Source organism: Empidonax traillii, unplaced genomic scaffold (assembly GCF_003031625.1).
Source record: "Empidonax traillii isolate 1590-97213 ecotype Southwest subspecies unplaced genomic scaffold, ASM303162v1 scaffold319:size813200, whole genome shotgun sequence".
Classification (NCBI taxonomy): domain Eukaryota; kingdom Metazoa; phylum Chordata; class Aves; order Passeriformes; family Tyrannidae; genus Empidonax; species Empidonax traillii.
The window spans coordinates 721,683-791,662 of record NW_020955512.1 but is presented as its reverse complement, the minus strand read 5'-3'; the positions used below and the strand labels follow the sequence as shown (position 1 = coordinate 791,662).

General features: G+C 44.4%; 4 protein-coding genes across 11 annotated transcripts in view; 3 read left to right on the top strand and 1 right to left on the bottom strand.

Annotated features, from left to right (window-relative positions):
• The first annotated feature begins 1,123 nt into the window (after positions 1-1,123).
• GPR160 (G protein-coupled receptor 160) lies at positions 1,124-3,301 on the top strand. The gene is made up of 2 exons (XM_027891320.1): positions 1,124-1,241; positions 2,140-3,301. Exon 2 carries the CDS (start codon positions 2,194-2,196, stop codon positions 3,205-3,207), a length of 1,014 nt encoding a protein of 337 aa, XP_027747121.1. The 5' UTR covers positions 1,124-1,241; positions 2,140-2,193; the 3' UTR covers positions 3,208-3,301.
• Positions 3,302-10,421: 7,120 nt separating this feature from the next.
• PHC3 (polyhomeotic homolog 3) lies at positions 10,422-29,793 on the bottom strand. 5 transcript variants are annotated; one of them, XM_027891314.1, is made up of 15 exons: positions 29,725-29,793; positions 26,749-26,896; positions 25,884-26,042; positions 24,387-24,464; positions 22,696-22,854; positions 22,153-22,251; positions 20,852-21,092; positions 18,509-19,365; positions 17,406-17,556; positions 17,073-17,326; positions 16,262-16,418; positions 14,615-14,729; positions 13,746-13,896; positions 13,437-13,659; positions 10,422-11,038 (listed from the first exon to the last, which is right to left on the bottom strand). In XM_027891314.1, the coding sequence occupies exons 2-15, from the start codon at positions 26,872-26,874 to the stop codon at positions 10,884-10,886; spliced, it is 2,925 nt and encodes a 974-aa protein (XP_027747115.1). In that variant the 5' UTR covers positions 26,875-26,896; positions 29,725-29,793; the 3' UTR covers positions 10,422-10,883. The 5 variants fall into 5 exon arrangements, with proteins under 5 accessions (XP_027747115.1, XP_027747116.1, XP_027747118.1 ...); XM_027891315.1 differs by having other exon boundaries at positions 22,696-22,821; XM_027891317.1 differs by lacking the exon at positions 24,387-24,464.
• Positions 29,794-33,558: 3,765 nt separating this feature from the next.
• PRKCI (protein kinase C iota) lies at positions 33,559-57,644 on the top strand. Of its 2 annotated transcripts, XM_027891311.1 has the most exons (18): positions 33,559-33,689; positions 39,091-39,212; positions 43,164-43,253; positions 44,204-44,254; positions 45,256-45,341; positions 46,357-46,497; positions 47,273-47,327; positions 47,546-47,604; positions 48,073-48,249; positions 49,174-49,271; positions 50,176-50,262; positions 50,849-50,984; positions 51,226-51,313; positions 52,247-52,372; positions 52,478-52,557; positions 53,521-53,610; positions 53,903-54,018; positions 55,113-57,644. In XM_027891311.1, exons 1-18 carry the CDS (start codon positions 33,574-33,576, stop codon positions 55,198-55,200), a joined length of 1,806 nt encoding a protein of 601 aa, XP_027747112.1. In that variant the 5' UTR covers positions 33,559-33,573; the 3' UTR covers positions 55,201-57,644. The 2 variants fall into 2 exon arrangements, with proteins under 2 accessions (XP_027747112.1, XP_027747113.1); XM_027891312.1 differs by lacking the exon at positions 45,256-45,341 and having other exon boundaries at positions 33,568-33,689; positions 55,113-55,276.
• Positions 57,645-63,096: 5,452 nt separating this feature from the next.
• The window catches only part of SKIL (SKI like proto-oncogene), a 15,641-nt gene continuing 8,757 nt past the window's right edge, over positions 63,097-69,980 (top strand). The window contains exons 1-2 of one of the 3 annotated variants that reach the window (XM_027891321.1): positions 63,097-63,150; positions 64,069-65,994. In XM_027891321.1, the coding sequence (XP_027747122.1) occupies positions 64,888-65,994 (1,107 nt within the window). In that variant the 5' untranslated portion in view covers positions 63,097-63,150; positions 64,069-64,887. Of the gene's footprint in view, positions 63,151-63,411; positions 63,440-63,934; positions 65,995-69,980 lie in introns of those variants that run through there. The other 2 variants (XM_027891323.1, XM_027891322.1) reach the window with 2 other exon arrangements.

Sequence of the window (69,980 nt, the reverse complement as noted above, 5' to 3'; positions counted from 1 at the left end):
CTCCCATCGGGAAAATCACTTCCACTGCTTTGCCTTGGGTTAGAATGAAGAAGAAAACTACTCTTGAAGGCACCAGCCTTCAGGTACTTGTGGGTGGACTGAGTGATCAGAAGGTGCAATACCCTCTCAGATGTAAACAGTTTCTTATTATACTCCAATTTGTGCAACAGCCCTGGGGAAAATGGTTAGAACAAGTAACTGTTGCCAGTGTGAATCCTGCTGGAGATTACTTGAAGCTCTCACATTTCCCGCAACACTGATCACTTTTTTCCACCCCCCTAACTGAAGTTATTTAATTCTTCAGATAAACCATGATGGGAAAGAGAAGGGAAAAATAAAAAGAGGGGGAAAAAAACCTCTAGTTACATCTGAATCAATTTCAGAGAGTTAATTGCTTTCAGAGAAAGTCCCCCAGCCACTTCGACACTTTTGTACACTCGGGTACCTCAAACAGCACCCACTGTGCGGGCTGGGGGCTTCCCAAAGGGAGCATCCCGTGCTCTCTGCCACGCAGCCAAACCCCGAGGGTTCGGGGGGCACCCGCTGGAGCGCCCTCACCCCCCGCCATCGCCTTTTCCCCACACACACAACACGTTCAGAACCCCAAGAGTTTCTCTGCCCCATCCATTAGGATTCGGTAGCCCAAGAGCGCGGGGCTCTTCGTCTCCCTGGGCCGGGGGATCAGCCCGGAGCTGCTGGGGGCGGTTGTGCCGCGCTGTGTGTGCTGTGTGTGATGTGTCCGATGTGTGATGTGTGTCATGTTCCGTTTCCCTGGACGCGATCCCGCCCCGCCCCGCCCCGTCCCGCCCGGTCCCCGCGGGGAGGCGGCGATGGCGCTGGGCAGGAGCGGCGGCCGCAGGTGGGGGCCGGGGCCGGGCGGGGGGAGCAGGAGTAGCCCCTCGGAGCCGCCTCCCTCCCTCCTGTCCTTGCGGATCCCGCCGGGAGTGCCGGGAGGAGGCGCGGGCAGCGCCGGTTCCTCCGTGCCCGGGGTGTGTGCAGCAGGGTCCGCACAGCCCTGGATGGCGATTCCGCCTTACAACAGATAAATTATTGTTATTATTATTATTATTACACGCTTACCGAGCGGGACCCTGTTGTCGTGCAGGTTTCCTTTTCGGCGGACACAAGCGCAGCGTCCGGTCCATGAAGACGAAACACGGAGGGAATGAAGGCGTTGTGTGAGACCAATCAGGTGCTGGAGGATGGACCCGAGCCGATGAGGAGCGAAGCGCTGAGCCCAGGTAGGATTGTAAACAACCGTGCTCTGACTCCAGTGTTCAGCGACTTTGACACACGTGTCTGTGTAAATCCAGCTGATAACAGAGAGCCGATTCCTCTTTACTTCAGCTCTGCTCTCGCTGAGAGCACTGACACGATCCTGCTTCTTCAGGGAAAGAGAGGAAGGCATGGAGAGCTTTGTCTGATACGTCCAGCTGATTCACACGAAGCCATCCTGTGTTCATTCTCTTTAGGAATTAACACACAGAAAAGAGTTATCATAAGGAAACTCATGGAAGTCCGAAGGGAAAAGCAGCTGTTCTGAGGTGTCTGTCATTGTAGCACTCCCACTGTTTTATGGTGAACAAAAAAGCCCAGTCACTGCTGAAGCCCGTGTGTTCTGCATTGCCTCGGAGTTCCAGGACTCTGGAAAAGGATGGGCTGCACTGCTGCTTTTTCTGTGTTCAGGATATTTCTGCAGTCACAGTTTCTCACAGGTTCTATGACCATCATGAACTGTGAGGCCACGCTGTGACATCTCTTCTACAATTTCTGTAATTGTCTAATTTCTTCAAAATGCGGAGGAGCTCTGAAACCTCTGCCCAGCTGCACAGAGAGACCTCTTTGCTTTCTGAAGGAAAGGAGCACAGTCACCTTTATTTCCTAAACCTTTCCTTGGGACAGCAACTAGAAAAGTAACTTATGCCTATGGTGATCTTGTAGCTCTCAAAAATGTAATTTAAACAACATAAAATTCAGGCATTTGTTGGCAATTTCATGATGTGTTAGTGAAGTTACTTACTCTTAGTTAAGGAGCCTGGAAAACTCAGATGTAAATTGGGTACTTGCTGTGACGGAGAATTAACTAACTGATAGAGGAACCGAGAAATAAATTTGGTTTAACTTTGTTTTTCTTTTCAGAGATGAAGCAGTGTGCCCCGTGACACTCATCTTTGCTGTTTCCACCACTGGAGGATGGCTGGCAGACTCTGTGAAAATGGTTCTGGTCAGCACCACTCCACCCACATCAACCCACCTCTTGAAACCAGCTGCCTGTTGCTCCTGATCATGCTCGGAAAAGTCTCCCTCGATTTCTTCACGCTGCACGTGAAGCCCAAAAACGTGAGAGTCAGTTTTATGGGCTGCTTTTGCGCGTCGGTGGCGCTGCTCGATCTGGCGCTGCTGCTGATCTCGTGTTTCATTTTCTGTTTGGAGGACTTTGCGCTCTGGGGGCTGCGCTTCACCCGCTACCACATCTGCCTCTTCACCCAGCTCACCTCCCTCACCTGCGGCATTCTGCACTACCCCGTGTACCTCCTCGCTGCTCTGGACCATTACACCACCATCTCCCACACGTCCCAGCTCCCCAAAAGAGGCCAGAAATTACTGTACGTGGTTGCTGTGGTGGTTCTATGGATTTCAGGGTTTTTTTGGATTCTCAAAGTTCCCGCTGTCTACGAAGAGCTGGAAATTGAGAAGAGCGTCACTCCTTACCAGTGCCCTGTCTCTGGCAGCCTGCAGAGCTACTCCATCTCGTGTGCCATGGTGCTGCTCCTGGGCACTGCTCTCCTGGCTCGCTGGAGGGAGGTGGTGACCACCCTGCTGTCTGCCAGGCTCGTCTCTGTCTCCAGTCAGCCTGCTCTGATCTTCCCCTACACGTCCAACACCACCGCCTGCTTCAAGTGGCAGCTCCTGACCAGGCTCCTCGTCTGCTTTCTTGGCACTTGGGCACCTTTGGTGGTTCTGCAGGTCCTGGTCGTGTTCCTGGGGGTGCAGATCCCGGCCTACGTGGGCATGAACGTGCCCTGGCTGTACTTCATCAACAGCTTCCTCCTGGCAGCCGTGTGCTGGTGCCGGTGCCACGAGGCCGAGCTGGCAGAGGGCACGTGGAGCTCAGACCCGTTTGTCAGCTGGAAATTCTGCTTTGTGCCGTTCGACAATGAAAGCACGGAGCCAGCTGATGAGGCGGGGGCGGTGATTGTCTGTTAACGAGCTGCGGGCTGGGAAGGCTGCAGGAAGGGCGGGCTCTGAGGTTCTGTGGCTGGGTCCTTACAGACAACGCGGGGAAACAGCTCCAGAAACAGCTCCAGAGCTGCACTCCATGGAAACCGGTCCAGTGTTGCAGTGGGTGATGCACTGGAGTGCAGGACACCGCTCCCAGTGCACTGCCAGTTCAGGGGATTCATCTTCAAATACGTTTCAGAGACCACTGCTTTCGTAAGCCGAGTTCTCTGTTAAACCTCGTGTTTGTGACAGTTTTATATTTCCTTTACGTGGAATGATCTCAGGTTTTACCAGTACAAAATGCAATAAAGTCTTCAAGGTTGGAGCTACTACAGGTGCTGACCTAAAATTCAAACAACTTCCGTGATTTTTTTTTTTTGAAGTGCATTTTCTTGTTAACGTCTGGCTTTTTGTCAGCTTGACTGAAGTTGAGGGTTGTTGTCTGTTTAACCAGAAATACATTTTTTTAGTTAATGTAAAGCTACAGATCCTACAGAAATAGGAACTTTACCTGGCACAAAACCAGTACAAGATGTGCAACTTCCACAGCCACGGGAGAGGTGCTGAAGCTTTGCTGTTTCTTTGCTGCTGCTCCTGTAATGTACAAGTACATATTAAAAATTAAATTACCACGGTCAGAGCTCTAAGCAACAAGGTTAATTGCTATATATAAATACATGCCCAGGGCTAAAGAATGGCTTAAATTAAAATACAGTTTATTTTGAAGTCAAAATTACTTTAAAATAGTTAAATATGAAGAGTGACTATGGCAGGGAAAGAATTAATCAGGCTTGGAGCAAAAATACTCCTAATCTCCAAATTCTTACAGTTCTGCAAAGGACTTGGTTTAATTTTGTAGAGGAGAAATAAATGATACACAACCAAAGCAGACAAATGAAAGTAGCATTTATTTCTGAAGCACTGAACTCACAATACAATGTTGTATTGAAAGAGAAACTAAACGATGCTGCAGGTTGGTTAATCATTCCCCCAGACCCACAGGGAACGATGATTTCACACCAGAACACTCGTTAAGAAAACTCTGCAGATAACAAAAGGTGCAATTACAAGCAAGTTTTAAGCAGCATAGTATAAGGTGCTTTGTTTCAGCATTTGTAGGATGGATTTACCCATTAACAGACAGATTAAAGAAATTTCACTTCTACAGATCATAACAAAGGAGAGAATCTAAAATTCATTCACATGCGAGGTGGTGATAGGAAAGTGCTTCTTAAAAACGATTCACAAAGTGAAGATCATACTTTTACATAATTCACTGTGTGCTCTTCCACTTTAAAATTTAAATTTTGGGCTATAATTTACATTATTATATATCAATTATAGAGATAGATTTAATTGCAGGATCTAACGCTATGTGGGCTAAATTTTCTTATAAAAGAATATTCCAGTATTTCACTCCATAAGAATACACAATCACATCTCAATCATAGATTAATCTTACATTTCTGAAACATATCAAGAGTCTGATTATTGTCTTTTATTACTTCACCCCACACAATGCTGCTTTCATCCACAGTCTGGGGTAAATTCCTTGGAGGTTTCCATGATATATTCAAAAGGACACGAGCATTTTTCAGGAGTAGAAAGTGGGTTTGGGGGGAAAATCTGTTAAAAAGGCCATCAAAAGGACAGTAAGTGATCAAAAACTGAATTTTAAAACTAGTGCAAGAAGAGGAGGCAACACTTAGCAACATATTTTGAAGTGTTTGGCACCACAAATTATTTCTTTTATTTTTTTTTTTTTTTTATGCTGGAAAACGTACTCGGAGGAAATTCTGCTTCCACGTTAGAAGTGGGAAAGCACAAACATTGTTAACTGGAAAAACAACCTTGAGCAATCACTCCCTGCTCTCTCAAACTGCAGTTGCTGTCAGTTAGTGCTGGAGATGCTATAGGATAAACCATGGCTAAGCACAGGGCTTTGACACAGCATTTCTTCAGGTTTTCTATAAACTGGACACCCACTGAAATGGGGCTGCCAAAATATTTACAAAACCTAATTCTGTTTAAAAACCAGCAAAAATACCTCAAATACAGTAATGCACCAGGCATTGGAGAAGATCACAAAATAACTGATTCCTACAGACTGGGCAGGCAGGGGGAAATTCCTCATTTAAAATTAATGTAACACCAGGTGAAGGCAAAGTTATTTTCCAGTCCATTTCCAGGTGTGTTTTGCATGGCGAGTCTCACCCTTCTGATTCACAAACATACCCAGAACTGGAACTGCAACAAGTTGGGTGAGGCTGTCGAGGTGCTTTATTTATCAGTGTGGTTCAGCTGCCCAACCCCTAATTAAAGCTCCCTCAACCCCATCTACCCCACCGTGGCAGAACTGCCAGAGCTGCTGCAGTGCTCCTAGAGCCATTGGAAGTTCTTAAAATTCTATTTTTTTTTTTTTTTTGACAGGGAATCCACAACCTGCAGCCAAAGCAAACATTTCAAATACTTTACAGCCTTTAATTCTTATCGGATTATTTGATATTAATGGTAAGAGCAGCTGAAGTGTTAACCCTTAATGAGGAACTTCTGTACTTTCCTCGTATGTCTTACAAATCAACACTGATTTTAATGATGTTCTGCATCTTTTCAACTCTGAGTATTTGGCACTCAGAGATAAAACCCTTCATCTTCACTCAGGTTTCCTGATCAGTACTGGTTTGCTCACTCTGTGACACAAAGACTACTCTAAAAAGGAGCTGATTGTGCAGAATCTCTTACTGTTCTTTCCAAAAATGACCTTGCCAAAGGCTGCCAGAGGATGGGAACATCCTGGCGAGGCAGTGGAGGCCAATCTGAGCCTCCCCACAGGCTGCCTGGGCTTCACCCACAGCTGAATCCCTCAGGAATCCATTCCATCTCTGCTCGGAGCCTAATCCCATAATCAGCACTGATACCCTCATTTAGGACTAGGAACAACACTACAAACCTCCCAACAACCCAATACAGTGCTTTTAAAACACAATTAGAATGCTCCTCAAGTGTTACTTATTGCACTTCAACAGTATTTATGATCACTGTTCTATGAATGTACAATGGTGCTCAAGTTATAATCACTTCTGGAGGAAAACTCTCTTTAAATCTCATTTTTGTAGCTCCTTGCTGTCCAGAGTTATTTTGAACAATTAAACTGGAAGTTTAACATTTTTTAACTTGAAATCTGTTGACAACACTGACTCCCAGTCATAATCACGACTTGGAACTTCTGAGCATGAATAACTTGAAAATTAATTCACTATGAGCAACTAACACCTCACGTTGAAATGACTCATTTATAGCTCTGCTCATACCTGTTCCATTCAGCATCAAACAATGTATTGAAAACAAAATACTCTGAAACGTTAAGTTTGTCTCCATCTCTAACAAACTAATTTAGGTGGACATTCAAAAAAGCATCCTAGATTGATTCTTCTGCAGTGTCATTATCTGCTGCCTGGAACAATCAGTGAAAGAAGTCTGGTTAATGATGACAACAACTATATTTCTAAATAAATGCTAACAGGACATCTCTATGCAATACTGGAGAGAAAATAACCCTGCAGGCTTTTATACATGCTTAGTTTTAATGAACTAGAATGGTCTCAGTAGAATCAGCTACTCATGTCATAACTTCTGTGGATGTCTAATTACTTGCAAAACCAGGACTCCCAACACAGATATCATCAAATTCTCTGATCACTCAGAGCTCTACATTTGTCAGTGGGTAGGAACTCTGTTCAGCTGCTGAGCTGGAAGTTCCTGCACTGATACTGGGATATTAAAATGAGAACAGTCACCTGGAATAGGCATTAGTTTTAGCTAACTTATTTTCACAGGAAAGAAATGAGGAAATGGATGTCTGCAGGACATAAACCTTTCATTTAAGGTATCTCATGGACAAAAATCTAGCAAAGGTTCTCCCCTTCGTCAACAACTTCATTTCTGCAAAAAATATGATGGGTAAAAAAGGGACTTACAAAGCTGTCTGTCTAAAAACCCTTCAAACACTCTCTGGTGATCCAGGACAACTGGCACTCTAAGTCAGTGCAGGTGGCCAAGTTTCCTCACTGGAGTTTCCTACTCCTGCTGCAGAGCTCAGTGATGAGAGCCAGATGGGGGAGGCTGAACACCCATTTTGCTCATTCATGTGTATTTCTTTAAAACCCCAAACAAACCCTGAAGCCGAGACAAGTGTAATAATTCTAATTCTACTGGATAAAATCCCGACAGCCACATTCAGCCCAGTGCTCTGCCAAAGGGTTTTTTGCCCTGAGCTAATGCTGCAGTTTGCACATTCAGGAGTAGGGCAGGATGGGGACTACTGGGGAAAAAGGAAGGGAAAAAGCCATGCAAAAACACCTCCCTTCTGAGCAAAGATCCCACAACATCCTGCACTGCTTCCCAGAGGAACTGAAATACTGCAGGGATTCCTGTGAGATGTAGCCCACAACAGCAGAATTCTGAATACAGAAAGGAAAACCCTAGGAAATTAAGCTAATTAAAAGGATTTCTTGTAGATACATCCAGTGGGAGCAAGTGCTAAAAAACAGTCAATTAAAACCTGCAATACTTCCTCTTTTGCAAGGAGGTCCAGCCTAATGTGTGGAAAGCCATGGGAAATGGCAGTATAAGCCTGGGAAAACCTCACCTATCTGAACAGCAACAAGTGGTTGGTATGTAAAATAGTTCTGGAGGACTATTAGTCTAAGTATTACATTGCTTTTTTGAGTAAACTCAAAAGCTTCTGAAGTAGTCTTCAGTTGCACTTGGAAATTTTCCAGCCTATTTTCATGTACAAGTGTGCCTTTTTTTTTTTTTTTAAAAAACTGATTTTACTGACACAGCTCTGCTGGCAAACACTCCCACAGGAGTGTGGTTGTACCAGTACAGGTCAGCACAGCTGTGTCTGCTTTTAAGTTCCAGTTAAATACCGAAATAAGTGAGGGAGAAAAAACTTCCAATCTGCAGAAGGCCCACATTCTTAGGTGCTGCACTCAAGGATAGTTAAAGCACAGCTCACTGTCTGTGGCTCTCCCAAAGCCACAGGGAACATCACACACCAGAGCAGGAACAGCTGTGCCTTTCTGGGGTCTGCTCTGAGCTCCTGGCGCCTGGCAGGGAGCTGGACACACAACACAAGCTGGAGAAGCTCTCCTGAAAGCTGCCTAATAAAGCAAAATCAAAACAGCCATGAAAATCTCATGCATGTAACACTGATTAACTGCAGGTCTAAAGAAGACTCCTAAGCCCACGTTTTCTAAGATGCCTCAAGCCATTATCAAACCACACTTACTTAGCCCTACTTTTTTACATCGCCTAAGAACAGTACAATCAGCAGACAGGTTAAAAATTAGCCAGAGAAATTTCCAGTATAAAAATAATAAAACTTTGAGACAAAAGCCAAAGGCTAAATATCTAAGGTATCTTTAGTCTTCAATTAGCTCATCAAAACAGAAGGTATCCTTTAGAACGTATGTTACAGATATGCTACACCGTCTATCTTACAGAAATGCTACAAATGGGAACACGCTGCCTCCATCACTGGAACGTCTTTCAGATGAACACTGCCACGTGTTGGACCTTCAGCTAAGAAGTTTATTTTACAACAGTAACTGAAGACAGAAAAAAAAAAAAAAAAACAAATTAGAAAGTGCTCAGCAACTTCCCTCCAAAATAAACCCAGGCCTCGATTCCTTCTCTCAAGCCTTTGGTGACATTTGGACAAGGGCTCTCACCACATCCCAGAGTGTAACAGCAATGGGTTGTCCTAACTTGGAGCCTCAGTGGTTCATAAAAATATTGATAATATCTGCTATTAGTAAGCTCAAACAGTTGTAATTAAAAACAATTATTCTACTGTTGATCTCCAGAAGATAAGGATAGAAAGTCTGTTAGTGGAAACAAAGCAATAGTCTAATTAAAGGAAAATGAAGCACAGATTTTTCTGTAATCCCAATTTACTCTTTAAAGTCATCAGTTAAATATTATACATAACAATCTGGCACAAACCTGCCTTTCAGCCAGTGTATGTGCATTGACTCCTTTTGATCTAGGGCAGCAGTTCTCAAACTTCAGGTCAGTTCCTCTTTTTTTTTCAGGAATACTTTACAGTCCTCCCGAATACCTCCTTATACAATCACATAGAATGCATTACTTTGCATCAAATACAAAATACATTATTTGCAGACACATACACATATTCAATTCAAATATACACAACAACTACCAGCACACATACCCTTCTTTCCCTACACAAGAGTTTAGGGATCCAGGTCTGTACACAAGGGGAGTGGAGCTGCCAAAGGGAGGGCACAGAAGGTACAAAATATATCCATGAACATCCGTGCACAGGTGATGGAGGAGCAAAGGCCAAGAAGGTGCTGCTGCCTCCGAGCTCAGGCAGCTCCCAAGAGCATCAGGAACTGGGGAAACGCGTTTGTTCCACAAAAACTCTGAGAAGGAAGATGGTGGGAGACACTAAAATCCCACTGCCTGAGCCTGCAGCATCCAAGCCAAAATCTCCTGCCAGAGGGACAAAGCAGGGCCCCTGGAGATTTCTGCCAGAGCTGCCAAATGCTGGCATTCCTTCTGCTGACCCCCAGCTCTGGGCTCCCTCAGGCAGCAGCAGCTGCTCCTCCAGCGAGCTCTGAAGGGGCCTGGTGGAGCAAACAAAGGTGCTTGGGAGCTTCCAGTGGGGCAGTGGGAATGCATTGCAGGGAAAGACACGTCAGAAGAGGTATCAGTTAAAAGAACATGTGAGCTCTGCTGTCTCTTCTCTCCAGCCTCGGCAGTACCTTGTCTCGACTCTGTTCCTGGCTGAGCCTTCAGCCCCTCCCACCCAGGCATTTGGGAACCTGAACCCCGAGTGCTCCCACAGCTCCTCAGGACCCTCTCTGGACCCCCATTTGAGAACTGCTGCTCCAGCTTAACCAGCAGCGTGGGAAACTCCAAACTAACACTTAATGCCCCCTTAGTGCATAGCAGCATTCAAAGAGTAAAGTAACATGTGCTTCAGTTACCTCTGGCAGGGGTGTCAGTAGCCTGATCATGAGGATTTCGATGAGACATCTACACGGTTTATAGTATTTTACAGACTCCAAGAAAATACTATAGTGGCAGAGATGAGGGTAAGCCAGCTGCCAACCTACCCCTCACGAACAATTAGCTCAAGACTAAAAGAAACTCAGAGAGCACAACTAAATGCATAGCATTTTACTGGTACTAGTGCTTCCACAGGGCCTGTGGACACTTCTGTCTGTTCAGTCCAAACACTGCTGTATGTGGGGAAAAAAAAAACACCTTTCAGAATACAGCAACACAATCTAAAAGGTGTTTAGATTGGGGTGGGGGCTGGGGTGTTAACCTTAAACTCATTAAGATGAAGTCCACGTTGGGGAATATTTAACCTATCACAGGGTATTTCACTCCGTGTTTTTAACATGAAAAACTTCAACTCAAAGTTTTACTCAGGCTTTACCATGAACCTGTTGGGTTGTTGGAAACTACAGAGGACTACCTGGTATAAGCAAAGGAACATTTTTAAGTCCTTATGTGGGGAAAACCCCCTCAATTTACCAAAACATCACAGTAACACTCATGCCACAGTGAAGATGTTGGCATATTACTGTCAGTTCTGTGGTTTAAACCTTCATGTTCACCTCCTAGGATTCCTTCAAGGAATTGATCCGTGCACAGATTTTCAATGCAGGTCCAAGCTTAATATTCATTGCACTCATTAGGTGATCCTCCTTCAACAAAAGGAGAGCTTGTCCATCTATTTCTTGTGCTCTAAACTCATCTGCAATATCTTGACAACCTAAAAGGCAACAAAAAAAAAGGAATTATTGGGTTAAAAATGTGCATTCTTAGATGCAATGGTTCTAGCCACAATAGAGCTTTTCAGCTCCACCTTCCATTCCTGCTTTCAATTATTCCTCAGTTAAACCTATTTTTTGGCATTTCTATATTTTCCCATTTTAAATGTATACTATTACAGAGATAACAAAATTACTCTAAAGAACTCCTTTTCCACCCAGATGAGAGCAATTAATTTCATGTCCTCTTGTGTGTTCAGATTCAAATTCTAACAAGAACAGATAATCTAATTTCCTGACGGACTTACAAATGTATCCAAGACAAATGGAAAGGAAATGTGGAAGGAAGTATTGATATCCAAATCTGAATTAATCTGGGTTATTACTCTGTAAAGGTTATAACATTCAAGGCTGGGAAAGGCTGGCTTTGCACAAAGAATAAAGCACAACTTTTCTCAATGATTTCTTAAACAGACCTCATGCAACAATTAGCCCCAACATCATCATAAAGGTTTTCCTGTTGAAGTGCTGACAACAGATAAAACATCTGTAAGCCAAATATTGAGTATTCCTGTGAAAGGTATCATGGATGTCTGACTTGAAGACACTGTGATTGTCAGACCATTTATAAAGCACCTGAGAGATCAAGAGAAGCTCCTACATTTCAGAACAAAACTGGGCCTGTTCAAACAGATAACTGGATGTTGCTGCAGGTTGTTTTCCTTCCAGCAGGACACGAAGAATTTCCATGCAGCTTCTGAAATACTTTTCATCGAAGTAATTTTGGAAAAGCAGAGGATGGAAGTTGAATGGATTTCAGTTCCCTCATCCAAGCACATCTGGCTACTCTTAAGCACTTTTGCAACAGTTTGTTGTGCAATAACTTGGCTAAATAAAAAAAAAGGATGGGAAGTGGGTGACTATATCGAACAGAATAAACCCCAAAGTCGCCAATAAACATGAATGTAGCTATGGAACAATAATAATTATGGCCAGTTGTGAATATAATATTAATTGTTTAAAGAACTTTCTTAAAAATTATTAGAGAAACTAGGCTTCATATGGATGGGGATAATTATAATAAATTTTCATTAAATACAGAGAGGTATAAACATAATCAAAGATTATCTTTTTTGCAGAGTACAAAACCACCCCAGTTCCAGCTGCTGCTGAAATATTCTAAAATAATGGTTTAAAAAAAGAAACTACATTTTAAGAATAGCATTTTTTGTTTCACACTTGCAAGTGAGTTGTGCTTATCTGCCACTTCAATTACTCCAGGACGGGAACTGCCCTTTATCCAGAGCTTGGGATCAATTACTGGATCACCTGGAGCCTCAAATCCATAAAAACAGTAACTCCAACCAAGACTGATGTGACACAGCTCAGCTACAGCAACATCAATGACCCTGTCAAACCTGAGGAGCTTTGCTTGTTTTTAGAGACAACCCTGCAGGTTCCCAGGAGCAGATAATGTAACTCAGCTGCCATGAACTATCAGAAGAAAAGCACCCCAAGGCTTTTGCTGATCTAAGACAACTCTTTACTCCGTTCTTTGCCTGACCTATAAAAGATTATCTGTCATAACCCATGTGCATGGCTTAGCAGTGAGGATTTATTCCTTACAGGTTATCAGCATGGCAGGATACACAGAAAAATGGTTTAGCACACCAGAAAAGGCAGAAAATTAGGAACAAAGTTAACCTGTGTTTTAATGGGTAAGCAACAGAAATTCTGGGATGACTGCTCTGCTGTCCCCTGGAGGGATTACAGCACCTGATCAGACAGAAGGGCATCCTTGGGAAAAGGTGGAGATGACATAAAGGTAACTGTGAACATCGAGCTAAAATAAAAGGTTTGTAAATAAAGAGAAAACAGGTTGTTTTTTTTCTGAGAACAAACCATGCCTACCAGTAAGCAGAGCCTCTAGGCAGGAGTTCTCTGAGCAAAGCTGTGCAAAATAAAGTTAAACCTTACAGAAGCAACTTGCTTGTTCTTTTTTAGTGATTTGTATCGGGATAGGTCTTTCAAACTTCTCAGAAATAACACTGCTCTTGCTTTTTCTACTGAATAAGCAGCAAGTGAGGAGGGAAGAGAGAAGTGTACCAAGGAGGAAGTGTCTGACCTCTCTACTGACCTCTCGAGAGAAGTCAGACTGAAGGAAGGAACAGCTCTAATCTCCATCAGCTGGGATGCAACAGCAGAAGTGGGACTAGTTCTATCAACATGGCAATTGTGCTGAAGGAACAAGCAAGAGGAAACAAATCACATCCCAGTCTCTGAGACCAACTAAGGAGCAGCCCAGTGCTGTAACCACACCACCTCCTCACTACAGGGATGCTACAAAGCAAGAACTTCTTTGTCAAAGAACGATAGAGCAAGGTACTGCACACAACATACCAGGCAGAGAATGGATGAAGGCCCACACTTCATCCACAGTCCACACCGAGGGGTCAGACTGCACTGCTGGCAGCAGGTCGATGCTCTCCGGCATTTTGCGGATCCTCAGCTCCCGTTCCCGCTCCCTCTCGCTCTGCCTCCGCAGCCGGGTGGTCATGGCCGTCGGGACAGCGTCCTCGTGAGGAGCCAGATCCTCTTCTGCAGATGGATAAGTAATTGGAAGCTGGAAAACGCAGTACAACTGCAGTATTAGGCTTTATTTGCAATCCCCGAGGCCGTGCCATAGTTTTAAGCAAATGTTCCACAGACCTGTCTAAGAAAATGCTCTCGTGACGCCCCCTCAGGGCCGCTCGGCCGACGCCCGCGCCGCCCAAGACTTTGGCTATCTGACTTCCGATTCCAACGACTGGTCTTGTCTGATGGAAACAGCCCAAATTTCTTAGTGCAACTAAGGCTGTGCCTAAAGAAGTAAGATATATTCAATAATGCACTAATGGTCTTTTGGACTGAATTCAATCAAGCAACCGTAAAATCACAGGGTTGTAGAAATGCTGCTTCATTAAAACAACGGCTGTCACAGCAATAAAAGAGAAAGGGATCTCAGAGGCCACTTACTCAAGCCCCTCATCTTGATGCAGGATCAAGTACACCTAGACCATCCCTGGAAGATGTCTGTCCTTCCCATTCTTAAAATTTTTCCACCTTTGCATTTTATCACATAATACAGTTCCGCTTCTCCGAAATGCCCACTAAAAACCTGAAACCACGCTGCGTGTTTTGGTTCTATTTTCTCTACCTGGCTGATACCCAGTCAAAGGAGGGTGGAGGCAAAAGTCCCACGTTAAGGGGGCCAAACCCCTTCTTAAATTTATTTCACTGGTGGTGTCCTAACAAGTACCAAATGGAAAATATGAACTCCCACTGCTTAAAATGGGAATGTGGCAGACACAGAAAAAGGTCATCTCCAGGCACACGAATGCAAAAAGAAAGAGCTAAGTGGTGACTAGAAATGGGGAACTATTCCCCATTTCCAAAATCTCTGGGATTAAACATCAACTTTCCAGCTGTAACGATGGAAGACTTTACATTCAGATATTGGCTGTGAATTCTTCCTCTCTTAAGCAAGAGAGGTTAACCCATTAACCAGTTAATGATAAGCAATAATTAGACAGAGTTACCTTTTGGCACAGGATGTGGAGCAGAATCTTTTTGACCGTAGAAACTTACTGGGATACCCCATTTTCCCACAAAATTCACACTTCAGAAGTTCATTTTCGATTTCATCCAGTCCCTCTAAAGAAAGGAGTGAGGCATAAAGAAGTCAGTTGCAATGACACAAAATTATGTTCACATTTCTCACCTCAAGCAGGGAAGGAGAAGATTTTCAAGTATCTAACACATTTAGTTAAATCCTTCAGTTAACAGACAATTAGGCAAAGCTGAGCAAGCTGTAGATTTCATTCTCTGTGGAAAAGATCTTGAGCAAACTGAATCTTACTGAACCTTCAATTAAGTTGTGCAATGAATTTAATCAGTTTTTTTGCTGTATTTCAAGCCATCCATGAGCAAGTATATCCTCAAACTCAGCAAACAGTTAACTGGAGTTACAGTCCTCATGAATTATAAAGAGTTCATTAAGAGAACCAGGTCCTCCACAGTCTAAATTCAAGCTCTCCTGTAATGACATAATGCAGTAACCTTTTAAATAACCTTTGAATAAGCAATTGCTACAACCAAAGGGACTTGTGAAAGCAAGGAAAACGTTGGATCTTGGATCTGTGGAACACTGAATCTAAGAAAAAGATAAGCTGCATGTAAGAAAAAAAAAAGGGTTATGGCACCTGTGTTCATACTGAAAACTGAGTTAACATCTAGTGCAAGAAATTAAGGGCAAAATAACTATTGCAAAGAGAGCTTCAAATATTTTAGAAGATACACCAGAGGGCAAAAAGTTTATTTTGTTTGAAATATACTAGGTGAAATAAGATATTAAAAAAAAAAAGCAAAGTAGGAGGGCTACAATCCATCAATATTTCCTTCCAGAGCTGTGCTTCCAAGCTAAACCAGCTCCTACTAAAAATCAGTGCTACAAATAAAAATATATTCTTAATTTTAAGCAGAGGTACATATTGCCTGAGCAGCAAAGTAAATCACTCTCAGTCAAAAATTCCAGCCATGTTTACTTGTCTTCACTGCCAATAAATACTCTGCTTCAATTCAGAGTGCTTTCTAAAGCACTCTTCCCTGATGCAGACCTGGGGCAGCAGCAGGTACTGGAGTTGTCTCTTCTTACTCTGCTCACTGCAGTTTTTATATCAAATTAAACAGATCACCAAAACCAGCTCTGGTGCAACAGAGACTCAAATCGCAGAAGAGCAAAATCCAGAGGTAGCTAAAAAATTCTGAAAAAAATGTGTGTTTACAGAATAATTTGGCTTTTCTAGGGCAGGCCACAGTTTTTGATTTCCACACACACAAGACTATCTACATCTGGGTTTGAACAGTAACAGTGGTGTTACACATCCCAAATAGTTGACTGCTGAGTTGTAAGAAGTCCATGATGATGATTGAGTTGGACACTGCATGGGGAACTCAGTTTAGCTCATGAGTTGTGCTGGAGGTCACTGCATTCTAAGCAGGACAAGTGCATAATGTCTGGACATTTGTGTTGCTGTGTAGTGAGCAAAAAAAACACTTGAAAATAGTTTATATGAAAGACAGTGTGAAAACTGGAGGAAGATTCCAGAAGTACAGACAGGATGGGATTCTGTACTACACACAAAACTGAAGGGGAAAAAGTGGATATTTAAACAAACGCCACAGACCTTCTGCAATCATATCCTCGATCTCGGTGTCCGATGAGTTGTCTGCGTGTTTTGTGTTCTGCAGGTCTGACTCCACACACACAACACTCATGATCTGACCCTCCACCAGCAACCTTTTCTCTGCAGGCTGTTCCACCAGCAAAGATGAACGACTGACCTATTGCAACAAAAGCAGAGCAACAGGGAATTACTAAAAATGGTATTTGTGACTTAGCAGTTGCACCTGAGAGGATGTCCAGTTTCTACTCCTTATCCATGAATCATTCCGTGGTGCCAAAGCTCCAAATGCCATTCCTCCAACAAATAAAGACTCACTTCTGCTCTGCAGACTGCGCAATTACATTTACCAAAGGAAGCAGCACATTAGACCTACACAACTGAAGGAATGGTGAAATGAGATGCACAATAAATTAGTTAATGAGGCAGGTTTTAAATTGGCTGTTTGTGGACAGGACTAATCACACCCAGCCCACTAAGGAGTTTGCCAGTGCTTTAAACAACAAGTTGTAACATTTTGGAATTTTAACACAGACTCAGCTCTGAGCTTTAAATTAAGGTACCACTAAAACTGAGGGATCTTGGAGACAGACAAATGAAAACCATTACTCCAAACATAAGCCTAAAATCACTCTCTGCAGGTATCTCCAGATATAACTTACTACTCAACTCACCAGTCAGCGGAAAAAAGGTCAAAACCAACATCTGAAAAATAATTCAAGATCTAAACACCTACTAGCCACAAATATCATCCTTACAAACAGTTTGTTTGAAAGATTAGTAATAAAAAATTCTTAGCAACTTCTACACTCACAGGGAACGGCTCCAACCCCTCCTGGATCACAAAGCCCTCGATGACGTGGGTCAGGATCTGGGGTTTGACAATAGCCTGAGGAGGTTTATTTTCCAGGCTAGGAATGCTGGTGGGCATTGAGGTGCTGTTGCTCCTTGTCGTTGCTGCTGGAAGCAAAAGAGGTGGTGGTGGAATAGAGGCATGTGAAGGGTCAGACGGAGATTTAATTACTGAGGCACTGACTGATGATGTCACTGAAGGCAGCCCCCCGTGATCTGAAAAAGATAACAAGGATGTTATGTTGTTATCACTCATGTCCAACCACTGCTACCTTCGTTGGACACTCGTCCTCACCTGACAGAGGATCATCTGAATTCAGGGCCTCTCCATTCCCCAGGGTTATGGCTGGTGGGGACAAGGTGGGGGGTGTGGGTGTTCTGGCCATGTGCACGCACTCGGAGTCCTCGGGCATCTCTTCCTCACACACATTCTCCACTTGGTAAATCTGCACCCAACAAACTATCGCTTTAGACAGATTTCCATTCTATCCTAATACCTTAAAAGAGTTGCATAAATACAGTTTTTTAAATAAATTACCAGTTCAAATATGCTACTCTCCTAATAAAATACTAGTTTCCAAACTGCACACCTAACAGTGAACTTTGAGGACATCACAATGTCTATGAGAGCAAAATTAAAGTATTTTGTTACAAACAGCAACATATAAAGAGAGCAGAGAACTCGACTTTTTTGATATCTTATCTGTACAGCTGACTGTATTTTTATTTACACACACATTTGATGCTATTTAAACACATCTACAGAACATGAGTTTAATGACAAGACTGTAGATTGTTGTCTGACTTATTCAGCAGCATAATCAAACTCAGCATTTCAGAAGAGTACACCAAGACTAGCAAGCATTAGTATTTATAAGAGACTTTAAACTATTTTCCTCAAAACTATTAAATTTACATGAATTACTGACAGTCAGTTGAGCAGATTAAAATGTAAAACACTGCCTTTCAAAAGCAAACCTCATTTATACTCTTTTGCCTGATTTCTAAATGAAATATCACAGTTGAGATTATTAATTGCTAACATAAGTTAAAAATGAACACCACACCTCCTTTCTTAACCTGTTGATAGCCCAAAAAAAGCCTACAGGACCTGCTGATTCTTTTTTATCTTTAAACATACTGCAACTTCATCAAAAGATAAGATTTTAAGTTCTATATTTGCACTTCCATGATTCCTGGTTGATATTCTTGATTGATGATCCATTACAAAGAGCCAACAGAAAATAAACCACAGGAAAAACGTCTATCTGTAGTCAACAGTTTTCTTCTTGTCCTGCGTCTGGCACCTGCCTTAGCTCCCTCTGAAGTCAATGGTCCAGAAACACAGCCCTGGAGAAGCCCAGGATAAAGAATAAAGGATGCAATGTTACCACTTACCACTGGAGTTTCAATGGGCACCGACGGCTGCACCTGCAGATTGACCGCGACCGTCTGTGGCGGTGGAAGAGTTTGAAACGGCAGCTGGACCAGAGCTTCTGCAGCGGGAAGTTCTTCCTCAGAAACCAAAGTGTTCTGAACCAAAACCTGGCCCTGGGACAGAATTTCGGGCTGCACTTGTAAGGACTGCACAGACTGCAAGGGCAGCGGCTGGATCTGGGTGGACGAGGCCGAGAGCTGGGGAGGAGCCGCCAGAGGGATGGGAGCGGACTGCAGGGCGGGGTACTGCTGGTGCGGCGCGGAGGGCACCAGGCCGGGCTGCTCCACCGCCCCGATGTGCACGGCGGGCGAGGGCGGCAGCGGCAGGTGGGGCGGCAGGCTGAGCGGCGGCGCCCCCGGGCGCACCGGGGTGCTGGCAGAGGCCGCGGGGGCCGCCGGCTCCGGCTGCAGTGCCGCCGGCACCAGGGAGCTCGCCTGCGACTGGATGAGGGCTTGGGGGTGAATGATTATGGTGGGGGACTGACTCGGGGAGTGGGACGGCGGAGGGGACACCACCACCGACTGCTGCGCTGACGGCGATGGGGTGGGAGAGAGCGTTAGAGGCGGGGGATGCAGGTGGATCGGCGAGCAGTGGGACGGGACGCTGCTGGCAGCCGAGGGGAGCCCGTGGCTCGGCAGGGGCAGGCAGTGCTGGGAGGGAGGTGGCTCCTGGCCCGAAGGAGTCTGGAGTGCAATCGGCTGGACTTGCTGCTGCTGCTGCAGTATCAGCTGATGATGGGAAATCTTTGGAGGTGGTGAATGAAGTGGGATCTGCTGATGCTTTACTAGAGAATGAGGTTGCAATGGAGAATATGAAGCTGGAAAGGAAAAAAAAAAAAAAGCACAGCTGACAATTAGTATTTATGTCTCCAAATCCTGAAAACGTTATAAAATACTTCAAAAAGTTTTCACTTTAAAGATCAGCACAATTTTTTCAACACTTAAGATACATGTGTAGAAGTATCTTCTTGGACAGCAGGTAGTACACAAGAACAATTCATTAGGGGAATATATCCATTTCCAAAGCAAGATGCAGCAATGAATAAAGAAACGTAGCCATGCTTTTTACATATATGTACTTTTTAGATAAAAGTACATAAATTTATCTTTTTGGAGCTAGTTCTAAGATTATTATTGATCCAACCTATGTTTATTATGTAGGCTTATGTTTATTATGTAGGCTTATATTTATTATGTTTATCTATTTAAGCCGATCCAGTTTATTTAAGAATTTTATGCGACTTTAAATGAATTTAACCTTTGCTTTGAAACAGACTGGAATAGAAATTATAAGCATGTCACAATCAGCAGGATTTGTTGATAACTGCTAACTTAAAAGTTTACTTAGTCTCTAAAAATAGCATTATCTAAAATTCCAAGAATTCAGGATAAATTTAAGCCATTGAAAATATTTGCCTGAACTTGAACAAACTGAGAGGTACAAATCTAAAAACAGTGCAGCTTCCAGAGATACCACCTTTAAGTGAGCCAGTGACTCACCAGTGATTCCTTACAGCATACACATTGTCCTCCACATCCATTTGTGTTGTCCACTTGAGAGAAAACTCATTTATGTATTTTTTTTTGTGATTTATTGTGCTACTTAGGATGGATTTTTTCCTTCCCAAACTGAGCTCTGGGAGCGCCAGGGCTCAGTACCTACAGAATGTCGGCCTCCAAGTCCCACTCTTCCTCTAAAAGCTGCCATCAGCCAAGCTAAATTCCACAGGATTCAGATCAATTGTCTAAACTACCCTCACTCTTCCAAAATAAGGATGCCCAGATGCAAATAAGGGGCATGCAATGGAAGTGCTTATCTAACCAAGTGCAGGTTATTTACATTTCTCTCTTAATACAAAATACTAAGATTCTGAGCATTATTTACCTATGGATTTATAAAGGCACTTGATACAGGAACATTCTGATGACACAGACAAGGCAGAAAAAAAGCCAAACAAACACAAACAAATAGATTTTGATGAGAGCAAGAGGCTTGAGGTGGTTTCAGCGCCCAGAGACTGGGGATGACAACAAGTGTACAGAGAGACCAGGAATGAGAATCATGTTTGTGCTGTGATTCAGCTGTGCATTGCAATTGCCATATTCCTGCATCACTGCCTCTGCTCAGTCAACATCCTGTGCCAACACCCAATATCAACAGTAAATAAATTTACTATTAAAATTTCAACTCTATTCATCTGGAGTATCTGAAAACTCCGCCAGAGAGCACTGAACTCTGACAGAACCGTGCACACACATTATCTGAATGACAATCAGATCCCCGTGGTTCCATTTCCCCCCTACCTGGTGTTATCAAGTGGTGGATGCTGGACGTGCGTGTGACCGGCGTGCTCCGGCACTCCGGGCTTGGGCTCTCGCCTTTCCTATTGCTTTCGTTGGGATCTGCTTGGCTGCCCTTGGAGCTGCTGACGGGTTTACTGGGGCACAGGGACAGTGACTGGCTTTGAGTGCTGCTCTTTGGTGGGCCATTCTGGGAACTTGACAGCACACCCAGCTTCTGACTGCGCAGCGTCAAGTTCTGAACCTGGGAAACGAGCAAAACGTGAAAAAACAGCAAAAAAAATATTACATTTTGTGATGCTTCTCATCCTCTGTGATCAAAAGAATCTAAAAATCTGCATATCAAGGTATCTTTTAAGCCACAAAATTTAGAGGAGGATAGGGATCTTTATTACTTTGGCGATAAAGAAAACACAGAAAAGTCTTTCGTTCCTTATTGAACTTCCAAAAGTAATGGAAATTTTTCGTTAATTTGAATTAAAACTTTCATTTTTGTCTTTTACTGTGCCTTCAAAGTGAATGACCGAAAACATCTTAAGCAAAAGCAATTTTATTTTCATCCAGACACTGCACAAGTGCGGTGGTCTGTGCGTGAGCTTCCAGACAGCACCATAAAGCAGACCTTGGGTGGTCAATGGGATCAGAATCTGCTCTGTGTTATCCATGCATGAACAAAACTGAAACCTTTGTTTCTACAGTGATATTTAATCTACCTTTTCCTGACACCTCCAGTGTCACCTGAAACAAGAGGTCAGAAATTATTTTTATTGAAGTCTGTTACGTCACAGCCAGATTCTGTACAGAGTGATCCCAGATCTCCAATCCTACATGCTAAGCTAGAATTTTATTTTCAAGGGTAACGACTTGTGCACTAATTTACACCATATTTACATGAAAAAGATTTTTACCACCAGCCACTATTTTGATCACATGATCCCTTCCTCACTCAACATTTAGCACAGCCAGTTTACACTTCACTTCTCAGTGCTCAGTGTGTCCCCCACAGGACACGCTCAAACCCTGTTGTGAATGCAAGAGTAGCTGTTTCCTCACTGGATGCATTTACTGCAGCCCTACCCCTGTGAGCACAACTCAACCTTCAGCACCTCTCCCCAGATAAGGTGACCCAACTGAGATATCCATGAGGGGGGAGAGGAACAGCTAGAGTTTGGCAGGAGCTCCCCAGCAGCTCAGCTGCTCTAAGGTCTGGGCTGAGTAATTTTTATAAGCACACAGTGATTCCTTCCTTTTAATTTCTGGCCCACTCTACTGCACAGACCTTCCACAAGTTTACACAGGCTCACCTGAGTAGCTGCAGACTGACAGGAAGATGAGGAGGAGGATGAGACAACAGGAATGTCAGACTGGACAGCAGCCACAGTGGTCGCAGGAGTAAAAATAAGCTGTTAAGCAAGAAAAAAATATATGCCAACAGACTGAAATGTTTAAAATCTGTAAAAGAAATGCAGCACCTTAAGAAGATACATAACTTACATGTACTGATGCACAGATTCTAAGATTCACTTTTTTACTGTTAGATTAACTTACTCAAAGAACCCTTTACCGTGGCAGTTTTAAGTATATAAAACTAAAAGATAATAATTTAAAACATTTGTTCTGCATGTTGAGAAAAACCTTTGAGATTTATAAATACACCTGTGATACGTTATATGACTTCTGTAATATTACAAACGGGTGAAACAAAGGCAAGAGAGCAGCCCAATATCTACTGGAACAAAGGAAGACAACTCAGATCTTCCAGTGCCACAACGTTATTTAACAAGCAGAGCTGTGGAGACAACAGGGCTGGACCTGAGCCACTCTTACTGCCTGTAACCCACACTCACCATCTGAGCTCGCAGGTACATCTGAGCCTGGCTGGCACTCAGGGTGGGGGAGGTGCTGCCCAGCAGCATGGTCTGCTGGGTGATGCTGCTGCTGGTGGTGTTGGAGGTCTGAGAGCGGCTTATTATCTGTGCAGGTGTGGGAGAGGTGGAGAGGTTAATCTAAGGAAACAAAAATATTGCTTCTGTCATGGAAATTCAGTCGTCCTACGGCCTAAAGCCAGAAAGGCTTTGACAAGCATGGCAGGGGCAGCTGAAATCTCTGAACTGCAAAGGTATCAAGAATATACTGAGCCAATCGTCACAAAACTGAATTCTGGCAAGATTGTTCGTTTTGGTTCTTAAACTGCAAGCAACCACTTTACAGTAAATAATAATAAGCCATTATGACTATAAACAATGACAATATGAAGTCTGAAAAATATACCTCATAGAAATACACATTTACAGAATAAGTAGCATGAGCCTACAATATTTTAACAAAAACACACGAATTTTAATATTGAAGTATTTTTAAATGTTTTTATTATCTGCCTGGACTGGTATCTTCTGTTAGGTTTGTTATGCAACCTCTTTAGGATAATTCTTTGTGCCACCACATATGGACTTGAAATCGTCATTTTACATATGCACATTGAAAAATGACTGAAGACTACAACTTTTTCTAATTTCACATTAAATGCTCCTCAACAACTGCTCTGTAGCATCTTCTCAAAAAAAAAAAAAGCTGTTGTGGTTTTCTTTTTCTTTTTTTTCCTTTTCTAACCAGTCTAACAGAGTTAAGTGCCCAGCTCTTTTTCATCACTTACTTAAAAGATTTCCTTGAAAAACCCCAGCCCAATTATTCTGTTAGTTTAACATCAGACATCTTTAAAGACTTTTCCCTCCTAAATTTAATGAATGAATGATTTTACTTCTAACAACTGTAAGCCAAGCCAAGCTATGAGAGCTTAAAAAAATACACAGTTAAATCACCGAAGCTATGCACTGGAGTCATGAACAGCTCGAGGGGGTGATTAATAAGCAGGATGTCTGTAGGACTAACAAATCCTACGCCAGACAACTGCAGAACTGTAAAGACTGTGCAAATTATATGTCTGAAGATGCCACTGAAAGAAATAACAGCATGAACTGAACACAGAGTTGCTCACAACTGAGACCTGAGCACATGCCTAGATTATGGGAAGTGAAAGTGCAAAAGAGATGCATGATAAAAGATGATAATCAATAAAATAATGAATGCCATAAACATTTAATCAGTTTCATAAATATATGTGAGCATTGACTTGGATTCTTTATATTCAGTGATCTTTAATCATGGGTACACAGTTAGGATTTTAATCTACTGTAGTGCCCTCAATAAAGAAACTAATGTGGGAAATCCAATAAGAAATTGAGTAAGAGTATGAGAGCTCAGAGAGTGACTCCTGCAGGAGTTTGAACAATCACTGGTGCTTGTGGAGTGGGCAGCCGCCCCTCAGAGCAGCAGGAAGGGTCTGGGACTGGAGAAGCCAACAGTGGCCAGCAACAACAGCAGCCAGCACCCAACACTTACTACAGAGTCGTTCACTGTGTCTGCAATACCAATTTGAACTGTGCAGTTTTAAATCCTGAAGTATTTCTGTCTCTCCCAGGAGCCAGGGAAGAACCGAGCAGGGTTGGGGACGGAGGGAGGGCTGTGTCCAGTTACGTACCGAGGTCTGCGACATGCTCGACTGCTGAGTGACACTCCCAGGGGGGGAAGAACATTGCCTCCCACCTGACAGGCTTGCCTAAATAGCAAGAATAGGTGTCAAATATTGAAATCAGAAAGGTTTTAAGTGTTGTTCATATTATTGCATAAACCATGAGAAACATCCCTCTCTACCTTTACCTTTTCTCTGAGTTAACAGTAAAAAGAGTTTTCTCAGTGGAAATAGTTTTCAGCCAAGTGCACTCTGCACTATGGGATCCTATCTGCAAGGTGCTAAATTCCTTGAATTCCTACCCAATTTGAGGCACGAAGGTTCTTTCAGATCAAGACTTGAATAAAAACTACCAGAGGTAAAGTCAAGCTGTTAATGATGGAGTTTACTGGTCAGCTCACCACCTGTGGTGCTCGGATCTTAAAATGTGACATCATTGAAAACTGACATTGTTAAAACTCACTAACATTTTTACTGTAATTAAATTCCTCAAAAAATAAATCAAGCCCTAGAAATGCTGTAAAGAACACCCTCCTATTCTAGAATGGTAAATTATGGATGCACATTTAGAGTGTATCACAGCAGGCTATTCCAGCCCTTCTGATGATACAGGGACAGGATTTAGGTTTCTGTGTGAACAGACCAACACCAAAACCTCTCAGCCTCCCCCAGCCTGCTTTCCTTTGCTCTGTCTCAGTAACTGGGTATCCACACACAACTCTGTCATAACAAAAAAAGACAAATCAATATATTACCACAATCTAATGAAAAAGGCATAGAAGGAAAAGCCAGCCAGGAGCCAAAAAGAGCCAGTCCAGTTCTGACACCAAGCAGCCATTCCCCTGAGGTCTTTAACTCCATGTTAGCATTTCCATGTGTAAATTCATTAACAACCACCTCTCTCTCTGCAAAATCATATTCTCAATCTAAGGTCAACTGAGGTCAAAGGAAATCTCGCCACTGCTTGAGTTCAAAATGGGTCTCCTCCAGTGCTCACTAATGTTAAAAGCTGTGTTTCAGAAACGAAATATCATTTACCTCCTACATTTTCACACTCAGAGTTAAAACTGAATTTTGCTATTACTTGTAATGCAGCCAGATGTGAGGCAAAACGCACTAAGATGTTCATTACTTTCATTTGATTTCACTAGGATACAATGCTATTCATTGCTTTCCCCATCAACATTTAGAGAAAATCATGGGATGAAGATTGAAGTAGTCTGTTTTTAATATTTATTTTATTACTGCTCGATGATTTACATGAAGCATTATAATGCATGCAATAAAGCATGGAATGGTTGCCTACTGGAGCATCTATACCACTGGACAAAACCCTCCAAGCAGTCTGGAGGAAGATACACTTTAAAATAACAATGTGATTAGAACATAACAGTGAATTATGGTGAGGCTTTAAGCTCAGGCACTTAAGCTGTTATTACGTTTGACAGGGACCGTAGCCCTGCTCTAGATAATACACCGTTCTTTGTCAGCAATCTTCACTCTCACCTGTGGAACAGTTGCCAGACTCTGAAATTGGGTACTGCTTAAGTGCTGCTGCTGCAGAGCAGCAGTCTGCAGCATTAGATGCTGCTGTTGGGCTGCATACATCTGCTGGAGGTACTGAGCAGCTGAGCTAGGAGGACGATGCAAGGCCTGCTGAATAACCTGTGGTGAATCAGTAGGTAATTAATTACAATTACAAAGCACACACCATGCTGACATGATGTTGAAGTTTACCTTTACAAGGAGACACAACCAAATAAATTCTTTTCACACCAGTTATGTAATGCTGAACTTGCTCCATCACTGTTCTTACTAAAGAACAGTATATTCAGTATATTTATGCTCTCAAGGACAGCCTGACAATACAGCATCATTCCCAACACAACATCCCAGCCTCTCAGCTGCTTGTCAACACATCCTACATCATGTTCTGCTTTTTGAGAGACCCAATTATCAAACCCAACACAATGGACTGTACAGAGTTCAAGGAGACCTGATTTCAAGAGAAGCAAGAGGGGGCTGGATCCCACACATATACCTCTGGATTCTTGCAGTCAGTGTTGCTCAAACAGCTTTATTTTGTATATATTTTTGTATTATGTTAATAATCCACACCCTCAGCACGGGATGAACCAACCAAACTTTCTAGCGTAGCACTTCCCCCCTCCCTTATTTGGGAGTCAGGTCTGTACCCTGCACTATCCTTAAGTGGTGTGATATCCTTCAGTAGACAACATCTGAAAATGATGTCAGCTGTGCAGACAGACAACAGCAATTAAGACTGGAAAGTTAACCCTGTGTAAAGTGTTGTGCAGTGCCTGCACTCAGAGCTCTGTACAGGACAGGGGAACACCCCACAGCGCAGTACCTGGACAGCATGTCTGTCGGAGCCGCTGTAGACGGAGATCTGCGGGAGCGCGGGGCGGGAGGTGGAGGTGGTGGTGACAGTCGTGGTAGGTGCAGAACACGTTGTTGTGTTTGGTTCATTCTCCATCGCTGTGCAGCGCCCGCCCAGCCTGGCAGCACAGAGAGAACACTGATCACAAACACAGGGCCAGCACACCGTGATGTTCAACACAAAACCCTGAAGTTTTGCTGAGATAACAGAGTGTTTTTAAATGGATAAGATTTATAGCATCACAGAATGATTTGGGTTGGAAGACACTGTAAGTTCATCTCATCCCAACCCCCTTCCACTGGCCCAGGTTGCTCCAACTTGGCCTTGGACACTTCCAGGGATGGGGCAGCCACATCTTCTCTGGGCAACCCGTGCCAGGGCCTCCCCACCCTCACAGGCAACAATTTCTTCCTAACACCTAATCTAAGGTTGTACTATTTGCTATTACTTGATGAAATTTACCGAGAAATGTGGTTATAATCTTAGATCCATCAGAAGTTGCAGTAAAGAAGCAGCTCAGGAATACATGCAAGATTTCCAGCCAGCTACAAAGGAGTGCTGCCATGTCCTGTTCCCTCACAGCCCAGCACTGAACTGCTGGTTTATCCTGGGCAAAGGAGCAAAACCTGCTCTGGGTAAAAGTCACTGGTGGCATGTTTTGTTTGGAAAGAGAGGGGAAGAACACATGGGAAAAAAAATGCTTTTTACAGCAATATCTCACACAAGATAGCAAGAACCAAGGAAGAAACTACCTATCTAATCAGCTCAGATGATGCTCCCCAGCCTGATGAGAATTCCCTCTGCTGCAGAGTACAATCTCTCTCCGAAAACGTCATCTTTAAAACTGAAATGAATCCCAAACCTCAATACACGAGGGGTGTTTACTTTGGTTTCTTTTTCAGTCTTAGTACTATAATTAACAGGAAACAGCATAGTAGCTGTTTATTGCTCTTAGAAGGATGTTAATAAAAGGAAGGGGGAGGAAGATGTGTTTCCTTCTTACCATAAAGAAGGGCTCAGAGAAATCATCAGAGAGAGCTGCAACATACTGGGAAAAAAAGCAGCTTTGCCAAGTGCTTAACAAACCACCCATTGGATGCTGCATCAAACGGGAACATAATTAGGAGTTTCAGCTCTCACAGCTGGAAGCAGAACACTACAGTGCCAAGCTTCACCTTCACCTCCCAAAACACAACTGCTCTGCCAGCAGAGCTGCACGTGATGCTCCAGCTCCTGGGTACCTGCAAGAACTAAACTTTAACAGATACACAGTCACCTAAGGACCTCTTGCTCACCATCATATTGGATCCTGGCATGTATTTTGCCATCAAACAAAATTCATGGCAATGAAGGATGCCTTAAAAGTAGAGATTTCCCTGCTATTAAAACTGAAGGAAGCAGTGTGATCTGCTGTTAAAAATTCAGCCGTGCATCACTGATGTCATTTGTCTGCCTACATCAGGGCACAAATTAACACACAGGGGTTACCACCCCAACTGCAATAAAACCAGCATCACTTCTAAAACCACTTTACATTACCTTCACATCATGAAAAGTACCTCAAAAAAACCCAGTCCCGTCTCCTCCAGAGGACATTAAAAGCACTTCAAAATATTTACAGCTACAACTTGTCTAGCTAGTTTTTGCAAAGTTATGCAACCAGTTAAATGAGCCTAAGAAAACAACACTGGATGTATCATTTCCTTCATTCCCAGCCACATTTTTGGATGTGTTATAACCAAGATGTGCGACATATCCCACTTGCTAACTATTCCATCACGAGCTCACCCCCTGAGAGCTGTTAATCCTTGAGCTCCAAGTGTCTCATTTTCAAAAATAACGCTCTGTCACTGCCCAAGTTGTTCCCATAACGGATGTACAACAAAAACAGGAAAGAGCTCCTAAAATTCTGCCCAGCATCTCCTCTGACACCAAACTTCAAGCAGGTATGAGACGCTAACTTGGAGTAAAATTACTCATTTAATGATGAAAACCTCGCAGTGATGCTCCCGAGCAACTGTAACTTAAAAGAGCCTCCGTAATGCAAAGTAAGTTTTAGAAAATGCACTAAAGTGACTTTAAACAACCACTATGCATTTAAGCAAGCCCAAAATACAAAGCACAACAGAAAACTATATTGAAAATAAGTGTTTATTCAAGCAGTAACATTACAGGATGCCACATAACTTCAAACTACTGTGCATAACGTAAATATTCAGAAGTTTTCTTGCTTTATATTTTTTTGGTGAAATCAAACACCTGAAATAAAAAAATATCTGCTATTCTATGCCAGTAAGGTGAAACTACCTTCACAGTGGACACGGATGTCACTACTCATGTTTTAGAAAGTTTTGGTAAATGCCATGGTACTAACAAACACTGCCAACAATCCGCAACCGTAACTGTTATCTAAAAATAGTCGTGGTTTGTTTTTTTTTTTTTAATATATACAGTTTATTCTTATTCTTTCCATTCACAACCTCCTGCTACAACTCCAAGGGTACAAACCACAAAAAAACCACTCCCAAAAAACCGGAAAATTTCCTCCAAGCCTAACCACCCACAGGCATTTTGGTATGTGGCAGAAGGCACTAAAAGAAATAATAATGAAAAAAAAATGGCAATAAAATGACAATAAAGCAAATAACGAAGGTATGCTCTGTGGGAATACACCCCACGCCACGCCGTGAACCGGCCCCGCGCTGAGGGGGCCCCCGGGCCCCCTCGCCGATCGCCCCCCGCCCGGACCCACCCTCAGCCCCCGCCTCGCCCAGCCCAGCCCGGCCCCGCCGCCGCCGCCGCCCCCTCAGGGGAGGAAAGGTGGGCGGGCGGGGCCGGCCCGCCGCCGGGGCGCGGTCAGGGCGCGTGTTCCCCGCCCCCGCGGCCCGGCCGGGGCCCCGCGGCTGCCGCTTTACCGCGCCCCGCGCGTCCCGCCGGGACACTCGCCTGGGACGCGCCGCTCAAGGCGCCGCCGCCGCCGCCGCCATTTTCTCGCCTCCCTCACGGGGGAGGCGCCGCGCGCGCGCGGGCCGCGGCCGCCGCCGGGCACGTGACGGGGCCCGCCGCCATGTTGGCGCTGCCCGTGAGGGCCCGGGGCTGAGGGGATCCCGCGCGGCGGGGTCGGGGGTTTGGAAAACGCGGTGTTCTCAACCAAAATAACCTACTGATTTCCATGTATTACAAAATAGGAGACTCTTTCAAGCCCCTCTTACATTTAGCAGCTGTTGCTTCGATGCTATCAGCAGGTTCTCGCTCTTAATCACAGCACAAGCTGTCCAACTTTACTTTTTGAGGTTCTGCTTGCTTCATTACACCCTTCCTGCCACCCATCAGCTCGAAGCACTGGGTGAATATGAGTTAAAACAGTATCTCCGGTCTCTCCTGCATCACTGATACATGTGCACTTTTACAATGCATACAGTGTTTGGATGTATTTGGATGCCTGTGAGAGGCGCCTTCAGGATAAAGCCCCTGGAACCTCCTTGCCCATCACCACAATCACTGTGGCAGCTGTGCTAGGGGATCCCGGAATGGACTTTTGAGATTCCATTTGGAATGGACTGCACAGGGAGATGGCGGAGTCACTGTCCCTGGAGGTGTTTTTAGGAAAGACTGGAGGTAGCACTTGGTGCTCTGATCAAGGTAACACGGTGGGTTTTGGTCATCGGTTGGATTCGATGATTGCAGAGGTCTTTTCCAACCTAACTGATCCTGTGATGCTCCTGAAGGGGATGGGGACGTGGGAGCAGGGCTGGGGGATGCCCTGGCAGCTGTGGGATCACCGTGAGGCAGTGACCGGCTTCGTACCAGTGCAGTGAGGTTGTGGTGAGGGTCCCAGTCTCCATCACAGCCACAGCTCTGCGTGTGGAGCTGTGTGCTCATTCCAGTTATTGTCCATAAAATCAGGCTTGTTCCCCAGCGTGCAACAAGCCAATAATGACACACTTGAAAGTGACATGGGTTATTTATTTCAGAGATGCCCAAGCCCAGATGCTTGGTGGTATTCCACAAAGCCAGCTCACCCCACTGTCATTTATACACAGAAGGTCGGATATAGTCACTTCCCAAGCACAGCCCCTCTGTTGGAATCAAAGAATCCCATATAACACTGCCTTGGAGCTTTCCCTGCTATGGAGAAGACCAACCCTCCCCCTAAATTAAACATGATTCACCAGAATTGAATTATGTCAATAATTCCAGTCTGAAGTTAGCAGCTCCTTCATACTACCAGGCATAGATGAGCAAAGCCCAAACTCTCCAAAGACAAGCAGTCACTCCACCCCGCAGACCCAATTAAAATTTTACGTGGGACATCTTGATAAACTCATCCCTCTTCATGAAATATATTTCTGTGATGAAGCAACATCTTCTGTATCTTAGAATTATGCAACGATATTACACAGCCTCAGCTATACCAGTGTTTCCAAAGATGTTGTATTCCCAAGGATACAGAAGTACCCTTGGAGATCCAATAGGAAGTAGAAAACATGTTGGAAGTCTTGGTGCAAGATATGGGTGAGCTGAGGTAGAGCAAGGCACTTCCTCTTGTACAAATAGGATGTAAGACTCTGTGGATGCTGGGTGGAGCAAATAACTTGCTTCTGGGGAACAAAAAAACCCAACAAATCCCTGCAGGAAGGTCAGGTAGCATAAAAAAAAAAATAAATCTGTACTTTGCAACCACAACTAAAGGAAACAAGGCCCTAAGTTGTTTTATCACAAACATAAGGAAGAGCCAAGTGTGTTGATTTGCAAGTGCAGATCTTACCCAGCAGCCTGAACTCCAGGGTGCTCCAATGCCAACATCCAGATGTGATGCTGATTGGAGGGGGCAGTGGGAAAAAGGAATTTGTCCTACTGTAACAAGAAAACAAACATTCTCATTTTCTTAGGACTGCAGGAAGCATCGCTCAGTTCAGGAAGTGCTGGGCAATAAATGTGTGTTGTCAAAGTTATTGATGTTAAATAGGCAAAGCTGAGGGGAAATACTGCTTGCAGTGATAAGGTGGCTTATGATTAACAGCTTTAATAAAATACCTTTTGTTAACCTCTTCACCCTCTTGGTTAAAACAAATCCTTCATGTTACTTTTCTAAAAAAAAGTGCCTATGGGAATTAAAGCTTCACCTGAACTGACCGTATTGTCTTGAGGGCAATGCACGTTGTACAGTCTTGAGAATTCCCACAGAAAACACTTTGGTCAGTGGTAATTGTAAGAAATGCGTTGCCATCAGTTCTGAACAGCTCCTGCTGCCCATCAGCTCTGCACTGGCTGCTTTTAGCATGGATTTCTGCCAATGTCCTGAATTTTCTGTCACCTCCCAAATCAGGTTGGGAGCAGCCACAGCAGTGGAGGAGTCGTGGTGTGAACAGATTGCAAACGAACTTAGTTAGATGTGTCCAATGCTTTTATTCCTGGCATTGGGATGGTAATGATGGGTTTGGTTTCATGGGATAGCTCAACTGGAGCCTGGCCCACAGATGGGGAGCTGCTCCCAGCCAGTGCCTCTACAGGCATTTCTGGCTCTTTCAGCCTTAAAAGAACAACAACAGCAGAATGGTTTGGGTTAAAACATTAAAGATCATCTCGTTCCAAGCCCCTGCCACGGGCAGGGACACCTTCCACTATCCCAGGATACTCAGAGCTCCATCCAACCTGGCCTTGAACGCTTCCAGGGATGGGGCAGCCACAGCTTCTCTGGGCACCCTGTACCAGAGTCTCACCACTCTCACTGGGAACAATTTTTTCCTAATATCTAATCTTAACCTACGGTTTTTCAGTTTAAAGCAATTACTGTGTGTCCTGTCACTCCATCCCTTGTCTAAAGTCCCTCTCCAGTTCTTTTGGAGCCCCTTTCGGAACTGGAATGGGCTCTCAGGTCTCCCTGGAGCCTTCTCCAGGCTGAACATCCCCAGCTCTCCCAACCTGTCTCCAGAGCTCCAGAGGGGCTCCAGCCCTCGAATCATCTTCACGGCCTCCTCTGGACTCAATCCATCAGCTCCATGTCCTTCTCGTATCCAGGATCCCGGAGCTGGAGGTAGCACTGCAGGTGGGATCTCCCCAGAGCAGACGGGGAGAACCCCTCCCTCGCCTGCTGCCCACGCTGCGGGGACGAGCCCCGTCGGTCCGTGGGTAAAACGAGTTTCCCACCTTGGCTCCCTATCCCGGCGCTGCACACCCAACACCTCCCCACATCCCGCTCCGCTCCCGCCGCGCCGGCGCCACGGCCCCGCCATGCCCCGCGCCGGGCCGTACCAAGTGCCGGGGAGTTGTGTGTGCACCGCGGTGCCGCCCCCGCCCCGGGCGCAGCGGGGAGGGCGGAGGGACCGTCCGGCGGCTTCGAACCCGCCCTACCGGGAGCGGCGGCGGCGGCGGCTCCGCCACTGCGGGCCCGGTTACCTGCGCTCCGCCGCCCTCCGCCGCCCCCCCCTTCGCTCTGGGGTGGAACATCCCGACCCACAGGTGTGGAGTCCAGCCGGGGAGAGCCCACTCAGCTCGCGGGGGAGGCGCACACAGGGTGCTGTCACCCGCGTCTCGGTGCGGCGGAGCTGCCGCCCTGCCCCTCTCGGAGCGACTCCTCCGGGAAAAATCTCGCGCTCCCCTCCGGTGCCGCCCCGCGAGGCTCCGCGCTCTCCCCACCCCGCTTCTCCTGCGCGCTCCCCCCCGCCCCCCTCCCCGCGCGTGGTGCCGCCCGGCGCGGGCGGGGCGGGCTGAGGCGCGGGGGTCGCGCAGCCGCCTCCGCCCGGCCCCGCTCCCGGAGCCTCCCTGAGGATCCCCCGGCCCGGCTCGGGGGCGATGCCGACACAGCGGGACGGCACTGCCGGCAGCACCATGTCGGCTCCGGGCGGCCTCGGCGGCGGCCTTGGCGGAGACGGCGCCCACCAGGTCCGGGTGAAAGCCTACTACAAGGGGTGAGTGCGGCGCCGAGCCCCGCGGGAGGGGAGAGGGGTCCGGGGCGGCCCCGAAGAGGTTCGGGGTGCCCGGCCCGGTATCCCCCAGACACTCCCGGTTCCAGCCCTGGGTATCCCCCTGACTGCAGGGGAGGAGGGAGAGAAGGAACGATGAGCCCTCTACGACCGCCTAGCCGTGTTTACATGGATTTCAAGCGCAGCGCTTGTGTCCGGAGGAGCCTCCCTCCCCTCCCCTCCCCTCCCTGTGTTGGGGTTTGGGGGGAGCTGGATCCTCCCTCTTGCTGGGATGGCCTCCCCGATGAACAAGGATGTACCTGAGCAGCCTCTCTGCCCTGCTCACCCTGCTTCCCTTCACCCCCAGGCCCTGCTGGCAGCAACAACTGTATATTTCTCCATAATACACACCAGAATTCACATTTTGTGTGTTCAGGGTCCAGCTTTGGTTCTGGTTGCTCTGCATTAGGTGATGTTCAGATCTGAAAAAAAGAGGATGTTTGTATGAAAATCTGTTCCATAGGTTTTTAGGCTGTTTCCAGGGGACTGAGTGTCTTCCAAGGGAGCCTATGAGTGGTAACTAAGATTATTATTATTATTATTATTATGTAGCATCAATTATGGTTCTGCTGTTGAAGCGAAATACTAGAGGTCTGCAGAATGGAAATCTGGATTTTGTTGGCCTAATTCAATGTCTCTTCAGCAGTAACATATAAGGCAGAAGAAATGTTCTGCCTTGGGCTCAGGGCCCCCATTAACTAGTAACAGTTACAGGACTTAAAAAGTTTGAGTGCAAGGGTTGCCGGTGGTTCATTGAGCCATTAAGTCTGAGTGGAGATGATCTAAGCAGCAAAAAATGTAGGTTGCATTTTTGGATTAAGAGTGAACACATTGACACTCTTGACAGCTTCCTTGCAGTGAGTTATCTGTGTTCAGCACCAGAAGGGGTGCATTGCTTTTTCAGTATTTACTCTCTGGCCTTATAATTTTAAGGAGAGCATTTGGCATTTGCTGGTGTGTTTGGTTTCTGGCTGGTGCCTGGTTTGGGGCTTTTCTTGCCAGAAGTCCATAGAAGTTACTCTAGAGACTGGCACCGTCTGTGGCCTTAGAGGATGTGTGAGACTCTGTCAAAGCAAGAGTATGTGAAATTCTCAGCTCTTTGTTTCACAGTCCCTTTAATCCACCTTTTCTTAAGGAAGTGGAGATGCCCCTGGCTATCAGCTGGCAGAAGCATTCATTTGGTCAGACAGTGAACTAAAATGGGAATTGTTCTGCGTTAAAACAATTTATTTTTCTTCTGCTGGGTCAGTGTTAATCTTGATCATTTTCACATGCAATCACAGGATTCTTGCTTTAGCAGAGGGAGGCTGTGGGGCAAGAAGGGAGAAAGCAGCTCAAGGTTGTGGGAGTGAGGAAAAAATCTGCTACACTGGGCAGGAATGCTGGCTCATGGCACTGGTAATAATTTCAGAGACATTGGAATGTTTCCTTTGAGTCTCATCCGTTGACTCTTTTTCTCTGTTAATGCAGTTATCAGTTTAATAATATCACTGAGTCATGAAGGGTGTTGGTTAACCACTGTGAATACCTGCAGACTAACAAGCTGAATGCCTTAGTCATGGTTTATTTTGAGATACAAGCAAATTATTCTCTCCACTTTCTTACAACAGAAAGTCTCAAGCCCCTTCTCAGACTTGCACTATCGAGTGGGTATCAAAGCCAAACACTTCGGCTGCTTTTACCCTGGAATGACTCAGAGACTGAGGATATGCTGATATCAAAGGCACCTTTTCCCCCTTTCCTCAAATAAACCGTCTCAAGATTAGAGCTGGATCGAGGATTTAATGTGAAATAGTGTTAATCAGGAAATGTTAATCTCTCCTAATTTCATTTTAATAGAAGCCTTTAAGTGGGTTCTAGAAGTTATTGGGAAAGTCTTGCTGGGAAGGTCTTTTCATCTTCCAGAAGGAGTTTCTGGTTAAATCAAAAACCAAAAACCAACAGACAAAGCCCAGCCACTTAAAAACACAGATTTGTTCTTGAAAGGTTTGTGAATCTGATAGTTGGGATACTTGCCTGGGGCAAAGAGCCGAACCTGAATCCCTAAAACGTGGGCCTGGCCAGGAGCCCAATTGCTTTTCTCAGCCAAGACAAAGACTTCACACAGGACCCTTTGAAGAGGCTTTGTTTCATTGAACTGTGCAGTGCTAATTCTTTATCTTAAATTCATGGAAGATGTTAAATCAGGAAGGAAAATTTTCCTGAGAATGAACAGAGATCATGAGAATAAGGGAGTAGGGGATTCCCGGAGAATTAGGGCAGTAGGTTGAGTTTGTCCGGGTCTTTCCTTCTCTCAGGTGAACTTTGCTTATCATTCTCATAGGGCTGGTTGTTCAAAACGCTTAAAAAAGTGTTACCAGTTGTAAAGTGTTGCTGTGATTTGTGCAGTGTGTGTAATGGAGGGTCCCCGGGGAGTTTTTAGGAATTTATTACTCTAAAAGTTTACATGGTTTTTTTGTTGAGGCAGTAACAAAAGTACAGCAGCTCCAAGCTCATGGCACTGATCAGCATCTGTAATTACACCCATTTCAGCTCTCTGATGATATTCAAAGTTTGCCTTTTGTCTTATCTCATTTGTTGGAGATGCTTTTTGTCAGGTCAGTACAAGTTGTTATATCATTAATACATGTTGTAGCAGCAGAGAACAGGTGGGAATAACGCACTGCTTGTGCTCAAGGAATCCTGTACAATTCACGCTGTTGATTTACAAAAAGAAGCAAAACCAATCAAGTTTTTCTGTCAATCCTACCTTGTATTCTTGCAGTGCCTGACGTAGATTTTATTCTGGTTTTAGGTGTGTAGGCTGGAATGTGGGTTAGATTTTTAATGAAAAGGCGGTTGCCAGTGCTCTGCCTGCCTGCAGTTTGATTTGGTTCAGATGAAAAATGCTCCTGACAGTCCTCTCATGGTGGGTGTTAAACTCGCTTCTTTCCTTAATTTTAATGTAGTTGCTTGAGTCAGAAAAGAGGGGTGAAAAAATTGAATTTTGATTGTGAGATCAAAGTGTACCTCCATAAAGATTTCCAGGGAATTAATTTCTAAAGGACTCTTGAGTTCTTGCACCCTTTCTTTTTGTTGCTCTTTGTCTTGGATGCTTTCTGACCAATTCTTCAGCATAATGTCTTGTGTTGTCTGTTGATTATCAAGGAGAGTGTTCAGCATAAAAAAGCTTTAGTCTAAGCCTGTGGAGACACTTTCATCCCTTCTTGCTGTTTCAACACTGGTTTACCTTTGCAAAAGCACATTTTTTTTTTTTTCCTGAAAAATGGATTGTGGGATCAGGCAGTTGGATACCTCGGACCTCCACGGGGGAAAGAAATGCCTTACATGGTTGTGAGTGTCAGTGCCTGCCCCTTATGGCACAGAAATGCCCCTGACACAGCAGAATTCCCCACGAGTCCTGCGTGGCTTAATTTCAGTTTGCTGTAATTACACATTATCAGAAGCCTTGATGACTGACCCAGGTGTGTGGTAAATGTATGGATATGTAGATAATAGGTATAATGCATCTGTGTATTTCCACATACATAAGAGGGGATGCATTAGGCTGGTTTGTAGGTGGTGCTTGTGGAACCTTTTTATACTTAATATCATCTTTTTCTTTTAATATTGCTCTGAGCTGGGGTTCTCTGAGACACTCATCAGCGTTTGGTTTAGAAGAGGAGATCTTCCCAATTATCTAATAACTGTCTGATACGTATCCTGTTGGAGTTAATAAAAGAGTAATTTAGACAACTTGCATAAACTCTAAAATAATTAAACTCTCCTTTATTCGAGGGACTAAAATGTGAATAAACAAAGGAATGGTAAACTTTAGCACCAATCAGTGGAGCTGCCGAGTAAGCAGTGCCTTCTTTCCTTCCCGGAAAAACAGGAAATACAGGTTAAGGCTTTGCCTCCCAACACGGGGCTGCTCTGGGGGGGTGCCCTTGTGTCTGTGACAGTAACACGCTGTCAGATCCACCTCGGTCAGGGACACAAACCTTGGAACTGGGTTCCCAGTTCGTGCTGGTTTTAGGGAGGATGCAAAGGGAGAACTTTGTGTGGCAGAGAAGAATGGGATGTGTAGGGTGGGCACAGTTGGGGCTTTCAAATGAAGCCTCCTTTGCCCCAAATTGCTGTATTATGCCTAAATAACTGAGATTCAAATGTTTTGGTTTGCATCTTGTCTCCTGTGAAGAGATGAGGAGCAATTCCTCAACCAAATCATGCAGCAACTTTTTGGCTGCTTTGTTCAGATTACTGAAGGGGTGTCGTGTCTATCCTGGACACCTCTATCCTATTCACCAGGGTCTTTCCTGTACCCAAACCAGCTGATGGTGCTCATAAACCCAGAGCCAGGCTCTCTGTTCTTCTGGAGTGCTTACAAAGTGCTGTTTGATTTTATTCCTGCTGCTGAAGCTGGGGGAGCCTCGGGCCAGCAGTTTGTTTCTCGCATGTGCTCTGCACTCCGGTTCTGTGACCATAACAAGTTATGTTCAGTCACCACCTTGATCCCACTGTGCCCGTGCACAAGGTGATATAAAGACATTGAACTTGCTGCGTATGTACACTTCATCCTGGTGAGAAGCTTGATGTCAGTTTTGACCAGATAAAAACTTCCACTGTTGCTTTTGGTTGATTTCCACCCCCCCACCTCCAAACTGTCTTGGGAGGTGGCACCCACTGAGGCCAATCCAGCAAGCCGAGGGTTTTATGGGAAAATCAGTCTTGCAGCTCAGACATTGGGTGTAAATGAGATGTTTGAAGAGGAGTGTGTTGTAAACAGCCTTCCACCTTCCTCTGAACTGTATCTCCTTTGTTTAAGGGACTGAACCCTGAGTCATCTGTTCCCCTTTAGGGCCCAGACAATACCAACACAATGGGTCAGCATTTTATGCTAACATAGTTAAACCAGGTTAACTCACTTGTAACCTCAGTTATCCCAGAAATACCCATTGTGCATAACAGTGGAGTGATAAATTGTAATTCTAAGTGTATGGCTCTCTGTCAACCCTCCCTTCATGGAGTGAAGCACCACTCTTGTTTTAAAGGCACTTTCAGTATTTGGAACGTCCCCCCCGAATCTCCTAGAAAACCTGTTTAATATTTGTCATTATTTTTTTATAACATCTACACAATCAAAATTTAGTCAGAAAAGATTTATGTGTCTTTACATTTTGATATCTAATAACAAAATAACTGTTACAGAACAAGTAAAACAAAAAAATAAAAAAATTAACATTTTGGAGGGGAGGCTGCATCAGGGGTGGGTTTTATATTGGTGCTATGTGAGAAGTGTTAGAGGTGATGATCAGGTGGTACATTTTGCAGTGTAATTTCTCAACTCCATTTCTCTCTTGTTCAGGGACATCATGATAACCTATTTTGAACCTTCCATCTCGTTCGAGGGGCTGTGCAGTGAGGTTCGGGACATGTGCTCCTTCGACAACGAGCAGCTCTTCACCATGAAGTGGATTGATGAGGAAGGTAAATCGATGCTCATCAATATGCTGCTCAACTTTCCAGCTTTTCTTTTCCTTGCCTAATTTCCTTTCCCTCTGCCTTCATGGGATAAAGCATGGAAAGAGTAAATCTGACTCCAAAAATAATGGTTATCCAGTGCCTTTGGAAGCGTAGCTTAATGAAAAGGTGGCTGTTTCACAGTGCTGAGTGTGCAACTTTTTCTCTTTTTAAACCAAGTAAGATCTCAGTGAATATCAAAATGTTAATTTGGTGTTGGGATTTCTTATGAAGGGAACAGAAAACACTCCCTTATACTGCTGAAGAAGACCTTTACATCTTACATGTTTGAAAAAGAGTTCAACTGACATTAAATTATACAAATTGCAGTATTTATCTCAAATATTGGTACAATTTAATATATAGTTGAGCTGTATGTGTCACCAAAACCATTATATCTTGGTTTATTGTCAGCTGTCACTTTAACAACCTAAAGTCTATTAACACATAGCTACCAAAAAAACTTTTCTAAATATTGAAAGGGAAATCACTTGTCTGAATGATGTCTAGTTGCTTTTCATCAAAGGGCAGTAACACCTTCAGCTGAGAACCTGTCTGTCATCTTGAGCACTTACAGTGTCCATCCTAAAGTTTACCCTGGATGAAAGAAATCCAGAGTCTGTTCTCCCTGTTCCTGAGCAGAGGTTGGTGTTTGCAGGCAGCCATCAGCATGAGAGGTGCTTACAGAACTCTCTCCTCCCTTTCCAAACTGGCCAGCTGCCAGTTTATTTGGAGCTGAAAGCTAAAGATGGAGCAGAGCTGATTTTTGGAAGAGCCCTGTGGGCAGGTGTGTTGAGGATTATGTGGGTTTGGGAGCCTGAGCAGCGTGGGAGGGGGGTTATTTCCTCTCCTTATGCCACAGTTATTTACACCAGGCAGATGCAGTACAGGAAAATGAAGTGTTTCTGACTGAACATCCAGCAGAGCTACTGGAGTTGAACATTTACTTCAGTGTAAGCTGTGTTGTTTTATCATGAGGAGGATAATGGACTCCTCACTGCAGTGCCTGTCACAGTAAGAAGTATATATATATTTTAATAAAAATTTTGTCCTGATTCAATAATTTATTTGAAGTCACGGTTTGTTCTGTCTCAATTTCTACTCTTTAATTAGACATAAGTTCAAAAAAAAAAAAAAAAAGGAATGCTGCAGTTAGACTGAATTATATTCATGTGTTCACATAGGAATTAATTTTCACGAGCGAGCCGTGTTTGCTTTAATCTTTGACTTACAGTTTAATGTCAGTGGAGGAAAAGTTAATCTGGTGATGAGGAGTGTATTTAAAAAAATCCTCCCGTCTTTCTTGTGAGTAATTCTTGCATGAACAGTGCGTGGCCTCGTGCCCAGACACCCCTGCCTCCTCTCTCTCCACCACTCTGAGGTGTTCTCAGTTGATTTTCTTTCTAGAAACCTGCTTTGCTTTCTTGGAAAACCCCTGTATCATGTCGCCTTCACTGAAACTGGAGTTTACTCTTTAATGGTAGCACAAGGAAATGTGAGTGCCGTGGGCTGGTTCTTGTTACATTATTGCTCGTGCTTTTTATAGTACAAGAGAAGAGAAGGGATCTGAGACATCGTTGCTGCCTGACTGAACTGCCTGCTCATGTGTGTGGCTGAGCTGGATTTACCTGGTCACTGAGGCTTTTATTTGTCATGCACTAAATGTGTTTTTAGCATTTGCAAGCTGAAAGCATCTCACGTGCAGCTACTCCTTTGTCATAGGGGTAATGGCACACAAAGACAGATCTAATTTAGTTGAGTGGAATCGCTTCCAAATTCTCAGGTGCTACTGGAAAATAGAATGAACTTGGTTTGGTTTTAGACATATTTCTGTTTTAGCTGTAAATGGCCGGTTCATCTTCCCTTTGTCTCCTGAAACACCCTGTGGGATGGGCACTGCCCTCCTGTGTGTCCTCAGTCTGTTGTTTCTTGCTGTATAACTCAAAGGTAAATATTTTCCTGTGTGTCCCAGCTGTCTTTGACTGCAATATTTGTACTGCTTGAGCTTGTTGGAAGAGATGTCTATAAACTTCTGTTCCTGGTTTGCCTGTTCTTGAGACCCTCTTTTGCTTCTGCCAGAAGGAAACACAAAACTGTTTGTACAGGTGTCAGAAACAAATGAAGGAAAACTGGTTTGTTGATTCTCAGAGTGAGTCTGAGTAAATAAGTTGTTCCTTCTCCTCCCCGTGCTCTGCAGGGTGTAAGTTTGTGGGATGGGTGGGCAGTGGGACGTTCAGGTGGGCCAACTGTAGGGAAATGGATGGAAAATGATGGCAGGTGTCTTCAAAGTCCCACCTGAGGGATTGTGATGTGCAGAAAACAATAAGGACTGAATGCTGCAAATGGACCATTTACATTTATTACTGTTTTAGCAATAGAAAAGAATAATAGTTTGAATAATAGTTTGAAGCCATTCCCCCTTGTCCTGTCACTCCAGGCCCTTGGAAGTAGTCTCTCTCCATCTTCCTTGTCAGCTCCTTCAGGAGGCCTCGATTAGGTCACCCCGAAGCTTCTCTTCTCTTCTCCAGGCTGAGCAATCCCAGCTCTCCCAGCCTTTCCTCCAGCAGAGCTGCTCCATCCCTCTGGTCATCTTGGAGGAGCAGGTCCATGTCCTTCCTGTGCTGGGGGAAGAGATTAGAAACAAATACATGATGATACATTAGGAACAAACCAAATTAACTGGAAAAACTTCCGTGGGGTGACTTTAATAGTGAGTTTAAATAGCTAATAGACTGTTGCTCATTAACTTTCAGACTATGGTCTTGACCACTCAGAGCAGTAAAACCTCCAGATTGGATCCAGTTCAGCTGAGATGGGAATTGTTCTGCCTTCTTCCAGTTTACCACTTAAGGACATGGAAAGCAGCATTTCTTTTAAAAATTGGAATTGTTATGTGGCAGCAGAGTTGCTGTGTGGGGTTCTGGCCAGAAAGAAGCTGCTTCTGCTTATGTTGGAGGACAAGCAGGCAAAGATAATCCCTTGTTCTTGCACAGAACATCTTGTGTAGGTGGAGAGAGGGAGGGAAAATTTGAACTAATAACTTGAAATGTTTTATTTCTTTTGGGCAGTGATGGTTGAGATACAACATTGTTTTAAAAATGTTTCAGTTGTAGGATTATTTTGAAAAAGGCTTACTGTTTTAGGGGGATAATTTTTTTATAATGTTACTAATCTGCATCAGACACCAAGGAAAACAGAGTCTTGGCAGAGAAACTCTATCATCAAATATTTGGCATTAATTTAACCTGCACCATCTCAAATGGTTGACAAAACTGCAATTGTTTTATAAAGAAGAAGAAACAAGAAACAAATCCAGCCAACCTGCACTTTTTCCCATGCCTTGGTGCCCTTTCTTTAAGGGATTTTATTTCAAATAGTCCCGAAAGTGTGAAAGTAGAAGTTAAAAATCAGAAAAATGGGGTGTTGTGCTTAGATTATGTTATGTGTCAGAATTTTTCATTGGGATTTGAGGGGGGACTGAGGTGTAGCTCCTTTTGCACCTCTGGTTAAAGTCTTGGCAGTGTTGAAGCAGCTGTGAAAATAGAATTGCCTCAGTTCTAATTAAAAATCCATTAAATACAATGTACTCTCAGAAGGTTTTTAGGTGCAGGACCACAACCTGCACCCCCTGTACTGAGATGATGGATGACCATACTTGTAGCAGTCCAAACCACTGATGTTTTGGGATTATGATCTGTTTGCCTCCTGGGAATATCCCATATTTTTATTTCCCCTGAAAGCATTCAGTATGAACGTATTTTCAGATGTCCTCTCTGAACAGTGTTAAAAATAAATACAACCACACTTGAGAATGCTGTTCTGCTTTGTTACAATAATTATCTGAGAACCAACTGTGAGGGGACTGTGGACTGGCCCAGAACAAACGGAGTGTTGTGCTGTTGTGTGATCTTCCCCCAGGAGATCCATGCACAGTTTCTTCTCAGCTGGAATTAGAAGAGGCCTTTCGGTTGTACGAGCTGAACAAGGACTCAGAGCTGCTGATCCATGGTAAGGGGGGCTCTGCTGGGTTGCTGCTCGTGTTTGTACCTGGGAAGGGGTGGAATTGTGACCTTGAATTATCTGTGCCTTGTGCACGTCCTCCTTGGTTAAAGCCCCTGGTGGAATTGTGTCAGGGGGACGCTGATGGCCTTGCACTGGGATTTGAGCTGTTCTTTATTAAATTAAGGGAGGGAAAAATACTCTGCTGGTAGTTTGTTGATGAAGGACGATCTTCCTGACAGACTTCAAGGTCTTGTCATCCATTCAGCCTTTATACACTTGCTGGCAGTGAGTGGGAAAAGGGAGGCAGTGCAGTTTATTTGTTTGGTTTATTTATTAAATCTATTCATTATCCTGCACTTTGTTATTGATGAGTGGTTTAGAACAGCATCTATGTTAGGAAAAAAGTTAATAAGCTCCACTTGTGAGGCCAGATGAGTCAAAAGTTTAGCTTTTCTAAAACTAAGTACTTCAGTTTTAAACCCAACCCTTCAGTTTTAAATTCAACGATATCGTGCCCCCGTTTGAGGTGGAATTGTTCCATTTTTATCTTTCAGGGTTATGTGCCTGCTTTGGCAGCTTCTGCAGAATATTTTTCTTGCTGTTTGTAAGTTTTTACAAGGAGAAGGTCGATCCTGGTTTACCAGATCAGAGCAGAAGAGCAGGGGATCATTGGGGAGTGTTACATTACAGTGTCTGAACATGCTCCTGCTCTTAAAAGGATGCAAAAATCTAATTCACCACCAGAATTGTTATTTTTTCCTAGTTACTTTCTTTAGGAAATAACTTCATTTATTCTGCTTTTTGCTGGTATTTCTGATGTATGCAGGTTTTGTTGAAATGCAGTCGGTGCTGTCCTCCCATATGGCTGAGTGCCTTTCAGGAGTGTTGTATTTAACCCAAAGATTTGTTTGGTGTCTGAAATAAAAATTAATCAGAAGTCATTGTCTTTCTTGCAGTGTTTCCTTGTGTCCCAGAGCGGCCTGGCATGCCTTGTCCAGGAGAAGACAGTAAGTGGGCATTTTACTGGAGAAGTACAGAAAACCAGTTCAGATTTCCTGTTTTAGCATATTCTGATATTCTGTGGTTTGGCATCCCACACTTATGAATATTAATAATGCAAATCCATGTAAATTAAATATTGAAAAGGAATAGAAAGTCTTGCTGAACTTAATGTTGTTTGTCATTTCTGACTCATTGTTAATAAGCATTTCACATTCCTGTTAACTCTCCATGTCACTCTGCTTTCCTTGCTTTTGCCTCTTCTATCGTGACAGTTTTTTATCCTATTCCTGTCTTTTTGGGAGTTGACAGATTGCTGGGTGACAAATGTAAGGCTTGTAACCAGTGGTAACCAGTGGCAATGCCTCGTGTCACCCATTTACAGATCTGTGGTTAGTTCATTTAAAATGGATCTTTAGGTACTATCAGAGGATTCTCTGAAAACCCCTAAGTTGTGTTAGCTGATGTTGTAGACATTAGAGAGGTAATTTCCCCTTATAAAATGTGTTTTGCACACTCACATCTGTCAGCTTGGTATCCAAGTCTCTGGCACATGTAAATGTGCAGTTAACTTGGGCAGGGTGGGTAATGCTGCTTGTCTGAAAAAAAAATGAGCTTGCAGGCTGAATCAAGAGATTTGCAGCTCAGTGTGCTTTTGTGTATCTTAGTTTTGTTTCCTGACCTGCCTCAAGTAAGAAAAAATAAAAGTAATAATTAAAATTAAAAAAAAAGCAAACAGTGGCAGCTTTGGATCTGAAACACTGGAGCATTTGTCAAAGCCATCTTATAAATCACGACGTGCTCCCAAAATTCACGTTCCTTCCTCCTTCCCCTTCCCCACAGCTCCTCCCCAGGTTTAGGTAAGGCAGGTGCATACTTTGCACATAAATGTTTATATTGTTTGGACACCTTTCCTCTGCCAATCCCTCTACCCAGACGGATCCCCGAGCAGCTGTTGCAGTTGTGTGTTTGTGTTTGTCTGGAGATAATCCTGTGTTTTTCCTCTTAGAATCCATTTATCGCCGAGGCGCCCGCCGGTGGCGAAAGCTCTATTGTGCAAATGGTCACACTTTCCAGGCCAAACGATTTAACAGGGTGAGACTCTTGGTGGGGACTTAAAGCCATGGTACAGGGATGTCTTAACTGTCGTAATGACCACGTCACTGCCTTGAGAAGTTGTAAGGTAGCTTTATTCTTGTTTTTGTTGGTTTGTCTGTAGGCTTTTGGTAACCCCGTTCCTTCAGGAAACTTAATATTGAATTATCAGGAGCTTAAAATAGAAAAACATAAATTGCTTGCAGTTTTCTTTATATGTAGTCTGAAACCATGATATCAATCATATAAAAGCTCCTGTGTTCCCTTAAAATCTTCCCAGAGGGCAAACTGGAATGCTGGCATCAGATGGCTGTGAGCTGAAAGTACATTTTCAGTTCTTTAATTTTGGGGGATAAAAAAAGTTTTTTATGGTGCATAGACTTTTCTCTCATTACTTTGGAGAAACATCTCAGTTTTCTCCCTTAAAACTGCCTGCTTCTGGTGCCATGTAATCAACTGAAAATAACAAACCATTTGGAATATTTTCAAGAAGCAGTGGTCAGATATAATAAGTGAGGGACCCAGAAGGCTGGCTGCTGTCTTCAGAAAAAGACACAGCAGAAAACAAACCCAAAATATTTCAATAAGTCAGGTCCCTTGACAGCTTCAATAATCTTTCCTTCTTCTCTGAGCTTAGTGTATTGTGTGCTTAATGCTTGAGATTGTCTCCACTAAACTTCATCTTGAGCATCCTCACATCTAATTTTGGCGCTTTTTTTGTTGTTTTGTTTTTGGCCTCATGCAGGTCAAAGGCTGTCAAGGCACCATAGTTCAATCACTTCCCACTCTTTGCCTCTGTAGGCACCCTGTTCTCATGGATCTTTAGGGTTGCGAGTGATGATCTTCCCATTCCCGTTACCTGGTGGTTTATTTTGGTGAAGCTTTTGCTCTTCTGCCTTGCTGTGTTAAGGACTGGTGTGCACAGAGAGATGAGACCCAGAAAATGAGCAAATGTGGCTGGCTGGGTTTTCTGGCTTGGTTTGGCCCTTTAATCAGGGTTGGTTTCTGATTGCAGAGAGCTCACTGTGCCATCTGCACTGACCGGATATGGGGCCTGGGGCGCCAGGGCTACAAGTGCATCAACTGCAAACTCCTGGTTCACAAGAAGTGTCACAAACTCGTCAGCAGTGAATGTGGCCGTCACACACTGCAGCCAGTGAGTAAAACTTTCCCCAGAGGTTGTCTTGGAGAGGCAATAATAACCAATCAAACAAACAAAAGATGCAAATGATCACAGTGGATGAAACATCATTTTTAAGTGTGACTTGTCAAGAAAGTTTGGCATTCACTGAGCAGAGTTAGTAGCAAGTCTGGTTTTCACATCTGTGTCAAGTATAAGCATAGAAGTGACATTTATCTCATCCTTTACTGTATTGTTACATAGCACACATATATGTACACATACACACACTATTTTACATCTTCAAAGTGAAGTACAGGTAAAATAAATTCTCTAAATGTCAGTTAGATAACTGGATTATTGCCCATTTACAGAAAAGGAAGATGAAGTGTAGAAGACTTGACTTTTTCAACCATCCTTACTTCTTAAGTCACCAGAAAAAACTGTTACTGCTTCTGGTTTAATAAAGCAGACAGCTACAGTTCTACATTTTGTGAATTCTTTTGACAAATATATGTTCTGCTGAAGTACTTAAGTTTTTCTCACTTCTCATCTGCTGTCCTTCTGTTGTACTAAGTTGTCACTTCAACAGCTTCTGGAAATGTTGTAACTTCCAGAAAATAGGGAAAAAGAGGACTGCAGTTGGGTTTTTGTACTGTTTAAGGGTTAAAGCAGTAATTATATTGACTAGTCAAGTTAAAAAGTAGCTGGATTATATTACTCAGAGATCATTAATTTCATTTATTGACTCTAAAATAAATGCTTCTCACACTTGGACAGTTTATTACAAGAATTCTGTGCATATTTGCAGGAGCCAATAATGCCTATGGATCCATCATCAGTGCATTCAGATAATGTAGAATCAGGTAACACCAATAATTTTTTTTCCTTGAAATTACTGTAATGAAGTAAAATTATTTTTAAAACCCTTCTTTACTTTTTCATAAGAAAAGTAAGACAGCTTCTTAATGCTCAGGGGGATATAAATACAAAAATTCCAGTTTTTCATATCAATTTAAGAAAGTTGGCTAAAAAAGGGAGAATTCAGGCTGTCAGTTATATATAATTGTCCTTGCACCTCCAGTGATTCCGTACAACCCCTCGAGCCACGAGAGCTTGGACCACGTCGGTGAAGAGAAAGAGGTAAAATACCTTACCCAGGCTAACTATGCATAGAATATCTCAAGCTGGAAGGGACCCATGAGGATCCTCAGAGATCTCAAAGCCTGTATGTCTCTCAGTTTCCAGATTTTGGTCATTTAATTTGTCACAAAGTGAAAGTGAGCACATGAAGGCACGTTTGGGTTGCTCGCTCGGGGCTGTGCACGTGTGGCTCGGCTTGCTCACGGTTTTAGTTTGAACCTTCACTTGAGATGGGCTTTGATTTAGGAAGTATTCCAGATTCCTCCAGTTTGGTTTGTTTCTTAGCTACCAAGTCTCCTCTGCCTCTTTTTTTCCCCCCACTCACATTCCTTTCCAGGACAGTGCAGGTTTAAGAATAACAACTGTTAATTGAACTACTTGTTTATATTCATTTTGCTCTTCCGTTCCAAACGCCGACCTCTGCAGTTGGCAAGCTGCTTCCCCATTCCCAAGTGTCTTTATCCACAGGCAATGAGCATCAGGGAAAGTGGCAAAGCTTCCTCCAGCCTGGGCCTTCAGGACTTTGACCTGCTCCGAGTCATTGGAAGAGGCAGCTACGCCAAAGTGCTGCTGGTCCGACTGAAGAAGACCGAGCGCATTTACGCCATGAAGGTGGTGAAGAAAGAGCTCGTCAACGATGATGAGGTGGGCAGAGGGGTTTGTCAGTGGAGTGGGCAGCTCTTCCCAGGAGCTCCAGTGTCCACCACGAGGTGGGAGCCAGGCTGTGGGCTGCAGCACTCATGGAAAATTAAATATGGGGTTCTTTATACTGCACTGTAGAAGGTAAACAGGGCAGGTGACAGATTTTGGGATCTTCACTGCCAGGCTGGTGGCTCCCAGTAGTTCTGTCATGGGCCTCATGATTTCTGCTCTCAGTGTCTCCTTCCATACTTCCTGCAGAACTGCAGTGAATCAGCCTGGACTGATTGCTCATTTTGGAGCAGTATTCTGTATCACTCCTCTTCTGTTGGTTTGCTGGGCTGAAATGAAGTGGGTGGAGTCTGATTTTCTTATTTTCAAATCTGTTTTGTTTTTTTTTTTTTTTTGTCACAAAGGAATCTCCCATTGTTGTTTGAATTGCTCTTTAAATCAGACCTCCATCTTTACAATTAGTGATTAGTGAAAACTTGTCAGCAATTGCACTGTTAAACTGCTGAAAACCTCTGGTTAGTAAGGATTTCTTTGGGTTTCTTTAGGCTACTCTGAAAAGATTTGAGTGACTGTGACTTGCTGTCCAAGAGGTTTTCCATTTATTTCTCAGTCTGCCATTGATTTCTTCTGCATTTCTTTGTGCTACTCTACATTTATCTGCACCAGTTTATCTTTTATAGATGTTTTTACTCCCAAGTGTGGTTACAAATTGAGGTTAAAAGTACAGGATGTTCAGGAAAAAAACGGAATATACTGTACTGTATTACTTCACTTTGCAGAACTATGTAATATTTAATTTCTTGCAAGTAAAATACGGACAGCAAAGCACTTGGAAGTCTTTCTGTTAATTGTCATTAGTACTTGACCTAAGAAGTGCAACCATCCCCTTTCTGAATGTCACTTTTCTTCAATACACAGGATATTGATTGGGTTCAGACGGAGAAACACGTCTTTGAACAGGCTTCAAACCATCCCTTTCTGGTTGGACTGCACTCTTGCTTTCAGACAGAAAGCAGGTAAAGGTCATAAGATAATAAGAAGATAGTTTTATTAAAAAAAAAATCAGCCTGTTAGGCACCTCAAAGGTCTATTTAAAGCATAAAGTGGTAGGTAGGTAGCAAAAGTTAGTGTTTTGTCAATCATTGTAGCGTTTTATGGGCCAAATCCCATGTTCATCTGAGGCTTTCAGATGGGAAAGATGCAAAAGAATATGAAGTACTGTCAGGTGTGATGGGGAGGTTTCTGAACAGGAAGAGAAGTGCAGTTAGCAGGAAAAAAGGCTTGACAATATGAGATATAAGAGAACGTAAAATGAGAGGGGAAAAGGGAGAGGAAAATCCTAAGTTTAAACAATGAGGAAATTGGTCTCAAACGTGCCTGGATTCTCTGGAGATGAATCTCTGGCAAGACTCAGAAAATAGAATCTGAATTTTTAAAAGGAAAACACAAGTAATAGAGATGAAAATTATTGTTTTCCTGCTCTATGCAGTGATAACTTGAAGTACATATAAAATACAGCCATTGTATACTTAAACAATATCCTTGCTGTTTTGTGGAGGTGACAAGCTACTGGAGGGAAGTGAGAAGGAAGTATTAACCACAAACTGGTATTAACCAGAAACTGGTGTACATCTATTTATGTAGTCACAGATATAATAATGATAACAGTAGCTCTAATCTAGGAATATGGGAAGGTTTACCTACTTCCTTTTAGCACAAAAGGAATTACCTGGAGAAACTCAGTATACTTTTATATTAAACATTGGGAATTTACTCAGAAGGAGGGGAGGTGGTGAAAGCAGCCATATCAGCAGAGAGGTGGGAGGAACAGCCTTGGCATTGTCTGCCACCACACCTGTAGCGTCTCCAGCCCCTTTCAGCCACGTGCACAATGATTTGTAACAATCCCGTGTGTTCCAGGTTATTCTTTGTCATCGAGTACGTGAATGGAGGAGATCTGATGTTCCATATGCAGAGGCAGAGGAAGCTGCCAGAGGAGCATGCCAGGTGTGTCTCATTCCAGATTTCTTGCATCAAAACAGTGCAGAGTTTATGAGGAGGAGCCAGCAAATCCCCTCCAGATGTTAAGGATTTAAGGCATGTGGAACTGCACCCTCATTTTGGTGCTGCAAACCTCCATACTTTTGTTTTGAGGAGGAACTGTAGTAGGAAGCCCTTAGGTGTTGATTGCATTGACATTACCCTGGATGACTTCAGTCTGATTTTTTTTTTTTTCCTAGAAAAACAGTTCTGTGGTATTTTTTTATGTGGTATTTTTTGTGTGTCTAAATCAATGTGTTTCTCTTACAACAACCACTACCAGCTGTCCAGGCAAATGCTGAGTTCTTGGTGCATATGCTTAATCTCAGATGGTGAGATGAAAGGGATGAGTGCAGTTGTCATTAATATTAATTAAAAACAAATTTGGAAGCGGATAGAAACATTTGGATGATGATAAACAACTTGCCACTTCTCTGTGGAAAAATAATAGAATACATGGGATTATGTTTTAAAAAATATCATATTACCAAGACTGTGTTATTGTGGGTTGGGTTTTGATTACTTGAGTAATCAATATCTCTTTCTACATTAGGTTTTATTCTGCTGAAATCAGCCTGGCATTGAACTATTTACATGAACGAGGGATAATCTACAGGGATTTAAAACTGGATAATGTGCTGCTAGATTCTGAAGGGCATATCAAACTCACAGATTATGGCATGTGCAAGGTAAGCTTTGGTTTCTTGCTAACTAGGAATATCAACAATTAAGAAGTTGCAATAAATTAAAAGATGCGGAGACTTAAAAATGTAAAATGTCAAGGTGTATATTTGGACACAGGGCATGTGGGCTGTTTACTCCTTTCACTTCCACACATGGAGAAAAGACAAATGCCAAAGTTTTTAGCAGAGAGGGAGTGTGGGACCTTTGGTTAACTGTAAAGTATTTTCTTCCCATCTTTTCTCAAAGGAGGGTCTGAGGCCTGGTGACACAACCAGCACGTTCTGCGGGACTCCAAACTATATTGCACCTGAAATTCTCCGGGGAGAGGATTATGGTAAATGGAATTGTTTTGGTGCTACTTCATAACTTTCACCTTGTCTCTTACTTCTTACCTGAATTGTTCAGGAGTAGAAAGTACAAATCTCCATTAGACAGTCTTAATTCAGCATCTTGTCTGAAAAAGTAAATAAAGCCTTCAAAGGAAGAGCAGAGAACATCACACAAAGCAAGTGAGAGACTCTGCCTTCCACATTTTTAATTCTTTTTTGCCAGTCTTGAAGAATAGCTTGAGTCTTTCAAATTTATTATTGCTTATAACTATTTTAGCTACTACTAATGACGTACTTGCAGCCTGGAATTGTGTTTGGCTTTGGAGCTTTACATTTGGCAGCAGTGATAGATCAGATACAAATGCATTGCAAAGGGCCCAGATAGTACATGTTTGCATGTTTTTTTTTTTTTTTAATCTGCCATCTTATTTCAGTCAAATGTCTTTTTCAGACTGGCTTTAGATCTTCCTTCCTTATCACAAACATTCCAGGCCAGACAGACTGTATCAGTCCCAGCCTGGCTACTGGATTTTGCCTTAGCAGTGAATGGCACAGTAGATGTGCTTTGCTCCACGAATGACTGACTTGCTGCTGTTGGGAATCACAAACTTCCTCCTTGTCCTTATCTCCCTTCCTGGATAAACACGCTGTGGGTTAGTAATAAGTAGCTTAAATATTATCTAAACCTTTGTTAAGGTCTTATCACCACCCTTTAAACTCCCCATTTCCTTGCACAGCATTCCCTCCTGTTGTGCACATAATGATCCAAGTCTGGTACCATCGTTATCTCTCCTTTAATCAGCTGATTGGAAAGACTGGTGATACTTACACTTTTAAATTCATTCTTTCTTCTGTGTTTTTAGCCCCAAAAGTGTTGGTATTTTTGTAGTGAAATGTAGTGAAATGTCTCCAGTGGTGTTTTCTCTCTTGAATTCCAGGCTTTAGTGTGGACTGGTGGGCTCTTGGCGTGCTCATGTTTGAGATGATGGCGGGACGGTCTCCGTTTGACATCGTGGGGAGTTCTGACAACCCTGACCAGAACACAGAAGATTATCTCTTCCAAGGTAAGGTCCATGGGTAAGGCCCCTACACTTCAGTGCTGTGCTTCTGCTTACCTTTAATCTGACTTCAGAGATGCCAAGGCTGATAGGAACCTTGTTTTCTTGCAGTAATTTTGGAGAAACAGATCCGAATTCCCCGATCCCTCTCTGTTAAAGCAGCAGGTGTTCTGAAGAGTTTCCTGAACAAGGTAAGAGCTGAAGGGGGGTATTGGAGGCTTCTCAAGAGCAGCTGCTTTTTTGAATACCTGTTGACTGATGTGTAGAAAAGGTGTGAGCCTAAAACAGAATTTCAGTGGGGCTGAATACTTGTCTTAAAACCTGAAGCTGCAGGTTCTCAGGCTGGGATTGTAAGGAAATCTCAAAGTGAAAGGCATAGATGTGCTCCATGTGATTTCTCTAACCTGGGGAACTGAACAAACTTATCAGATTTATTTTGGTTCTTAGAGAAGCAGCTTAAGAAATTGCTTTGACACCTCCTGATGACTGCAGGGAGGGAATGCAGGGGCAGGATGTGCTCACTGCTTGCTGGGAGCTCTCCAGCCTGAGGGTCAGAAGCTGCTCCTGTAGCAGTGGATGAGTCCAAGCACGTGCTGTCCTGTAGTGAGAGTTGCATGAGTGGGAAGAAAGGGACAGGAAAACCAGATTTTATTAAATTATTTCAAGGAAAACACTGCTCACTGCACACTGTTACAGCTCCCTGGTAGGAGGGCTGTACATGGAGATGGAATTGTCTTGTTAAAATAACCTTTTCTCCACAGTACTTACCAGCAACTGCAGTTACTGTCCCGGTGTGATTGCCTGGCATAGTGTGCTCAGGGAAGAGCAGGGGAAGGTGGGGGTTAAAAATCGAATTAATTAGTAATCTAACCACGCCTGCTCTGAAACATGGGGTGTGTTTAAAAAGGTCTGAACACAAATGAAGAAAGATGGCATAGTTGTTCATATTCAATTAGGGGCTTCCATATATTTGTGCCTATTTCACATGGTAAACTGGGACAGTTTCCAAAGTAAATAATGTGCACTTAGTTCCTCAGTGTCCCGTGTGACTCCCGTGTTTCATTTCTGGTGGGGTTTGTAACAGTTGCCTTTCATTGGTGGCACCCTGAATGGTCCGTGGCACTTACTTAGAAACACTTTCCTTCCTTGCACAGGATCCAAAGGAGCGTTTGGGCTGCCATCCTCAGACAGGGTTTGCAGATATCCAGGGACATCCCTTCTTCCGCAACGTGGACTGGGATCTGGTAGGTGGGAGCCCCCTGGCTGGGCTGGTTTTCTTTGCTGCAGGAATTGGCTTGAAAACTTGTGTTGAGCAGAAGAGATGACTCAGCTCAAACCCCTTAAGCTCTTAATTTATGTCATACCATGGTTGCAGTGCAGAACCTTTTAACCCTTTTACACACAGTAAGTGCAGGAGATGAACAGAATGAGTGTAGAAAGTATAAAAGGTAATGGTAACTTCCAGCCTTGTTGAAAAGCAGCTCAGTAGGTTGTAACTCATTCTTGGTGTCGCTTATTAAGTGCATTTATTCTCAGATGGAGCAAAAGCAAGTGGTGCCTCCATTTAAGCCAAATATATCTGGAGAGTTTGGTCTGGATAACTTTGATTCCCAGTTCACCAATGAACCTGTGCAGCTCACTCCAGACGATGAGTAAGTAATGGAGAATTTACAAAGTTCTGATTAAACCACTGAAGGGGTTGTCACACTTCATTTACTGGCTGTAGTTGTAGTACATAAGAGGATGTTTGTTTAAAGCAGTAAATAGCATTTTCTTGTGTTAGTTCAAAGAAAATTCTGTTGTGTGTCCTCATGACAGACATAGTGTTTCTGGATTAAGCAATTTACTCTGGCACAATGTAAAAATCAACTAACAGTTGGAAAGTTGCTATAAAGAATCTTAGTTCAGGGAAAGACAAACAAGTGCTGTTTCACAAGTTTTTAGTGGTATCATCTGCAGGAAATGAATGTGTGAAGGGAAAGACCCGTTTTATCAAGTGGTTTCTTTTTGCATCGCTTCAAGCAATGATATTTCTAGAATGCTGGGTTTAAATTGAATTTGTCTGAACAAGAGAAGATGCTTTGTTTGGCTTGTTTGGGTATTTGAAGCTGTTAGTAGTCAGGTGAGATTATCCTGGCTGAAAAGCCTTGGTAAAATGCATGATAATATGCTTGATTTTGGTAGTGGATTTGTGGGTCCTTGCTCTGGAGGGGCCTTGATTTGGGATGAGGAGGGAAGAGCCCTTCTGGTTCTCTTGAATCACTGCTGTTCACGTTTTAGGTATTTTTCTAGGGTTTTATGTAACATAACTCTTAAATGCCACCTGTGCACCTTAATCAGGTCTGAGATCCAAATTCCTTCTTCACCCCTTTCTCAGTGTGGAACGTGCAGATAAAGTGTAGAAAAGCTGCTGATGCAGGTGCAGTATCTGTCACATCTCATGTTTTCAGGTTTTTACAAAACTGACTGTTAAGGGAAAGTTTTAAAACTGCAGACCTTGCAGATTGCTTTGTGGGAGAACGTGCAGCCCAGTCAGTGCTCCTGAGGGGTTTTGTGTTTTGGTACCATTATAGGGGTTAGGAAAAAAACCAGTGGTAACTGTGAAGGTAGAGAAGGACAAAAGAGAGAAGGGAAATGGTCTCAATTGCAATCCACCGTGCAGGTTTGAATTTTAAGTCAAACTGCCAGTTAATATTGTTATCTTTTAAATTTTGCTAAACTAATGACTGTTTTCTAATCTTCATAGTGATATTGTGAAGAAGATTGACCAGTCTGAATTTGAAGGCTTTGAATACATAAATCCTCTTTTGATGTCAGCTGAGGAATGTGTCTGAATTCTCCATTTCTGGACTGTGCCAATTGTTACTCTGTTTGTTTCTGCATGGATAAACATCTCTCCATTTGGATGCACTTGCATAGATGAGTAACTGAACATCCTGCCCTTGCCACCAGTGAATTACTCACTAATTTTCTTTTTGTATTAACGTTGTCCAGGACAGCTGTTATGCTGAACCTTCAGCTGCCAGATTGAAAATGTTAAACTTGCCAGCAGTTTTGCCAAACTTGAATTTTAACACAGGGGTTGGTCTGTGGGGCTCCTGTGCCTGAACAAAGGTGTCTGGCTGTACAGTTTGCCAGTACAGCGTTCTGAGCAAGGAGAGGTTTTTAGTGCTTAATAAAAACAAATTGCATCAGGTGATGTAATAAGTTATCATTCGAGGATTTCAGGTTTTTCAGCAAGATGAGTAAGAACTTGTCACTTCTGTAGTTCCGAATTTCTTCTCTCCAAACATCTGATTTCCCTGTTTTAGGCTTAGAGCTTTGTTAGTGCCCTTCAGATTGAAATGACAGCAAGGAGAGCAGACACTGCACAGGCCAAGAATGGCTGCTCTCACGGGGCTTATTGATCCTGTCCTGAAGGAGGTGATGAACTCAATATTAGAATTGGTAGACTTTGCTCCAGAATTCACACCAGGAATTACCTGCTGATGCAGAGAGTGCCTTTCTAGCCTGGCCCTGCCAGCGAGGGTTGGACACGGCATCAAGTGTCAGTTTAAAGAACTCGGTTAACACTTTGGGAAGTTAAAATCTCCACAGCATGATTTAGCACTGATGGGCAGCTATTACTGACAGATGTAGAGCCTCGTACTATTTATTGCTTTTACACTTCCTGTCTTAACTGCATCAGAACTGCCCAGGTACAGCTGGGGCCGGGATCAGGGCATTGGTTCCGTTTTGATCTTACTGCCACGTTGGGAATTTGTTCCACTTTGCCGGTGGAAAAAGCACATCTAGAATAAAAAATAGGTGCTGTCCACAGTGACTCCCCTAACTCCTCCCCTTAGAGATGGTGATCTGTAATCACAGTCAGAAACCTGAAATGTTCGGAGCAGGCTCGAGGAAAGCAATGGGAAGAATGCTTCAAAGTAGGACTTAGGAGGTGTGTTTCTTACATTTCATGTTAGTAAGCAGTGTCATTTACAGCACAAATACTTCTTATTTGTAATGTTTAAGCAATAGTTATGAATGTTTTGGGCTGAAGAAATGCCAAATGTACCACTTTTTTTATTATTGTTTCGGGGAAAAGGGATCAAGAGACATTGAAGAAAGGAATCTGTGTCCTGTAAGAGCTGCAAGACAAGCTAAGTGTCACTGAAAGCAGGTCTGAGTATCTGCAAGCACAAGTTAGCAAACCTTACCTGGAGCTTTTACTAAGACTTTCTGCTTGGCCAGTGTCTCTCCTTGAAAATCCTGGCACTGCAACACTGTAAATTCATAGTTAAACCTTCCTGTATGTGTTTGTTCACGTCCATGTGAGCTGCAGGGAGAGAGATTGCACAACTCCACGCTGCTGTCACGTTATCATAGGTAGCTCTTGTTTTTCTTTGCAACATGAATAGGAAACTCTTCATATTGGGCTGAGTTTTCAAAACTGGGAAGCGATTTGAGGGGCTTTTCGGTTTCAGGGAAGTGCTGAACCTCCACGCTGTTAAAAATCAGGTTCCCTTAAATTCAAGTTGTGTCTTTTTGAAATGTAAAATATCAGAGTAAACCTTGTAAAGAGCAGCTAATACCTTCAGCACGCTGATGTCAATGAACTGCTTACGTGCAGATTTAAAATGGTGATTGTTCAGCCGGTGACTCCTGCACCCCCATGGCTGGTTTAGACATCAGGGCAGAACTGATGTGAAATTCAGAAGCTTTTTAAACAAGAAAAGCCTTGTCTCTACAGTGGCTTAATTTCCTATGGGATATTAAGGAAAACAGCTTTATGTAAGGAAGGACATTTCTGCCATTTATCACAGAAGAGTAAAGCAAAACTTAATTTTTTTTTTTTATATAGATAATGTCACAGAAAAGATACTTTTTCTATTTGCATATCTAACCATTAAGAATGTTGCAAATGTGACAAATATCTTAAATTACTGTAAATCCATTTTTAAACTTTTCATTTTCTCTGAAGTGCCATGATGTTAACTGTTATTTTTCATTGTTAAGCATATAGCAACTGTCATAAATACTCAGAAGGGACATTGGGTGTAAACAGTCCAGTGCAGTAGAGAACGTGTCTGCATCAGAAGCATGATGTATTTATGTGGAGTAACCTCCTTTTTTGTCTGTGAGTTGGATTCCTATGGGTGCTCTGCTAGTTAATATTGTCACTACTGTTTTCCTGTTTCATATGGAATATGGTCTCGAACGTTGTTGTGTAATCATTTCCTTTATTTGTGCACACTTTTTACTTTAAATAAAACATTTATATTAGGCCTCTGTGTGTTAAAACCTCAAACAAATGCTGGGCTTTGCTTGGGATTGACCCTTTTAACTATCTGCAACTCACAAGAGCCTTGTTCTAATCTTGTCATTTCTTGTAGAACGTTGCTCTGGGATAGAGAAATGCCTTGCTCAGCCTGGATTTCCCAGATATGTCTGAGCATGCAGGTCCCTCTCCAGCCTCGTGTCATTCCTCAGCCTCATGTTCCTTGTGCCCTCTTGGAGAAAAAGCGTCCTTGTAGCTTCTGGTTTTCATTCCAACACCAGAGAGGAGACAAAAGCTGTGAGGCTCAGTGTGCTGGGCAGGGCCTGAAAGCCTCATGGGCAGTACAAAATACGGCTCCAGGCTGCTCCCCTCTCAGCTGCAACTTGTACCACGTCACCTCAGCTGCCAGAGCTGGGGTTTGGAGTTGGGAGCAACGCTCTGTCTGCTGCACTTACTTCTGCATGGTTTCTTTCTTTGTTTCTTCAGCTCCTCCCCTGCCTTCTCGGAGATTTCTGACACGGGAGGGGTTACCTCACACCCCGCTCTGGCTGCAGGATTTCAGTATATGTGTGTTCCAGGCTCTGTGTGTGTTTTAGCGAGAGGAAATCTCAGTCTGGCTGGTTCTGGAGCGTTCCCAGCAGTCCCCAGCGAGTGCTGCAGATGGCTGAGTATCCTCCCCGCGTAACCTCCCCCCACGCACGCTCCTTGTTTCTCTTCAGTTGGGTGCCCAGCTGCTCTCGCCTCAGTCTGAGCAATTGTTTATGCTGAGACACTCTGTAAAAGAAATTAATAGCTGCTCTAATCTCTATATACACTTGATAAGTGCCGAGCGTGTGTCCTCACTCCGTGTTGGACGGCGTAAGACGTCTAAGAGACGTTTAATCTGAAATTGGCCACAGAATAATGATGTTTTCCTGGGAAGAGGGAGGTGGGGATCGAAGCCCCTTTGAGGAAAAAAAGGGGATTTTACCACATCTTGCATTTTCTTGTGGAGAGTTCCCCCGGGAACTTATTTTATTTTAAGTATTTTAAGATAATTTTTTTCCTGCTTGCAAAAAAGGGATCTGAACTGCCTACTTGAAATAGGGGCTCTTACCATTTAATCACCGATAATTTAAGGCAGAGAAGCACCCACCTCCCCTGTCTGCTGGGCTTTTGCAGGAGATAGATGGCATAAATAGGACCACGAGTCTGATGTGTCCACATTTGACGTCTAACCATGAACCAGGTGCCTGGGTTTACTCCCCTCCTGCACTGGGGTAGCACTGAGGTGTAGTTCAAGTTCTTCAGGAGCTCGAGTGTTCTGCACAGCTCTGTTCCCACAGCGATTTATCCTGCACTGTGTGGTGCCTGCCAAAATCTATCAACTTTCTGTGCTTAGGGTAAAATAACAGGATAGCTAATACAGTGTCTTGTCTGACCTAATGTGGCATAGGAGGTTTCACAACAGTGGTCTGAAATGCTACAATTTACTATTAAACATTGCTACTGAAGTGATTTTCTTTTAAAAGTGCAATACAATATCTTAAGGCACAGTCTTTTTAGTTTAGGGGTTAAACTGTGCTCTTTAGCATCTTCAGGGAGCGTGTATGTTAAAAGTTTGTAACCTTCCCCACAGCCCCAGCACTTCTTGGAAATTCTGAGACTTTAATAATCAAAGAAGATTCCTCTTGTGTGCTGTTAGTGCGCTTTATTACCTTCTGCAAAGGTCTGGAACTCAGGTTTTAGTTGCAGTGTCTTTAGAACCGCTTCTCACAGTCCACAGTAGAAGTGGTAGGCAGAGTTAACATCTTTTTTTAGACAATCCTCTACCTACAAACTTTGTCTTCCATTGCCTGATTATTGTAGCTCTATAGCAACACTATCATTACAGCACAATAGTTACCAGAATTTGCAACCTGAAATGGAAAATGTGCAGCAGGACTCGAAAAAAACCCTCCAAATTAAACAATGCCAGCGACTTTCTAAGCTTCCATTACATCAGTAGGTCTAATAAAAGATGGAATATCTGCCTACATACATTGCCTTCCTTGCAGCCATCGATCAGTCCAGCTCTGGTGTTATAAATCCTGCTTTTTCTCCAGTAAATTTAAATTGGATTATGACAAAGTGCATTTCACTGATTGGTATTTGAAAAGAATTTTTTTTTTAATCAAGTCCTAAATTCCTAGAGGGTGGAGCAGACAGGAATGTCTACAAAGTTTGGACAATTCTATCACAGATATGGCTCTCTCAGGATCAGCTCTGAAAGCTGGTAGATTTAGAAATCTTGTTTTATTCTGCTATTTTATATACATGTATGTGTATGTATATTCTGCTGTTCATGGCTTTGTACTCAATAAATAAGTACAGGCTGTCAGTCTTCTTCACCAGTGTGTTTGCTTTTCTATCAAGCTCTTTGTTGTCCTACCTGCAAACATCTTACTGCAGAACAATAGAGAATGAAACAGGATTTAAACAGGCGATTGTGATCGAACACTTCTGCACCTTCTCCATCCCTTTCCTTGCAGTTCCCATTTTCCTGTCAGGCTGCTGCTTGTAACTCCTGCAGCTGCTTTGCCTGGTGGTGTTTGCTGAACTGGAAATGGAGACGAGATGCCAATATTTATAAATCCTTCTGCAGAATCACTGTGTGAGGCAGTCCTGGGAGTGCTGCAGAGGCATTTGTTGTCGCAGCCACAGTGAGATGATGCCTGCACAGCCCTGTGCGATTGTGCTGCTGCAGGCTGGAGGATGGAATTCGTGGAAAGCGCCAGGAGACAACTGCTCGTTGCTGCACCGTGCTGGATTCAGATTTATGGTCCAGCATCCATGAAATTTTCTTAAAATACCCAAATCCTATTTGAGGTGAATCTCGAGTGGCTGAAGAGCACGGAGGGGTCAATCCTGATCATCCCCCAGTTCATGAAACTCGTGCATGGGTGTTTTCATCCCTACCCTTTTTGGCGATGATTCTGCTGCTGTGGGGGAGTTGCACAGGCAAAGTCTGGCAAAAGGAGCTGGAAAGTAGTAGGGTACATGTAAGTAAGGAAATGTGCTCTCCTCATAATGGTAGTAGTCATGAAAATAACTAAATAACTGCTATTATGGGGAAAGGCTGAGTCAATCTTTAGTGATTTACAGAAACAAAAAAGGGATAAGTAATAAGGGAGGTTGGGGGATGTGTGTATTTCTCCAATGCTTGTTCTTCCCTGATATTAAATCTCAGTTCCAGTTTTTGGGAAGCTTTCCTCTCTGCTTTGGCCTACGTGGAATGAAAGGAATTTATGCCTTCTCTTCCTTCTCTGTTTTCACAGTTAATTCAGAGGTTCACATCCCTCAACAACACTGAGGTTTGGGTTTGGTACCCCTTTGTTTCTAGGAAAGCTGCCTGAGTGCTGCAGTGTGGCAACAGTAAAATAATGATCCTTGTTACGAGGTTTTCTTCTGAGTGTAAAAATTGAGGTCGTGCTCTATTTCAGTTTTACGATTCCTTCATCTGTACCCGAGTTCTTTAATAATAGAAAGGTGAAGTGGTTTTCTCTAGGTTTTAAAAAATGAATATAACCATTATTGTCTTTGTCATCACAGTTATCACTAAAAGCCCAGGCGTTGCTATTTTATACAGTTATTCTGAACTCCATTCTACTACCTAAACTGTCAAAAATAAATTAGTTTTGCAATATAAAGCACCACGGGGCCCAAAGATTGCACCAGCTGCTGTGCAAACATGGAATGAGGGATCGCTCCTCCCTGCAGACATGACAATCTAAGGTCAGCAACGGGAAAACCCCCCCACAATATCAGTAATCCCAGGTCACTCCTTGCCCAGCCATCATCAGGAGGAAATGTAGATCATAGAATCATGGAATGATTTGGGTTGGAAGGGACCTTAAAGATCACCCAGCACCAAAGATGCTGCAGATACTGTTGTAGATATCACAATGGATGTGGTAGTTTACGAGCAAGTTAAGAGGTGAGTCGTGAAGCAGCCTCAGTGATGCTCAAGGACCCCTCCATCAGCGGGCCCTGCCAGCCCAGAGGGAAGCTGAGCATACCAAAGGTGCAAAGTCAAGGATTAAAATGCACCAAACCCCCCTCTCAGCTGATCAACACCGAGGCAGGTTTTGCTGCTCTCTAATAATCCCTCTGGAACAGCATTAGGAAACAGCTCAGGAAGGAGCCCTGGCCGTGGGCAGCGCTGGCCGGTGCTAAGCGGTGCCTGGCGGTTGTACAACCGCCCCATTTTCATGTGCTGTGCTTTTGTACTCGCATCAAAATATGTAACTGTGTGGGATGAAAGGCAACGGCAAATTGGATTGTGCCGTAATCCCAGCTGAAGCGCTGTCTTCTCAAAGATGTAACACAGAAAAGCTTTGGGCTTCTTGCAGGAAGCAGGAACTTGTAACACATGAACTAGTTGTACAGCGACTAAGCAGTCCCTGAAGAGCATCTTCCCCACCTCTCTGCAGAATTTGATCGTTCCGCTTCCCAAAATGTCTCTTGCACTTCAGCATCTCCTGTGAGCCTGTGACTGGGGGGAGCCGCCTTGTGATCCTGCTCTAAGGACAGGCACCATCACACCCACCCGCCTTCCCCACATCTCCGTGTTCCCAGCAGTGGAGGGGCAGAGCAGGGCCCACCCTGCCTGGGGACCCTCGCTGGGGGACAGTCAGTGAGGGACCCTCACTGAGAGACAGTCCCTGAGGGACAGTCCCTGAGAGACCGTCAGTGAGGGACCCTCAGTGAAGGAGAGTCACTGAGGAACAGTGACCAAGGGACCCTCGCTGGGGGACAGTCACTGGGGGACCCTCTATCAGGGACAGTCACTGAAGGAGCTTTGCTGGGGATCCTCGCTGAGGGACAGTCCCTGAGGGACTCTCACTGAGGGACAGTCACTGGAAGCCCCTCGCTGGGGGCCTCCGCCTGCCGCCGCCCGCCGCGCCTCAGGGGACCGACCCTCCCGACAGCTCCCTGCCAGCGCCGGGGCCTCCTCCCGCCCGGCTCTGCCCTTCTGCCATGGCCGCTCTCCCTCCCCCTCCGCCGCAGCTGCCGCTCCGAGCCCGTCCCTCCGCCGGCGCCTGTCGGGCTCTGACGGGGGCCGGGCGGCAGGGCGGTGCGGGGCCGGGCGTGACCCGGGCGGGCTGAGGTTGGGGGCGGCGGGCGGGCGGGCGGGCGGAAAGAAACAACACTTTTTAAATGTCTATTACGCGCATATACATCTCTCTATACATTTAATACAATTTTTAACGCGTCCTGCCCTCTCCCGCGGGCGCTGGGGGCAAGCCGTGCCGTGTTCCCCCGGCGCTGAGGCGGTGGCGGTGCCGGGGCGGGGGGGGAGGGGGGGAGGGGCGGGCGGGCGCTCCCGCCGCTGCCCCAGACAGTGGGCGGGGCCGGCGCGCGCCGCCGGCGGGTTCGTGCCCGCGCGCCGCCGCCGCCGCCGCCGCCGCCGCCGTCTCGGTCTCCGCAGTGAGGTCACGGGTGGGCGGCGCGATCGCGGCTCCCGCTCCGCTCCCCGCGGCCGCCCGAGCCCCCGCGGCGCCGGGTGAGCACCGGGGAACGCCGGGGACCCTCCGGCACCGCCGCGGGTGGGGAAGGGTTGTGGAGGGGGGGGGTGGTGGAAGGGCGGGAGCGCCCGCGGGGGATGGGAGGGAGGGAGCGGCGGCGGCGGCGGCGCGGAGGCGGCGGGGACAGGGGGACAAGGGGAGCGCGGCGGGGAGGGGAGCGGGAGGTGCGGGGCGGACAGCGGGGAGCCGGGCGGGGCGGAGGGGACAGCCCGGCGGCGGGAGGGGGAAGGGCTGAGCCGTGCCCGGAGCGCTGCCGGCGGGGCCGGGGTGAGTCACGGCGCGGGGAGGGAGCGGCGGGATGCGGCGTCCCGGGAGGGGCTGCGGGGCCCGGGGACGGTGACCGGGAGGCCGGGGGGGGGGGTCGGTGCCGGGCCCTGGGCTCGGGGGAGCGCCCGTCCTGCGGGGTGTGCTCGCCGGGAGAGCCGCTCCGGGCCGCCCCCTCCCCTGCCGGCATCGCCCGTCGGCCGGGCTGGTCCCGGGGCTCGTCCCGGGGCTCTGTGAGTCACCGGCAGACGCACCCTACCTCTGGCAGGGAACCCCAGCATGGCTTGGTTTTAAAAGGGACCTTAAGGCTCGTCTCATTCCATCCCCCTGCCACGGGCAGGGACACCTTCGAGGTTGCTCCAAGCCCCGTCCAGCCTGGCACTGGTCACTCCCAGGGATGGGGCAGCCACAGCTTCTCCGGGCAACCTGTGCCAGGGCCTCCCCATCCTCACAGGGAAGGATTTCTTCCTTGTATCAAATCTAAACCTCCCCTCTTTCAGCTTAAAGCCGTTCCCCCTTGTCCTGTCACTCCGTGCTCCTGTCAAAAGTCCCTCTCCAGCTCTCTCGAAGCCCCTTTAGGTGCTGAGCAAACCCCGGGATTGCCTGTGACCAGCCCCTCTCTCTGTTCACAGGTTCTCAGGAAGGACTGGCAGGACTCCGCTCTAGCACATGAATTCAGCCCATGGCCTGGATCTCACCTCTATTACTAATAACTCGGGCTGGGAAAATTCTGACACACGCCAGTGACATCTGGGCGAAAGGTGACTCTCTAGGGACGTTTAGCTTTTGCTGGTCGATCTGGATCAGCCTTTAGTTTGAGGATTTATTTGTGAACTGCCATAGGAACTCTCGCGGTGGTGGTGAAATCATAAAGCTGGCAGCACAATAAAGCAAGCCCTTGAAAATTGTGTTTGATCTCCGGGAGCCGAAAAGTGCTGAATAAAATTTTCACACAACTTAAAACTACGTTTTGGATTGGCCGCGTTGAGATTGACGTTCTTCGAGCTGAGCCCATTTTTCTATTTTAATATTTAAATAGAGACTTTTTTGGAAAGACAGTATATTTTTTAAAGGTAAACTATGATCAAGGATGGACATGTATCAGCGCATCATTTTTTACTAAATAGCTGTACAAGACTACTGTGTAAAATAGTGGGTAGGGTATGAAGAAAAGCCTTTTGTATAAATACTGCAGTGGGTTTTTTATATTAGAAAATTCAACAAATAACAAAAAAAGTTGTGTAACCTCTCCATTAGTAATTTTATGGTATTACATGCAAAATGGGTTACAGTTTTTACTGTTGGAGGCTGAAGAAGTAACATTTTACTGAAAGGATTGTGAAACTTGTTCTACCTGAGGTAATACAGGATCACTTGAAACTATTTTTTATATGAACAAGCAGGAAAATGCACATTCAAGACTAACTTAATTACAGTTCTGGTGTTCAGCAATGGAAAGCCCACAGATAAACTTCCCTCTAGGTCTGGTTTCAGACCAGAAAAGGAGCAGGATCCAAGAGGATGGGAGTCCTCCACTGAAAAAAGCAATGACAGAAATGCATGTAAATAACAAAGTACAGGCTGTAATAAATAAATTGCCAACAATAAAGAAGGAAAACTTGGATGACTATGACGAAACGCCTGTGGAGGCTGATGGGGAACCCGCCAAGCCAAACAGTGCTTCGCTATCTGAGCCTTTGAGTTTAAATCCAGGTTTGAAACACACGCTGGCACAGTTTCACCTGAGCAGCCAGAGTTCTCTGGGTGGGCCGGCAGCTTTCTCAGCTCGATATTCCCAGGAGACCATGTCACCCTCCGTCTTCCTGCCCCTTCCATCGCCACAAGTCCTCTCCGGCCCGCTGCTCATTCCTCCGGACAGCTCCACGGAGCTCACCCAGACCCTGCTGGAGGGGGAATCCATCTCGTGTTTTAAAGTCGGGGGAGAAAAAAGACTTTGCCTTCCCCAAGTGCTGAACTCGGTTCTCCGAGACTTCTCTCTGCAGCAGATCAACACGGTGTGCGACGAGCTCTACATTTACTGCTCGCGCTGCACTTCCGACCAGCTTCACATCCTGAAGGTTTTGGGGATTCTCCCGTTCAACGCTCCGTCCTGTGGGCTCATTACGCTGACGGATGCTCAGAGACTATGCAACGCTTTACTGCGCCCTCGCACTTTCCCCCAGAACGGTGCTTTCCTCCCCGGCAAGAACACCTTGGCCCAGCTGAAGGAGACTGGCAGTGCCTTTGAAGTAGAGCACGAATGCCTGGGCAAGTGCCAGGGGCTGTTTGCGCCTCAGTTCTACCTTGCTCCCGACGACCCGTGTATCCAGTGCCTGGAATGCTACGGGATGTTCTCGCCCCAGACGTTCGTGATGCACTCGCACAGGTCCCCGGACAAGAGGACCTGCCACTGGGGGTTTGAGTCGGCCAAGTGGCACTGCTACCTGCACATCAACCAAAAATACCTGGGGACGTCGGAGGAGCGGGAGCTGAAGCATCTCTTGGAGGAAATGAAGGAGAAGTTCAGTGAGAAAAACCAGAAAAGGACGCGGTCCAAAGTAAGTCCACCTTGCTCTGGTAAAACTCCCAAATCTCTTCCTGCTCACGCGTAAATACTTGTTTTGGAAGCGCGTTGCTTGGCTTTGCTAAGTGGGAACGCTTGTCACATCAAGCCCAAGTTAAATTTGTGAGAGAGCTTCACCATGGAAATAACATTTCTCATGAAAAGGGGCTGTAGTTTCTCTCCTCTTTGGGCTCTAAGGAACCACTCGAGCCGGCTTGGCTTCGTTGGTTCTCGTTCTGTTCCGAGGTATTACAGACTCTGGAAAAAATCAGGGCTGCTGTGGGAATTTTCATCCTCCCGTTTGACCTTTGAGTAGGTTTTATGCGGTGTGTGTCGCAGCAGCTGAGCAAGGCAGAAAGGAGCTTGAAAATCAAGTGTTACAGATGAATTCTTCATTTGTTATTTGTGCTCCAGCTCCCACACGTGGGCAGGGTGGCGACCTGGCTTGCTGGCCACCCATCTCATGACTTGTGTGCGGGGTGATGGTGCATTGCTAAAGGCCTATTTAGGAGCCCAAAGTCTGCTTGTTCAGCAGGAGCTTTCTGTTTAAACCACTTGTGTAGAGAAATATGCCGAAAAGAGGGGGGATTTAAGCAGCCCAAGTAATGAGCTGTAGGCCGGGATCTTGACAATGGTTAATAATAGACGTCTCATTTTTTCCTAAAATACTGCTGCAAGTCTGTGCTGTGGTTCAAAAATACAGGGCTTATTTGTCCCTTGGAGGGCTTCTATTTTAAATGATAAGACGAGCACCAGATAAACATTTACATCATAGGTGTTTCCATTCATAGAAAGGACAAGTTTTGGGTATAATTTAAACTTAAAGAGGTTTTTTTTAATGATTTCTGCCCCTTGTCTTTGTTTCTTTTTGGTGTATTTGGTGTTTCTGTGTCTGTTTGACAGCTCCTGGTTGGGTGATAAATCCAGTTTGCCTGCTGGATGTTTTGTGGAGGATTTCAAAATAGCAGCAAGAGCAGCCCAGATGGCTGAGCCCAAAAAGGGGTGCTATAAGCTGACACCTTTTGCCATAAATTCCTGCAAAGTTAGTGTTGCAGGAAGGCTTGCTGTAGTAACAGGTACTGTTACAGTGGTGTCAGTCTACAGGAAGGGGTTTTAGCAGCAAATTCCCATGGAAGTCTGCAGTATGGCATGCTTCCATGTGCTGAATTAGTTGAAGATGCAGTCTCCTAGCAAGGAGAGTTCGCTTTTCAACTGATAAAGACCTGTCAGTCTTCATCCCTGCAGTGCCAGTGTAGGAAATAAACTCCAGCATGGTGGAAATAGTCTTCCATATTTATACCTATAAATGCTGCTGCTTCCCTTTCCACGGCAGCAGATTTCAGACCATGAGATCTTTCGGTTTCGTGTGCACAGATGAAAAAAATCCAGCTGAAATCGGCAGTAGCAGCAATTTGGACTTTCTGCAGTTTTCTGTTGCAGACCATAATTCTTTCTTATAAAGCAACGTATGGAAAACCAGAGTGAGAAGCTGTGAAAACCTGAACAAAATTAAGTGGTGGGGGAGGATTTTCTCTTTGGTTTCTTTTTTCTTTTTTTTTGTCTTTTTGTCTTGTGGATATTCAGCTGGAAAGTATGAAAGATCAGAATAGTTTCAGAGGGCAGTGTTGGAGCACAACCTCTGTTTCCTTGTCCTGGGGAAGCTTGGGCTGCTTCATTTGTCTTTTCAGGGACCTATAGAATGATTTGGAAGGGACCTTAAAGCTCATTTTGTTCCACCCCCTGCCATGGGCAGGGACACCTTCCACTATCCCAGGTTACTCCAAGCCCGGTCCAACCTGGCCTTGAACACTTCCAGGGACAGGGCAGCCACAATTTCTTTCCCTCGTTTCTGTGGCGGGAGAGAGGTGTTAGGTACAACACGTAGACATTCCCTGTCCTTACTCTCCTCAGGGAATTTATTTGCAGGATGTTCCATGTGCCACTCTGTCACCTCCTCACCACCTTTGCTGAGTCAGCGCTCTGAAATGCTGCTGCATCTTTGTTATCTTGGAGGGCCCAGCGAGAGCAGTTGCCCTTGGCCAGGTCTTTGTCCCTCTAGTAATAGTAAATTAGTTCAGTCCCACAGCCTTTGGAGCATCTTAGATCCGTGGCGTTTCCCTCTGAGATCATTCACCTCACAGCGCATAAATATTCTGCTCCAATATTTTAAGAGCAGACAAAGTGCTCAGGAGGTTGATTCCCTTCTGTTCTTTGTGCTAGTAAGAAATCTGTAAGCTGTGTGCTCGATTGTCAGAGTTTCCTGTGGAGTTCTAGACTGCAGTGCCACATCCACCTGCTCTTCATGGAACAGCTGTCACTGAGCCTGTGCCGATGATCTCTGCGCTCGCAGATCCTCCTTCCCTTTGACTTTGCGACAGTTTCTGACCTCTCTGCGCTGAAACTTTGTCTTGCTGCTCAGATTTATTCCTTGAGTTGGTCACAGTGTGTGGAGGAAAGCTCAGTGTGAAGAGTTAATGTTGTTTCTGATTATTTTGTAAATCCTATCTCTGCTGTAACTACTGGATTAATGATTAGACTGAAAAAAAACTACCTATATATTACTATTCCTTGAAGAACAGCTTTGTCCAACTAGCTTAGAAGAAAAATAAGACATTTTTCTTGTAGCCCTTTCAAAGAGGTTGGGTATAACTAATTCAATTCGATCTGGATGTGTTGTGTTTACAGAATTATTTAAGAGCATCTAAAATAAACAAATTGTTTGGTAATGAAATACCATATATATATATTTATAAATATATGAGTAGATGCTTTATTTTATTAACCTATATGTGGAAGGAAGAATCCTGTTAGAAAATGACTTCATGTTTATGGTTACATCGCGTTTTCTTTCATAAGTAAAACTTTGATTGCATGCTGTGAAATTTATTTGCGAAATGCACATTAATGGGTGAACAGTAAAGTCAGTTTCCATTTGAAATAGGTTTAAAAAAAAATTAAAAATCTGACCTAATAACTGGAAAATAGAGATTGGATGATAGGCAATTTCATATGTAAATATATAAACATGTTAAAATGTAAGTTGTAAAATATGGACAAATGTGGTTCAGGGCAAAATCAGACTGCTTCATACTAGCTGCTGTATAAGCAGATTATATGTGATTATTTAAATTACTTGAATGATCTGAATAAGTAGAAAAAACTTCACCAGTGTCAGGATGAGGCCAATTTTTCTAGAGATTATTCAAGTCTTTATTATTTAAAGGCTCGATTATGAATTTACTACTCTGGAGCTTTGCTTCCTCGAGCCCTCCCTCTTTTCTGTCTGCATTGGGACTGATTGGAGGAACTGCAGGGGTGGAGTTAAATTTCATCTCCATTGTGAGAGCCGAGTTTAGGGGGCTGGAAGTTTTGATCAGGGTGGGATTTGGTCCCTCTCAGGGTCAGGTGTTGGATTCCAATCCTGTGGGATTCTGCAGACCATGGCACACACAATCCTGGTGTCACTGGGTGCTCTGACTGCCAGGGATGGAGTTCTGGGGCAGCTCGTTTCAGGGCGGGTAGTTGTAAACTTTTCTGATGATACAGCACACAAGCAGTGATATCCTTTGCTTCACTTGTATTTTCCCCTTTCCCTCACTTATTAAACCGTCTTCGTCTCGTCCTGGGAACTTTCTTGTCCTTGTCCCCATCTCGCTGGGGGTGGTGCTGAGGGAGTGGCTGTGTGGGTGTTTGGCAGCTGCCTGGGGTCAGCCGACCACACCCTACCCAAAAACCCACATCCCAGGGCTGTCTTAACACAGGGAAATTAAGAACCAATTTCTTAACTGCAAGTCTTGCTTAAATATATGAGGAGACACCTTCCCCCTGAAATTACCAGCAGCTTTGCAGGGGAGCACAAAGGATCACCAGTAACTTTGATTAAAGTGTGATTCCAAACATACTTCTTGAGACACACGGAACAGGAATCGTTATCCAAAGGGAGAATGCACAGAAGTTTTTAAGGTTGTATATTCTGATGCA

Bases quoted from the DNA above. Each gene is read 5' to 3' on its own strand.
- GPR160 (XM_027891320.1), top strand. From the start codon at position 2,194: ATGGCTGGCAGACTCTGTGAAAATGGTTCTGGTCAGCACCACTCCACC.
- PHC3 (XM_027891314.1), bottom strand. From the start codon at position 26,874: ATGGAGAATGAACCAAACACAACAACGTGTTCTGCACCTACCACGACT. The intron at 22,252-22,695 runs GTGAGTGTGGGT...CTTGCTTAACAG, and splicing joins TGTACCTGCGAGCTCAGATG to CTTATTTTTACTCCTGCGAC. The intron at 13,897-14,614 runs GTAACTCTGTCT...TTACTTCTTTAG, and splicing joins TCCACATCCTGTGCCAAAAG to GCACAGCCTTAGTTGCACTA.
- PRKCI (XM_027891311.1), top strand. From the start codon at position 33,574: ATGCCGACACAGCGGGACGGCACTGCCGGCAGCACCATGTCGGCTCCG. The intron at 44,255-45,255 runs GTAAGTGGGCAT...TTTTCCTCTTAG, and splicing joins GCCTTGTCCAGGAGAAGACA to AATCCATTTATCGCCGAGGC. The intron at 50,985-51,225 runs GTAAGCTTTGGT...CTTTTCTCAAAG, and splicing joins CAGATTATGGCATGTGCAAG to GAGGGTCTGAGGCCTGGTGA.